The sequence below is a fragment of the Haemaphysalis longicornis genome, unplaced genomic scaffold (assembly GCF_048455015.1).
Source record: "Haemaphysalis longicornis isolate Haplotype H1 unplaced genomic scaffold, Haemaphysalis longicornis Haplotype H1 scaffold_6, whole genome shotgun sequence".
NCBI classification, from domain to species: domain Eukaryota; kingdom Metazoa; phylum Arthropoda; class Arachnida; order Ixodida; family Ixodidae; genus Haemaphysalis; species Haemaphysalis longicornis.
Window position 1 is genome coordinate 188,950,102 of NW_027526407.1, and position 64,095 is coordinate 189,014,196.

Genomic DNA, 64,095 nt, shown 5'->3' on the forward strand with positions numbered 1-64,095 from the left:
GGTCCATTCGTTTTCGCGCTGTGAAGATGAAGTCGTCCAGAGAATCACCCTTCTACGGGTGAATGTTGCATCGCGGCCACTTAACACCGTATAAATGACCCTATTGGGTAGCGCCAAGCTACGGTGCCATTACGTACCGAAAGGAGGGAAGGGGGGGCTCACGTGGCCGATCTCGCAATGCGATGACAAAGCACACCGGCTTTATCTCTATAAAGTTGGTCGGCGGACGTGACCATTACTTGAGATTGATAAGCAAGATATTTTACGCCCTGAGGCGACCACAGACAAGTGTCGGCATGTCCTTGACTGAGAGATATGCTACTCGAGTGCTGGGTAGTGCAAGCACCAAATTAACAGTCAGATAAGTTAGAGTACTTGTGCCCACAGAGAAGTAGAAACGTTTGTAGCATTCCCGTACATCGGCAAAGATAGAAGACAGGTCTCTTATATCCACAGGGATAAATATAAGTGCGTGAGTAACGCCCATAAAACCGTCCGGAGAAAGAATTGGGTTCTCTTGAAGGGTGCAGGCGGCAGGCCCAGTTTTGTAAAGGTTATCACTGACATCTCAGTGATAAAACTGACGTCTCAGATTTATGAACTTCTTCTTTTTCTCGTAACCTTAGTTTCAACGTATAAAGTAGTTTGTGGTCGGGCGAAGATAAACTGCTGAACCGTGGCATGGGTTATGTTTTCTATTTGAATGAAAAATGATTTCTGAAGACTTCCGCAGAAGCAAATTTCGACATTCGCAACACACCATTGAAGTTTCGTTTTATTTGGATCATTTAAAACACAATTCTCATCTCTGCTACTCAGAAGAATCGTCGAGCAAATGTTAGACAGCAACAAGCTGCGTCCTGGCATCGATTCATCCCGTGCCCAAATATTTCGGGTCCTTGCAAATTTACACCGACGGATGGCTGGAGTACTCAACATCGGTGCAGAACATTATTTTTTGTAAACCTCTTAACCCAGATCGCCTAACAACACTATGTGACCGAAGCATTCGTATTATTTCATCGATCCAGTTGTTATCTCAAACGACGTTATTCGCTTCAGCGTTTCAACATGTGGGCACAAGGAATAATTTAGGTATCGTGTCTCCTTGCTTTAAAACTGATAATTTTTAATAGTAATCATTTCTATTTAACATTTCAAACTTGGCCATTTCTAATCATTTCTAAGGCATCCTTCTGCTCAGCCTAAGACGAGGTACGGTCTTAGGCAGGCGCTTTCCTATGGGAGATAAAATCTAAAACCCTAGTGTGCCGTAATTTGGACGCAGAGTAAATATCCTGATCAGGGCCAAATAATTTTTATCCCTGCTCTACGCCGCCAGTTTCAATGCCCAATTATGGCTTTTTGTCGTAAATCACCGAAATCCGATTCTGTTTTAATTAACCTTTAGACACGATACTAGTACGCAAGCGGGCAAATATATTCTACTGTTATGTCCCCTTACGCGATCTCTTTATACGTTTGCGTGCTATTAAAAAATGCGTCCTACAAAAAACACACAATGTACATTTACTCACCCATTATTATAGCAGAGAGCTCGGACTCAGCCAAAGTAGTAGACCTTTTGTAGTCACTTCAAGAAAAGCAGCATGGCTTGTGAATAGGGGCCAAGTCGCCGGGAAACAGCGCCCGTATGGCCGTATGCGCACTGCCTTGGCAAACGTCGGCTTCGTGGTCTCACAAGTGTACGACGTGATAATGCCGAGATCGGATCATCTCCACGGAAGAAGGCTGTGATTGGGCAATCCACAACCGCTTGAAACATTCAGGAGCCAACCAGAAAACCGTCTTGATCAATGTCAAGAAAATTATGAAAATAGTGTCCCAAGAATGCAGCAAAAACGGTCAAGTGCTACGTTATGCGGACTACGGAGTGAAATCGCAGAAAAAGTGCTCTAATATGTCGATACAGCGACACCTATGCAGTGTCCGGATTGGCGTAAGAAGGATTTTGTACTTGAGGGGGCGGAAACCACACTTCTAGAAGATCCACTGCACTTCCCTGTTGGCAGTTGCGAGTGTGACGTAAGTACAGATACCTCCAAGAACTGCGACCCGCGGAGCTACTTACGACGTGACGCTCACGAGATTGTGCGCTATCGGCCCGCGTATGATCAGAGGCTTCTTATTTGACCGCAGCTCCTCGGGTGATTATCTCGGCCCGCATACGCGTCGAGGTTGTATGTGGTGCCCCACATAGTGCCTTAAGGGGGCGGTGGTCAACTATTTGGCAGAGAACACAGAATGCACCGTTTTAAGACAAAGGAAAATGAGCCACTAACGGTAACCACGGCAGCCGGTCAGCAGCCACCGCTGTGCCTTGAAAAAACGTTAGAGAATCCGGCGTGCATCGCAAGCGTCGATTACTATCGGGTCGTCACAGTTCTCTACAGATACCCTGGAGACGAACAGGTATGTACTCTTCTTTACGCAGTGCGGGGCCAAGCCCGGCAATTCTTAGCTTCGCTCGGGTTGACGGACAAAGTAGCGAATTGTTATGACATCTTTAAGTGGAAGTGGCAGGGCGATTTTCTTAGTGGGGGGAAATTTATGAAAGCGAGCGGTTTTTCACACTCAAGAAAAGTGCCGAAGAATTGGGGGATCACTTCTCAATTGCCGTTCGGCGCCGTGATACCCAGCTATCGCGGACCCGACAGGTGCGCTCCCGTTGATATCCGCTGAGGAGCTACGCTGAGGGAGATTCACCTGGAAGAAACTGTCCAACAGTAGCAGAACCACTTCGAAGGTAGGATGTTCACTCCAGTACCATCCGATAGTTCAGTAGGGCCTGAACCACCTCTAGAACCCGCAGCAATGCGTGGCACGGAGCCTCCAATGTGACGTGACCACCCAACCGAGGCTGGCCTGTGGAGCCAAAGATTCCAGGTGCTACAGCTGTAAATCGAGCATCACAAAAGTTGGATCGGCACAAAAAAAGGTACGCCTCTCGGCTACCTAACACGAAACCAGGGTACCTTTTATTTGCGCCATCGACGCCGACGAGAAAGACCATTATGAGGCGATGATAAGCTCCGAGCTCTTTTAAAGCAAAGGTTTACCACTTCCGTCCAGCGATTTTACGGAGGATGCGCAAGGTGACCTTTCGACCGGGGATGCACCCCCGGCGACACCTCCCCTCGAAGCACATCACGTGATTCGGCGGGTTCGCCGAAAGCGGTCGCCGCCGCCGCTGCGGACGAGGCAGCCGACCACTCCCGCAGCCTCCATGCATGCGGCTTTGGGTCGTTTCGGGCAACGCGACTCGTCTCGCGCCCGGCCATTGAGGAAAGAAAAGCGCCCGGCGAAGAGGAACGGTGCGTTCGCCACGAATGAACGCCGCGTTCGGCACTGCGAACACCACGTTCGCCCGGCCTCCTAATGTGAGCGTCGCACAGAACCGAACGGCTTTGAGGCGTGGTCGGCAATGCAGCTTCCATCAAAGGTTAACCAAGCGAAACCAAGACTCAACCAGACTAAGCCAAGCTTTTGCTTTGCATATCCAAGGCTGGCTGAGCTAAGCCGCAGCCATTTTTTTCGACAAGGTATTCGCTGTCGACGAAGTGTCTATTTTATATCTCTCCATCTTCGCCCACTCACCTTGATGAGGCAGGCGACGTACTAGATTGTAGAGAATTTCGGCAGCCACTATTCTCGGGTACCAGGGACGTACCCGGCGGCGGGGGTATGAGGGGGCGTTTCGGTGTCAGAAAACCACCCGAAATTTTTTCAGTTCTGCATCCCTCATCCTTTCAGCCTTTTTTTTTTCGTCCATGCTATTCATACACAGCATCGATATATTTAAGTGGTAAAACTTAAACAATGACACTTTCAGTTTGTTCACAACCACGGTTTCCGGTAGTTGTGTCTGCAGTGGTATTTTTATGTAGACATTACAGGGAACGAGGCGTCAACCTTATTGGCTTCATTAAAGCAATAAAACGACTAAGGCTTTGGATCTAAGAGCTCCATCTCCATATTCTCTTTACTGGCTGCACATAACACCCCCCCCCCCCTTCCTCCCGAAAAACGCCACTGTCCGGCACAACTTGAGAACGAACGGAAGTTGCCCTCGTGCTTCATTACCGCAGTCGGCTGTTCCTCCGCACAGCGCAAAGTAGACTAGTCAGATTACCTTGAACGTGACCCGAGTGTTTGTGTAATTTTTCGGGTTTTCTGGAATTTTTCGGACCTAATGTGTTTAAAATTTGTGCAATGACTACAATAAATACCACGCGAGAAAAAATAGACGATGCCACTGAAAGAGAGCGATCTCGTTTAAAACATTACACGTCACTTTTCTGCATGTATAAATTTCAAAGAATTTTTTGATACCGAAACAACCCCCTTTCCCCCTGGCTACGCCCCAGCTGGTGTCTGAACAAAGAAAACTTTGTTTAGTCAGGACGGAATAAGAATTTGGGCGAATATCTTGACTGACATTTATACCAGGTCCGACCACGAAAAACGCAGCGCTGCCCCGAATTTAAACGCAACGAATTCTGTACTCTATCCTGCGTGTACGCATTATGCGACTGTTTGGAATCGTTCGAAAGCTATGGTCTACACTTTACGCAGATGTTTAAGAAAGTGTGCCCATGCACAATGTGCAGATGGTTAAGCGTGGAAGCTTTAACCTGCGGCTAGCGTTTGCCATAGCGGCGTTTACGCCAGTCCGCTCGCACGGCTGCCACCCTTACCTACCGTTGCGCTTGATCGGTTCTTCCCGCAACAGCTCGTTGCCTAGTGTAGTGCCGGAGGAGTTTCCTGCGTACACGGGACCACCGGAATTCCGGTTCACGTAAAAATATAAGCTTCGCTGTTAAAAAAAGTTGGCTTCAATCCACGCTGTGAAGATGGTCGGAAAGCAAAGCTTTAAACGACGCCCACAAAATCGCCCATGCGGCGTCCCTTGTATTCACACAGGTAGCTCTACAAAGAGTGAAACCAGAGATTCTGCTAAATGTTACTTCGCATTCACGGGGGGGTAGGGAGTTTGGGGGGGGGGGGTCCAAACGGAAGGGGCCTTAAGCAGCTTCGGCCACGACCGGGCTAGAGCAGTGGACGCCGCCGCCGCAGCCCGGCCGTGAGTCGGCAGAAACAAAACTGAGAGGAGCGTCTTTCGAAGAGTGAGACAGCGGAACCTAGCCAGCCTGATGTGCTAGCTCGGGCCTACACGGCCTCTCGGCACAAGCTCGGACACTGGAACGATTCGGCATGTGAGCTTAGTGATTCCCATTTATACCGATTTAGACTAGTTCAGTAAATCTGAGAATTGCGAGAACGCTGAGGGAACATTTATAATCGCTATTTTTAGAACCAGTTGCTCTTTCCGCCTTGTACCTCTTAAAACACGACCGAATTGGTGTTCAATTCAGAAAACGGAGTCCCATTTGTGGCAAGCAGTGCGCAAAAGGTAGCGTTTCTCTAGCGGCCAGAATAATGTACGTGGTCTCTACATTTTGTTTGCCCGCCCTCCAACCCAATCCTTCACGTATCTCTGCCGTACGACCACTTAATTCCGTCCGGTCTGGGTTACCCAGGAAGTGCTGTCGAAGAAGTTAATCAAGCCGTGCGAAGGAAGTCCGCAATGAAGGCAAAGCTGGGCAAAAAAGGCCCTAAACAACCGTCGCTAAAGCAGACGACAAAGCTGTACCGCTGACGCACCCGCCGCGAGCAGGCACCTCCGTTCGGGGAACGCTGAGCTAATTCGCCGCGCCATCTACAGTGTGTTCCGTGAGTGAAACCTTCCCCCGCCTCCCGCCTCCGCCGCGTTGGGACTTTATTGTCCCGCACGCCGCGAAAGAACCGTTGGCTGGTAGAGGTTGAAAGCTTTGCTTCAAAAGATCCCAAACTACCAAGATTTCTCGCCTTGCCAATTAATTAGGTGAGTTCTTCCCACACAAGGCGTGTCAGTGTAGCCAATAGGGAGGAGGGTGTGGCCACAAAATATTGCTAACGCATAACATATTCCCTGATGTGAAATTTGAGTGAAGTTCGTACTGCAGTCTTGACGGCAACGGCACATAGCTGCTGCGTCTCAGGAAGTGATCGCGTCATCAGCGATGGCAAGACGGCGCCCCCTGGTGTTATCTCGCAGCGTGCCGCCGCTTACAGACGTCTCTCGTGAGGCCCCGGCCGCCCTGACTCTTTCACCCAAATCCCCTCTTTGGCTTTTAGGCTCAATCTGTCTGCCCTATCATCGGTGTCCTTTTCGTTCACTGGATTACAACAAGGCCAACGGCGACCCGAAACCACAGGAGCAGGCACTGAGCTGCGCTCTAAATGGAACACTCAACGAACCTAAAAGGCGTACAGTAGCGCTGTTCATTGTGTGCCGCAGACTTCCTTTGCACAATTTTCGGGGCACATTTAATGCTTCGTAAAGAGTTTGGCCATATCACAAATGCTGCTCTCTGAATGTTCATATTTATTGTTAATAGCAGACGTCAGTAAGCTTATTTTCGGATGTTAAAGGAAAGCGTAAATATTGCAATGCCGTCTTCTGAAGGAATACATACAGGAAAAATTCGGTATTCTACACACGCTAAGCTTTAAGTTATAAATTGCGTAGGCAATGTTTTCAAGCCTGTTCTGTGTCATTTTAGAGGTATCCTAAACAATTTACGCTGACACAAAAGATAAACTCGGAAAAAAAAACACATGATGCGCTCATTGGCAAAAGCATGCTATTTCCACACTTCAGCATTCTGAAGCTCTGAGAAGGTAGAAATATGACCTTAACTCTAGCTATACTGAAAACACCTCTCCTCATAAAGAGAAGCTCGTTTCAAAAAGGTTGAAACGCGTGCATGATTTATATACACCCGATCCGTATCCTTATGGTGCTCCGCAATTCTCCGCAAGAATAATATTTGTGATTCACCCTTACCAGAAAAATCAGCTCCCATAAGAGAAATGGTGTTTGTTATGCATAGCACCAGCAGTTCAGTCTTGCAACATAATACATTTGTTTATTTATTTATATATTTATTTATTTAGTTATTTGCTTATTTATTTATTTATTTATTTATTTATTTATTTATTTATTTATTTATTTATTTATTTATTTATTTATTTATTTATTTATTTATTTATTTATTTATTTATTTATAACTACTGCGATCTTTGTTCAATATCTTAGCAAGGCTGGAGAAACATAATTTACATGAGTCACTTTCGCGGCAAAACCCGGACACAAGCAAGGAAGGATAATACAGTGGATGAAAGGCAGGTAGGTTAACCAGGTTACAGTCCGGTTGGCTACCCTACGCATGGGAAGTGGTGAAGGCGGGATTTAAAGAGAAAGAAAGGGTATTGAAAAGGCAAGGAATAGGGCTTGAGGAACAAGAAAAGAAAAATTAAATATAACTACAAAAACAGAACAATAAGCGATAATAAACCCTAAACTGAAACGGTAAACTAACCAAATGACAAATGAACAATGGTACAAAGTGTCTGTACAATCGTTGAGACAGGCCTGTGTTTTTTAAGAAACGAAGCTTTTGTGGCCTTTTCGGACTGTGATGGGCTACGTCTGTGACACAGAGTTAATGGCTGGTTGTCGAGTTTCCGGAGAGCGGTTGACAGGTGCAGTCGCTGCGTTGCAAACCGGACACAGTGACACAAGAGGTGTTCTGTTGTCTCGTCCGTAGCGCACACGTCACATGCAGGGCTGTCAGTCATGGTGATAGTGAATGAGTAAGCTTTGGTGAAAGCAACTCCAATCCACAGTCGGCTCAGCAGGGTGGAATCCGAACGTAGCATGTTAGTGGGTAAGTGGAGCTGCAGGTCAGGGTCGAGCAAGTACAGGCGGGAGTTGGAAAACTCCTGGGTATTCCAAACAGTCAGCGTGATTTCGCGCACGATGGAGCGCAGTGACCTTGCCGCATCATGGCCCGATAACAGGATGTCGGCCAAATGGGCACTTTCATGGGCATGATGAGCCGCTTTGTCTGCATTCAACACAAACATACACAAAATATACCGAAAGCAGAAGATGCATCATGTTATCAGGAGCGACTCGAAAGCAGACAGTGGTTTTTTGGTTACCGCATTGTTATAAATGTTGTTCCAATCGACGATGGTTCTTGCGAAGTATGAGTTTTTGATGCAGTTGTTGCGTGGATTAAATGGTGTGACTGTTAGTGCGTGTCGGCGTCTTGTATCGTAACCAGTTGAAAAGTGAAAGACGTTGGAGGTGTCAATAGCATGCTGTCCAGTAGCTCTTTGATAGAAAAATTTAAGGCGTAGGATTCGATTCCTTTACGATATAAAGACGGACAGTGCCATTTTGATATCGCAAATGTTCTCAATCAGCTGGTGGTGGAATTGTTTGGAGCTAACGCCGCTAATTAACTTTCGTCTCATAAGAAATTTTCTGCACATTGATGTAGAACTGTTATTTCAGGAACCTAAAATGGCGGCTTCCTTGGAACCAGAGGCGCCATATAGGCTTGTCTCCGAGATACACACGTCTCTTCCCGACATCCCGGAGAGCTGCCGAAGATCGCTGGTACAGGCCTTCGCCCAGCTCGGTGTTAGGTCGCCAGAAGACGCCATGACGATGGCAGACCCTGAGGTCCTGGTCCAAATACTTGGCGCAGAGCAGGCGAAGAAGCTAGTTGCCCATTTCAACAGGCACTGTAAGTTGAGAAATCGAACAGCAGTTGTTTTTTCATGGTTGGGATATGTTACTGCGGCACTTGCAAAATATTTTGATGCTCATACTTAATCGAAGCGCGAAAGACGGGACAGTATGTGATTGAGTATGAACACCTACCAACTCGCCCAACTTGCAACTGTCCTATATTTTGATGCCTCTGTATTCGTCTTCGAGGGCCTTGTCCTCACCCTGTACATTTAGGTTCCAACACGACTGGTCATCACAGCGGGAGGACCGAAACCTCCTGTTATAAACAACACCATTGGGCCCTTGCCAAAATTTTGTGTGAGGCTTCAAAACGTATAAACACATGGCCTCGATAAGTACTGAAATATTTATGTGATGTGGGCCTAACACTAGACATCAACTACTTCGTTGAATAAAGAGATGAATTTTCACACATATCATATAGGTGCACTATTACAAATGGAGTGCAAAAGTAAGTATGATCACAGGAAGGAATGCGAGAAATAACACACCACTGCAAGATTGCCCCTGCACTTTAAGCTAGAGATCTTCTTTACAACGACGTGGTCGTCTTTTTATATTTCAAACCTTTTGATGGCCGGACTATAGACATCAATGTCAGCTAAAACACAATCTGGTGGCATTCGCGTCAATCACGAACAGGTGGATTTGGCATCATCCCTTTTTGTTGCAGAGTGGTATGCTAGGAAGAGAAGATGAATTATGGTTGATTTACTGGACTACAATTTTTTCAGAGATCAGGGCGCACCATCAAGAGAAAAACAACATTGAAGAATTGAAAATATTGCCCCGCTAGAATAACGCCGATGCCGCCTTTGCACAAACTTCACCCAAAAAGGGTATATAATCATAACAACAGACTAGGCATGCGACTCATCATCTAATTTCCAGAGTTGCAGTTGTGACACATTTCGCCCCTTGTCTGTGATTTGCTGAAACCGGTGGAATCAAACGTGAAATAAACAGGTGATGTATACTTGCAGAACGGGCTAATTGCGCTTGAAATATTGTGCATATTCATTTCAAAGCAGTACGAATAATTGGGTAAGCAATGTAACTTTCGAAAGAATACACAAACATGCGACCTTTGCATGCGGCGTATAGTACAAAATTGTAGGGTGGTGTTTTCCACAGCCGTCAGCCACAATGCGCTCGTCTAGACACTGACCGAAAGGCAAAAGCGACAATGCAACTTACGTAGGCTTTTTGTTGAGTCATACCCAATGTTTGACGAAACGTTTACCATTAACCACAAAAAATGCTACATGTGCAGTCTTTCTCAAAATGTTGTAGGCCACGGCGACCGTAGCCGGGTCAGGCGCGCGGCCCAGCAGCGGCGCTGGGCCGCGAGGGGTAATAGAGCGAGGAGAACTTTCGCCCTAGCTTTAGTAGCTTGGCTGGTGTGCAGGAAATCCAGCGCGATAGCACAGGGAGTTTGCAAGCACATTTTGTGCTAGTCCTGATAGGAAAACGAGAGCGAAAGCTCCCTTTGTTTTCTTTAACCGCGCAACCAGCCCACAGCGGCTACCGCAGTGCCCCTGCTGGGCCGCGCGCCTGTTCTGGCCGCGGTTGCCGTGGCCTATTAAATTTTGACAGACATTGTACATACATGTCCGATCAGCTGGCAACCCGAGCCTGAGGAGTGTTCCATGACCGGTATTCCTACGCCATCATTATCAAGGTAACCGACAGGTGTGTTTTGGAGCCGGTGGAGGCCCCAATCAGCATATTAATTTTCTTTGAAGCATCTACCTTTAGTACATCATTCCTGATATCACAAAACAAGCTCTTCAGCAGTTCAGATTTTCCTTAATTTATTAAATTACACAATGAATAAAGCGCATTTTTCTCCTTGTCAATCGCTGGGGTGCTATATAAAGCCAAAACAGTTGAGTAAAACGAAGTTGTATTTCGTCTTCATGGCTAATTTAATGAAAAGACTGCGTTGCTTCCACATAATAAAAAGTGAAGTCAGGAGACAGACAACCAAATCAATGGTAGCTTGCATGATAACTCTTTGGACTTCGATTTAACACAGGGTCTGCCACGAGCGTACGGACTTGCACTTTTCCACAGAGCCTTTCTGGCTTTCAGTACAGTGTACCATGCACCTAAAACAAAATGCTACTCAAATTACTACGGAAAGAACTTCTTGAATTGAAAAAACTTCTACGGCAAAATTTCTTGAATAATTCACCACATACAGTTGACACAGGGTTAACAAACAGTCCTTGTCCTTTTATCTGTATGAGGCCATCATTTGGTTTATTATACTAGATGCACCTCTTAACACTGTTAAAACTCTTAGAACAGATATTCATTGCCATCTAAAATCACAAAACGCATTATATATTAAATAATTTTTGGAGTAGTACCGTGGTTAGGGGCTCGCCCCCTTTTTGAAATTTTCTAGCCCGGACGACGCCACTAAAGCTGGCTTTAATCAGATCACCGCTGCTGCTTAATATTTAGATGTGGAGGCTGCGACCAATACGGGGTCGATGTTCACTCTCACCCAGAAAATTAGCCATTTTCCTCTTTTTCTGGTAGCGATACATTTGACTACTACCAGAAAAAGAGGAAAATGGCTAATTTTCTGGGCAATTCTCACAGATTCAAATGCGGCTCTTCAAGCCCTAAATCCAATTGCGGCTTACAGTCATCACAATCTCTTGGCAAGACACATCTGTGATGTGATGGCAACTGAAATAGGAAAGAACTCAGAGAATAACCTTTCAGGGGATTCCCGGGCACATTGGAATTAGTGGAAATTCACGAGCTGACCAACTAGCACCAACCACTCATTCAAAGTCCACGTGTAACGCCGTGCCTTTTACCAGAGGTGATGTGAAAAATTATTTCAACAAACTAAGGACACACATTACTTTAGAAACCAGGTTTACCGATAAATATCGTTCATCGCTGTTATACCAAGTGGACCCGCACCTTGCATACCCGTGTGCGTCTCATCTCGGTCGTTTGGTCGACACGTTATTACATCGCCTTCGTTTTGACGTGGCCTACACCAAGAAATTATTTACCGTATTCGATTTGCTGATGACACCTGCTGTGCTTGTGGACACCAAACTGAAGATGTGCATCATGTTCTATTTGAGTGCCCTCTATATGCGACCGAGCGGAAAAAAATGACAAGCTTAGCCTGCTATCTCGGACACCCCTATCATTGCCGAAACTGTTGGGTCCGTGGGACAATGTACGCAACCAAACGAAAGCCTTCGTTGCCTTCAGGAAGTTTTTTCAAGTGACGAAGATGTGCGAACACTATTAAATGCGTGTACATTCCTCTGAATGGGTGTGGAAACACACAAGGGTGTATGTATATTGATGAAAGTATATGTGTCGCATCGTGGATATTTTGTATTGTTTGTATATAGATGTATATAGCTTGTTTTATTTTTTAGACTATATTCCACTGCTCTAAGGAATCCTGTGTATGTATATGTGTGTGCTTGTGTACTGTACAGAGCAAGTAGTTACTGAGTGCGCATGCGATCTTTCAGCCGCTGCTGTCCCGATTGATTGATTGATTGATTGATTGTGGGGGTTTAACGCGCCGACGCAACGCAGGCGATGAGGCGCGCCGTAGTGGAGGACTCCGGATAAATTTTGACCACCTGGGGATCTTTAACGTGCGCCGAAATCTCGTACACACGGGCGTTTTTGCTTTTCGCCTCCATCAGAAAAGCGGCCGCCGCTGCCGGGAATCGAACCCGCGACCTCGTGCTCAGCAGCGCAACGCCTTAGCCACTGAGCCACCGCGGCGGGTGCTGCTGTCCCAGTGTACTTAATCTAACCTTGTGGTTCCTTAGGGCAAGTATTGTACTTTTTGTATACACCAATGCCTGGAGTAGCCACCTACGGTTTGGGTTGGAGCTACACTCTCCAATAAATAAATATTTCCCCTCTCTCTCTCTCTCTCTCTCTCTCTCTCTCTCTCTCTCTCTCTCTCTCTCTCTCTCTCTCTCTCCTCTTTTCCTAAAAATTAACTAACAACAATCATCGACGGTAGCTCGTCGACAAGTTTGTGTTTTGTCTTCGTCGATCCTGTTTATAGCAGCAAACAAAGAAATGTGATAGAGAAGGGATATTTGATTGGTATGAGCAGATAAAACGTACGACCAATTCAATAGAAACGTTATTCAGATATTCAAATACAAATAAATGTCTTACTGCTTGTCGAGCAGTTCTGTGGTAGGGAAGCGTGCTCAGCCTTAAATCAAAGCAAATATAAAACCAGGTTTAACAATGCAACATGACTGGCCATCAAGCATCTTTGACGGCATTCGTGGACATTCCGGCCGAAGCGGTTGTCTCATTGAAATGAAAAACATACACGCGAAATAGGTTTCCTAAGTGAGCAATAGATATCATGTAACGTGTAGCGTTTTATTGTTTTTTTTTCGGTATGTTTTTCATTTCCGTCATATATAACCGCCCCCCTTCACAAGATAATAAACAGTTGATAGTTTCCGCCTCACCTTGTCTGTTTTTGGGTTATTCACCCTGTTCTACGTTTCGTGTCAGGCAGCGCACCTCTGCACTTCAAGATGTGTAGAGAAATGACGTGTGAAAAGCAAAAACGCCCATGTGTACGAGATTTCGGCGCACGATAAAGATCCCCAGGTGGTCAAAATTAATCCGGAGCCCTCCACTACGGCGCGCCTCATCGCCTGCGTTGCGTCGGCGCGTTAAACCCCACAATCAATTAATCAGAAATGCCGTGAAAAATTACTGTCGAGGCTGGACCCAATATCTGCTTGCCAGATAAGCTAAGAACCGAAAACTTCCAATAGACGCATTCATGCTTTCCTCCGCATCTGGAAGCATTGTCAAAGCTATCGCTATCATCTTAGCCGCAACGACGAGTTGTCAAGTTGGTAGGGAGATATAGAGACTAAAAGCGCAGAAAAAAACTAAGGACAAAGAGCGGAACTACACCGGACGGGCGCTTATCACCATCATAGTATAGTTATCAGCATCATGAAGGCGCACTGCGTGCGTGATATGCTAGCCGCGGCAGAATTGTCCGCCTACTGTTTCTCCTTTGCTTTGTAGTTTTTTTTTTCTAAAGTAGCCATAGATTGCGTTTATTGCTGCAGTAGAGAAAAAACAGCCAAAAGGCGCTATATTGCTGTAATGACGTAATTCGCACGCCAAAAGAACACCAACACTCGGGAAAGTGGGAAAAATCTTTTGAGCATGTTTGCAAGTTATTCAATGCGCACTGAGCAGTAATTTTTGACTCAAGGACTTTGTGACCCCCACTTCCAAGTACTGGAACTGTTTGTCGACTACGTTCTGAAGGCGTTTAGATTTCGAAAAAAAGTTACAATTGTTGCGGGGTCCCTGTAAGCATGCGAGCAGAATTTATTCATACGTTTTTCGCACGCTCTTTCCAGCAACTTCAACGAGCTTGGTCGTAACTGAAGGAGCATGGTGAGTTGGCGTTCATATTGCATCTCGGTGCGTACTGGACGGGTTGACTTTGAGGCTACCCGATTGTGTGTTCTCCTGACCAAGGGTGTGGGCTTACATCTTAGGTCACAGGTCTCGGAAGTGTTTCGAAAACTGGAGTAAAACTATCACCGATTATGATGATGATGACGATGGTGATGATGATGATGATGACGTGGTTTCAGAAACATAAGTGTGTTTTTTTTTTCGGCCCGGGAAATGTTTTTTTCACAGAGGTCAGCCCCCGTTTTCCCTTAATGTTTTATCCAACACGACATATTTTCGCTGAAAGGTTTTTATGCTTCTCAATATCCTGCATATTGGAAGGACTGAAGTTATTTCTTTTATTATGCAGGTGCAATCGTACCTTCGGCGTGGTACTCGTAATGCACTTGCAAGCGCCTTCAGGCGTGATACAGTCAACATAGTGAAATAAATTATTCGAAGAAAATAGTTAACTACCTTTTACAGGAAGAGCTAGTCCATTATAATGGTTATTTTAAGCAGCAAGTTATAAGGAAGAAATGAAACAAGCGAATGGGGGAAAATGCAAACGGTAACTTTGGCAGGCGGGACGTGTGTTCTGCTAAATTGATTCTGTCGTACTGTGCCTCCAACGTAGGGCCTCTCCACCTAGTATTAATTTTTTCGGGCACATAGCATGTATCATCGTGCCTCAAACAGTGGGGTGAGCCCCTTTTTTGGTAACTCTGGGGCTCTAGCCCCCTGACCCTCCCCCATTCCTGAGTTCCTGGCGTATGTTGTAAATGACAAGAAAGAATATTTTATGCCACGAATTCATGCCGACGTAAGTGAAATGGAAGTTTACGAGGACATCAGCATCGCGCAGTTGGTGTCGTAAAGGCGATAGGTCCTTCGTAAATACATTCTGTAAGCGTACGCCTCACCCGATTAGAATCCATGTTCCTGTTTATAAATTCTTGCCAATGTATCTCGCGTCGGTGGGAAGGAGGTCGCGCCTTCGGTGTCCAACCTTGTGGGCATCCTTTTCTATAACTAAAACATCACATTGTACAAAAACAAACCATAGAGTTTGAAAAACTTTAAACAACGACCTAGCGGTTCGGCAAACTTTGGCTGCGGTGAAATTAAAACCTGAAAAATAAAACTTGATGTAGCGGACACATAAATCACGGCTATTTCCCGTTTGTCTGAAATTAGAAAAATAGAGCTTCATCTTGTAAATTTCGACTATCCACCCGGTGACCTACGACAGCCAGTCTAGTGCATTAAGGTTACCCCAGCGAATAATTTATATGAAGTAATATTGATACATCAACCTACATTGCACGTCTGCTAGACTTCTCTGCTACATACTGCAGAAATCACCGCATTGATGAAAACGATCGCGTGAAGGTGGCACTAGGTGTGCGAGCGTCAATGAAAGAGAAACGTTGTTTTGAAAGTAACCATGAGAGGTGTCTAGTCTTTTCTCGGTCTTCTCATCTAGGGTTGAAACACCTGTGACACAAACCTGGCCTTGGATGTCGCGCGGTCCAACATGACCCACGCTAGTTCAGCTACCTCCAACATGCTAGCCTCTTCACCCCGTGGCCGCCACGTCATCGCTTTCGACACAAGCCAAGGTGGAAATTACAGCAGATGCATAACTGAAAACTTATCGAAGAAGCTCTCGGTATTCTCCGCACTCAGACATTCGATACTGTAAGCGCAGAGTCCTCACATAAATGCGGAGCTAAATGCCATTACGAGATGCAACCTCTCATTCCTCAAAAACCGAACGACGAATTTACTACTGTTGCATATATGAATGCGAAAAAGCCTTCCATGCAACATTTCTAGTCTGGAAGTAGACATCGAGGCGTAATCCCGGCGAACGTTGCTGCAGCACTTGTCTCTCAGGAAAATCCTTCAAGTCCAACCAACACGCATTCGCACGGCTACACGGCCACAAGGTTCCAACTATGAAGATCATCAAATTTATAGAAGGTACCAGCAAATATTGCAAATTTTCGGAGCACTTTTAATCTACTACCCGCGCTCATCCAACTTTGGCAGAGGCAGACACTTCTTATTAAATCCCCAGACGCTTGCAGGAGACGCTTCATCAACCATTGCTAATTCTCTAGCAAGTGAGTCCTGCTGCAAACACGCAATAGAAAGACTCAAACGGCGCTGTTCACCTACGTTAAGCTACGACTTCTGGTTAGTAAAATGTAAAAAACAAAATGTCGGTGGGGCGATATAAGAAACGCCCGACCTTGGTCTCTTTCTCGCTTTGTTTCTGCTCGTTTTGCTAAGAACACCAATTTAAATCGCACCGCTACAACCTTGCGTAGGCGGAGACGCTAAACCGGAACAACGCTTGCCGAAATGACGAAGTTGAAATAAAACAACTGCCGTACCCAAATGAGGCTAGTCGACAAGGAATTCGGCCATTTAGCGAGTCTTCAGTCAATATTATATCGACTTACGCTTTTCCAAACCGATATCATTGTGATGGAACATACCCGCGAAGGGGACTGACGCCGTATTCTACGCGAGAAAGACGAAGTGCAAGGCCAAGCGCCTGCTGAGTAGTTGGGAGAAGAAGAGGTGAAGGAGGCACGGGCGCAGAGAGCGAGACCCCAGGCAGAGAGCGAGACCCCAGCCAGGGAACGAGGCGGACTGAACGGGGCACGGCTCTGTGCGACCTCAGGGCGAGACGTCTGGTCTATGCGCCACAGTGAGGCAAGGCCGTCGCGAGTCTCTGCTACGGTTCCGGGCGTCGCCGCCAAGGCCCGGGACATCGTCGCCAGCACGGGCCACCATCGACCGGGCTCCGGCCTTCCGAACAGCGCGTGACCGGGCTCGAGGCGGGAGCAAGGCCGTCAGCGGACCCGGCGGAAAGTCTTCTGGCTACGGAACCTGGGCATCCAACCTCAACGACGCGGACACCGCTACAAGGGCGACGTCGGCACCCGCGTCCCATACAACCGATGTGAGCGTTTCCTGCCCCGGGACGTTTACGCGGGGACGGTGCGCGGACTTTGTAGTTGCGGGCGCTGGAGCGGACCGCGTGGGCTGTTTTATCATCTGAGTTTCCCCTAACGTTTTGTGAATTCCCTTTGCCATTAATTCAACCCTCTGTGCTGTCCAGTCTGTAAATACAATGTCATCTCCTCATCCGCACTAAGAGCGTTCCCTCCGTTTCGAGTGATCCGGCCCATTTCATTACAAAAAGTGGCGAGCCTGCCAGGATCCTATCATTAACATCTGCGGAAATCGGTTGAACGCTGTGTGCGGACGAGTGATCTGACAGTTTGAAGATGGATTTGGAAAAGTTAATGGCAATAGGGTCACAGTTAGGCTTGACGGGACCCGAACTTCGGGAGTGGATTGAAAGCAAGCGTGCGGAGGAGAGGGCTCAGAGGGCAGCTGAGAGAGAAGCCCTTAGAGAAGCAGCGGAAAGGAAAAAGGAAGCTGACGAAAGAGAGTTGGCACTCCTCCAACTTAGGCTGCGCATCCAGGAAGGGGCGCAAAACACTCCAGCAGTTACTGGAGAGAGTAGCGCTGGCCCCAACACGCTTGTTATCAACCCACAGAAGTTGCTACCCTTGTTCGACGAGAGGCGAGACGATTTGCACGCCTATTTGCAAAGGTTCGAACGCGTAGCAACGGGTCAGGGTTGGCCCCAAGACAAATGGGCTGTTGCCATTAGTATGTGTTTGTCAGGGGAGGCACTTTCAGTTATCGGCCGGATGACTGCAACAGAGTCGTTGGACTATGCGAAAGTCAAGAACGCTCTGCTGCAACGGTTTAAGTTTACTGCCCAAGGCTATCAGGACAAGTTTCGCAAAGCACGAGCTGAGGATGGCGAAACAGGGAGGCAGCTAGCAGCAAGGATATCCGGTTATTTCGATCATTGGATTGAAATGACCGGGATACCAAAAACATTTGAGGGTCTCCGCGATCACGTCATTGCCGAGCAGTTCCTCCGCTGTTGCCATCCGAAGCTCGTAGTCTTTTTAAAAGAGCGCCAGTGCAAAACTCTGGATAACTTGGCAGATTACACCGACCGGTTTCTGGAGGCGCAAAACCTCCCAAATCTTGGGAAAGGCCCAGATGACGCAGATCAACCGCAGAAGGATGCGCAAGACGCGCAGAAGAAGCAAGCTCCCAAGTGCTTCTTGTGCAACCGGCCGGGCCACCGCGCTTCGGACTGCCGCAGCACCGCAAGGGATCCACCGAAGTGCAGCGCCTGTGTACGTGTCGGACACAAAACAGAGGACTGCCAACCTGGGTCAGACGGTGAAGAGCAGTTTGCTGCTTGCGCACTGACCATGGCCTCTCCAAATCATCCGGTGTGTAGCCAGCGGAGTGCTTCCGGAGCAAAAGGTTATCCTTTCGGCCACGACCGCGGTCAAGGCACTGGAAAGGGCGCGTTTTGCGTGAATGGCATGCCTGTCGTGGAAGGCCGTGTTCAAGGGAAGCCTGCTACAGTGCTTCGGGATACTGGAAGCAATACCGCCATCGTTCGGAGAGATTTGGTTGAAGATGGTTGCTTAACCGGAAGAACGACCCGTGTATCACTTATAGACGGCTCCATGAAGCAATTAGCCCAGGCGAGGATCCATGTCGACACTCCGTACTTCGTAGGTGAACTCACCGTATCGTGTATGGAGCGGCCGATCTACGATCTCGTCCTCGGGAACCTTCCAGGTGTCAGAGCGGTGGGCAACCCGGATCCTCACTGGAAAGGTCCAGGCGGGCGTTCACTCAATCTAGTGAAGGGTATCACCAAGGAGCTTGTCTATCCGAGCAAGAACGTTTTGGTGTCGGCCGTCGCACAGGTGACCTCATCAAACATCAAGGCCTGGAAAGCGCTTGTGATTCCGACCACGGACACAGAAAGAGAACAGCTCGCCCGGGAGCAGCAAAGCGATCCTTCGCTCAGAAGCTGCTTCCGCAAGGTTGGACAAACGGTCTCATCAGGGAAAGGCGGGAGCTACCGTTTCGTCAAGACCAGCGACGTCTTACATCGTCACTTCCACCTTTCAACGGGTAGAAGATGCACACAGGTCGTTGTGCCCAAGTCCAAAAGGGAACCTATCCTTCGATTTGCACACGAAGGCTTCGGCGCAATTCATCAGGGCTTACGAAAAACCGTCTACCGCATCTTGAACGAGTTTTACTGGCCGGGTCTGCGCGGAGACGTCAAACGCTTCGTCAGGTCATGCGACGGTTGCAAGAAAACATGTACGGACAGGGTGAATGTGTCCAAGCAAGGAAAGTGTGACTTCATAGAAACGAATGGGTCTTCCCTAAACCACGGTATAAAGGGCTCGAACCTACCTCGTCCACAGACCTTAAGGAAGATCGTGAACTTTGAAAGACCTACAACGAAACGGGGCCTCCAGTATTTTCTCAACTTGACTTGGCGCTACCGGAAGTACATCCCGAATTACGCTGCAATCGCCAAACCCCTCACTGACCTGATGGACACAACAGAGAGAAACAGGGTTGCTTGGGACCAGTCTCAGGAGGCGGCGTTCAGCATATTGAAGCAAAAGCTTTCGTCGCACTTTTGCTCTGACGACAATCCTTTGCAACCTGTCTCTCCGACTCTTACCAAAACAAAAGAGCGGGAATAACCTATTTTTGACAATTCCTACAATCGGCTAAGCATGTCCACAGTTTTGCACTGTCGCTTTCCATTGTACGAGAATGATTTGTGTTAATCCTGCCAAGAACTCTTTTACTGTATGAGCTTACCGTTCTATTTGACGTGCCTTAGCAACTTGCATGCTTCCGTAGGACACAATTTTTGTGAGGACAATGTTTTTGTGTACCTGTTGGACTTTTTGGGACTTTGCTTTGGACTGTAGAATAGTTGTTCCCCGAACAACTTTCTTAAGCGGGGGGTAATGTGATGGAACATACCCGCGAAGGGGACTGACGCCGTATTCTACGCGAGAAAGACGAAGTGCAAGGCCAAGCGCCTGCTGAGTAGTTGGGAGAAGAAGAGGTGAAGGAGGCACGGGCGCAGAGAGCGAGACCCCAGGCAGAGAGCGAGACCCCAGCCAGGGAACGAGGCGGACTGAACGGGGCACGGCTCTGTGCGACCTCAGGGCGAGACGTCTGGTCTATGCGCCACAGTGAGGCAAGGCCGTCGCGAGTCTCTGCTACGGTTCCGGGCGTCGCCGCCAAGGCCCGGGACATCGTCGCCAGCACGGGCCACCATCGACCGGGCTCCGGCCTTCCGAACAGCGCGTGACCGGGCTCGAGGCGGGAGCAAGGCCGTCAGCGGACCCGGCGGAAAGTCTTCTGGCTACGGAACCTGGGCATCCAACCTCAACGACGCGGACACCGCTACAAGGGCGACGTCGGCACCCGCGTCCCATACAACCGATGTGAGCGTTTCCTGCCCCGGGACGTTTACGCGGGGACAGTGCGCGGACTTTGTAGTTGCGGGCGCTGGAGCGGACCGCGTGGGCTGTTTTATCATCTGAGTTTCCCCTAACGCTTTGTGAATTCCCTTTGCCATTAATTCAACCCTCTGTGCTGTCCAGTCTGTAAATACAATGTCATCTCCTCATCCGCACTAAGAGCGTTCCCTCCGTTTCGAGTGATCCGGCCCATTTCATTACAATCATCACCCGTAACACCTGACTGGAGACCCACCTTCCACTAGAATATCGATAGGCAAAAATGCAGCACTGCCTAGATACAGGAGGGACACTATGGATACTATTTAGGTTATCAAAACTACGACTGAGCGAAAAATGCAGTTGCCGTACATGCAGCTTTCGGAAATACCGATATATCACTTCCAGGATAGGATACGAGGCACAATGTGCATAATCTTCCACCACTTCAGATCAGAACATTTCGCGATGACTTGCCTATCTTACCAACAATTTAAAGCCACCATCGACCGCAAGCAAACCTTGACACAAGTCGATAAGCTGTACTATTTTGAAAGCTGCTTAAGATAAAACGCGTTTGTAGCGAATTTGCGCATGTTGGAGGATCGCTACCAAGCCACCAAGGATAACTTCAAGCAAAAACGTGCTGACACCGAAAGGATTCAGCAGTATCATTCTTGCAAACTTAGAAGCCTGGAGCGTGTTTTCCTTGTCGAGCATTGACGATATAAAAAACGTTTATATAGTGATAAGCCCCATCGGAGGTCCCACAGCGCTGATAGTACCTAGAACATCGCACGCCTCAATGTTAACTGATATTATTATGAGTATCTTCTCACCGGCTATCACAGTGGAGTACCACAGAAGACCTGCTCGCCAAAGAACCCCCTAGACATGTTGACAAGTCCCCCAGGTCATAATTTCTTGCAGCACCTACATAGTTTTCTGCCCGTCGAGACTGAAAGCCGTAAGGAATACGTCGTTATTCATTCCAGTTCGACTTTGAGAGACGTTCCTCATTGAGAGATGACTTGATTTACAACGACCTTATTTCTCTCTGCAATAAAGGCCAACTGTCAACTGCATCCATAGTACACAATTCAGACAACATAAATGTCTTCTTTTTCTTCCGCAACGACATCCATCACTGATCTGAAGACTGTACGTTTTCTGTGTCAGGCGAGGACCGAATGACTATTGTTTGTCGTCAAAGTCGATGCGTTTCTTGCTCGACCCGAGGACGTAAGGCTGCACGCTGGTACCAGAGAATGGTTTGCCGTCGACAGAAGCGACAAGCTGTATCATTAGCTTTCAACTGTGTCCTGAAAAGTCTGCCTTCAAGAAACCTGACTTACGCACTGCCCGAGCATACACTCGTGCAGACGTATCAAGAGAGTCCACCGGCACTGCGATCCTCGTGCTGTACACATTTCGAGTGTGGACCCTCTCCAAATAAAAAATTGCCCTGCTACGAAGACTAAATGACGGCTGAAGTAAACAAATAGCTAACATGACGCGTTTATGAACTTCATACTACCACTTTGAAGAAAAAAATAGCTTTATCTATAAAATCGTTTGGAAGAGCTAATCAAGCTAGAAAACGCAACTCCCGAATCGCCAGAGCTACGCTGCAGAACTAAAACAACAATTCAATATGCACCTTCTACTATCCACATCAATTCAAATCCACCTTCGATGTCGCAGAGGCAACACAGACCTGCCACAATAATCACAAAGACATTACCAATGTACTTTACATGCAGACGCTAATGAACTCAGCAAGAGAAGCCGCTCACTTGAATAGGTTTTGGACGATCATAGAGAGACGCGGCATCAAAATATCAAAGCCTAAGATGACACCAGGAGTCTCTCGAAGCACCAGGCGGAGCCTAGCACAAGTCAACACTATATTTAGAAATATGGTCCTAGGAGCCGCAACGAAAGCACCGACAACGCAATTTATAATGCCATGGTTCGAGTTTTTACTCCTCAATAGCCCTGAAAAAAAATATACCCGTGGCGCTAAACGGGTATGGTGCAAAAACATAATTTGGGAAAAACATAATACACAAAAATCCAAGAGGACAACAAAACTGATTGTAGTGTTTTTCAGGTCTTCGAGCACGACGAGCTGAGACAACATAAGCAATAGCGTGGCAGCGTTTCATGAAAGTGTACGCGCGCTTGTCCACTGAAAACTAGTGCGCTTCAATCTTCACAGCAGCAGGCAAGATCCCAAATTATTTTAGTGAACGAAGACAACACTCCTCAACGTAAAGCCCTTCTGAGAGGCGTTTGATCAGGCTGTCGAGAGATTTCGCTCTCGCGCACTTCAGTGAAGGAGCTGCCCTTTCCAGTTTACATAGAACTACCTGAAAGTAGCATTCGGACAATTTACAAGCGAGTGGTAAGTTAGGACCACGGGAAAAAAGATTGGCTGCGCTTGCGTCAACATAAACAACCATCGACAAAAAAAGGTTGTGGGGGTATGTGCATTAAGTTTTCTTGAAGTATTTGCCATTGAAAAAAAAAAAGCTAAGTGAGCGAAAAACTAAATCGCACGCTTTGCCTAATAATTCTTCATTCGGAACATATGAGGCTCCCACAAAGACTGTTGAGAAGGAGGATGAATATCGTTATTGTAAGAGGGGTCATGAATTCCCTGGTGGGGAAGGAGAGGGACACGGAGGGAGGGAGGGAATAATCGAAACAGCGGCTGCCCCCAGTGAGCACTTCGGAAACAACGGAGGAGTAGGTTTGGCGACATCTCAGGATGCGCAGCCTCCATGTCTGTCTTCATTTCACATCCACTTTGGACATTCATTCGTAGGGCATTGAGCACGGCCACTTATCTGATTTATTTATTTATTTATTTATTTACTTGTTTGTTTGTTTTTTATTTTTTTATTTTTTATTTATTTGTTTTTTTTATTTATTTATTTATTTATTTATTTATTTATTTATTTATTTATTTATTTATTTATTTATTTATTTATTTATTTATTTATTTATTTATTGTTATTTTTAAAGCGCCGACTTTACACAGGCGACGAGGCGCGCCGTAGTGGAGTTTTCCAGGTTAATTTTTACCACCTGGGGATTTTAACGTGCGCCGAAATCGCGAAGACAGGGGCACGGGCATTCATCTTAATACAGGTCTACAATCACTTCACCTATGTTTACCAACTGCCTTGTGTAGGCGCCTGTTCATACGAGTCTTTCCATGTCAGATATGTGAAGGCCGTTCAGGTTGACTCAATAACGCATAAATCTATATTTTTAATAACGATTTATTAGCTTCCATTTTGACATTATTGTGGAGTGCTATCGAGGAAGAGAGAGGGGAGAGAGTAATCTGTATTGTTTTCAAACGACTTGCGCTGGGGCTATGACCGCTAAGTCGGAGTGGTCCCTTATTCACAGTTTCCCATGTGCTTGTGGAGCATTTTAGCCCCTGTGGATCTGCCGGAGTTGGTCTTCCAGGGCGGGCGGGTCAGCAAGATCTCCCATGGCTCATCCTCTATGATGACGGGGTCAGCAGAGATTTGGGGGAATAGTGCATTCTCCGATTACGTGTTTTAGTGTGCCTGGTTTTGAGCATATGGTCATTTTTTGCGTATCTAATTAGGAACACGCCGTTGAAGAGTAGCGGGTGTGGGAACGAGCCTGCCTGTATCTGTCGATGAATTGGTTGATCTTCTCTGGATAGTTTGCGATGATGGTGCGGAAGGCTCCTTCTGTTCTTTCTGTAACGCTTGATGATTTCTGCATATATCGTTATTGGGCGCAATCCTTTGTGCGTTTGCTCTGTGGACCGGAGGTTTAAGTTCGAGCTTATCGATAAATTCGTTGCCCTCGATCGAGGTAAACGCGGGGACACTAATTAGCTCGATTCACGTTTCCGGGGATTTCCCGTTTATGAGATTTTCGCGACCCTTTCTGAGATTCATTCTGTTCTGTGTCCGTCCGCCTTCTTTGAGTCCCTGAGAATTGTGTCTGTACCTAGTTGCGTTAGCGCCATTGCTATGGCAGCCACTTCCGCTTGCTTCCTCATGGTCCGCGGTACCCAAGAATGCACAGTTTACTATTTACTATCCGTGGCTGAGGCCAACTCGTTGGTTCGAAAAATAGGCTTCTGCTAGCTCATCCAGCGTGTTGTGGACTGCCACGTGCAGCAGCCGCGCTGTTGACGAGTTTTTCGGTATCCCCAGTGTTTGTTTGGTCGCTTGTGTGATTACAGTGGCTAGGTATACCGTGTCTGCCTTTCTGAGATGCAGATACGGTGGTGCGTGTGTTGTCCTTGCTAAGACGAAGGCCTTCCCTAGACGTAGTGTGTCGCCTTCTTGCATACGTCTTCTTATGTTTTGGAACCTGTACTTATAATGTTGAGTATCTGGTCGGTTGTGGTCATAAATTGAATTGAAGTTTATTTGGCTGTAAGGTGTACAATACTATCATGGTACAAAGGCTAACGGAGACGTAAATCTTGTCTGATTTGACCTGTGGAACCCGTTAACACTGGCAGCAGCACAGGCCGCGTTTTAAGCATGATAACGTTTCTCAAATAAAAATAAAAAAGCGCTAATAGCCACACAGAATTATACAATATCCAACACTTGACAAGAAACATTATTCTATTACACTAATACGTACATTTATCCAGCACACAAAAGGCGGTACAAAGTTTTACAATTCAAATAAACAGTAAGTAAACCGATGCAAATAGAGCGTGACGGTAGCACACCAGATCAACGCAAATCATGGTAAATACATAAATTAGAGCTTAATTCACCTTTTAAATTATTATAAACACCTAAAACAATCAATAGGGCTAATTATGTCGGTATGTTAGTTTAAAAGACTCGGCACCTCCCATCCTAACAACTGGGCATCGTAAGTTCAACTGATCTTTTTTTTAAAACAATATGCCGTGTTTTCACTATGTCCGTGTGCGGTTGGTACTCTTGCGCAATGTCTAAAGCCAGTTCAAAGCAGGGAACGAGTCAGCGAAGTAATTATAGGCAATAAGGAATCAAAAGCACCGAAGCTTTTATTGTGAAGGGTTAAACGAAGGTACGAGAAGCACTTTTTTTGCAGGATGAGCAAGCGCATTGGCCTCCAGTACGACCACACATTTACGGTCGCTTTCCGACCAGAAGGAACGCAGTCCTTGGTCGTCAGATATTTGACAGGGGGAAGGGGAAGGTTACTGCACAAGCTTTATTCAAGAAATGCTGAAATTGGCAGTTCGGAATGCAGAAACGCCCCAAGCAGCAATGTAAAAGGTAACGGGGTGGGCCTCAACGTACTATGCACATTTATTTTCAGCGGCTCTGCGTTTTGGCGTGGCTAAGTGGTGTCAAGAACTACGCAAGTGGCGTCTTAGTGCGGAGGTTCGAATTCCGGACGTGTTTCCTTTTCTTGAATTATCGTTCTTGTGTCTACGCTCCTTTTTTGGCCTGGCGTGCGCTACATAGCGCAGACAGGCGTACACAAAGGGCGCTAAAGAAACGCCTCCTAGTTGAGCATCTCCAATGGCACAGAGGTCGTTCAGCCACTGCGTATGCCTCGGCTCGCTCAATTGGCACTTCATGAAACATAGTGTTTCTTGCCAGAAGCGGGGCAATAATTTTTATCAGGCCTATTTGTGCAACCATGAACATGGGAATAGCGGGTCAAGGCCACCCCTAACGTATCGTTGTGCGCGATCACGGATAACGTCAGAAGCCCTGAACGTATTCCACAACTGGCTTGAACAACTCTCCAACCGTAAACCACGAGAATTACATTTTGAACCTATGCACGTTGCCAAAGGCGATAAGATTAAAAAATAGCATTGGCACTTACGCAAGTGCCTATACATGATCTTCAAAGTCCTGCACATCGTTCAATCGTATCGCAGGACGAATGTAAGTCAGTCGTGTCACTGCTGTAGTTGCTGCGGCTGCTGCAAACTACTGATTGTTTTTTTTTTCTTTTTCAGGCTCTGTGAATTAAATAGTGGTTTAGCCACTTGATAAGTGGTGAAAGATTACTTGAGCCCGTCTATGCTATGCAAACACAAAAAGAAGTTTGACAACTCAAGTTCAGTGTTCTTTTAGGCAAATTTAAAAGCGAAACGAGCCTAGAGAACTCATATTGCAGCATTTTTTGCAGTTGAAACACAAGTACCCGTACGTCACCTTTTACACAGATGACTCGAAGTTCGCATCCATCGTGGCGTGTGCTGCACACGGCTGGGTTTTTACTGCAAGAAGACAAACGAAAATAGCAGCATTTTACATTAGCAGGATATGGCACTTTAATTATTAAAACACATACACGGAAAAAAATAGACCGATTCGTTATCTTCACATGCTCTTGAGTTATGGTCGCGGTTCTGCATTCGAGCAACACAAATAAAAACAACTGTTCAGAATTGTCTTGCTGAAGCTATAATCCCTCTTATAGTTCAAAACAAACATAAATGTTTTTTGGGTCACTGGTCAGAGCGGCGTTTTCGGAATCGATATTGCCTACCCGAACGCCGCTGTGGCAGTGTGCTCGAAAGCGGCATAAATATTGTTACGTCGCGGCAGCACAGAGATGAGACGAACGATGAGATGGGGTGAAGCGATGTATTTGCATTATTGACATGCAGTGATGGCACAGTCCGCTCAATCTGCACGCCCTCCTTTTCATCGTCGTCTTCGACGCCGGGCTACCGAGCCGTGGAACATTGTTAAGCTGTCCTGTGACAATATACCGCGTATCTTTGCCCAAGGCCGAAAACCACATACACCAAAGTAACTCTGCAAGTGCTAGAAGCAAACTTGGGGCGCAGAAACTCAGAACAAACCACGCATTAGAATCTCCAGATAGGCAGATATGCAAACCAAACAAAATGCACGCATCTCCACGAAGTGAATCATCACGAGTGGGCGAATCACTGAGGATCGTTCTTACCGTAACCTTTTGTGAATTTTTTGTTCACAGATGTTTCAATTTACACGATGCTGTGCGTGTTTCCCTCTCTCTCTCTCTCTCTCTCTCTCTCTCTCTCTCTCTCTCTCTCTCTCTCTCTCTCTCTCTCTCTCTAACCTTTTGTGAACTGTTTATTTTGTTCTTGTTAACCTTTTGTGAACCTTTTGTTCACAGATGTTTTCGATTTACATGGTACTGCGCCGTGAGCACGGACGCCGGATGCCAGACAAGCCTCGGCCTTAAGGTGCTTCGCCACTAAAACACAGTACATCCATTGAGGCGTCCAGATGCAGACTTCGAATAAGCCACACACATGCCACGCTCTCACGCATTACCAACGTTGTAAAAGCAAAAATATGCCACAAGTATGGCGACTGACTGTCTGGGGTGCACATTTTAATTGAATGTAGGACGTTAGACCGAGTACCAAGGCGGAATTATATTCATAAAGGTTTTTAGTTTATTAACCTAAGTTCTCATGGAAACGTCTTTTAGGGTTCCTCAACGACGCTGAATTCTAAAGCCGCATCTCTTACCACGTGTAACCTCACACCCTCGGGAATTGAGGCAGGTACTGTGGCTTTTTTTATACGCCGCGAGCTTTCATACTTTTTCCAGCGCAGGGGTTCATGTTTCCGAGCTGCTGGTTCTTTTAATGCAATGTAATTTTTATCACCCTTCATGGCCATCTTTATGTATTAAATCGATGGCCCTATACACCCACAGCATAACCAATTTTAACTATATGCCAAGCATGTCATAAACATTTTAATAATCCTTTTCACTTATGTGTAACTAAAGAATGGATTTTGGCGCTCTTTGGCCATTGGCTCTTCGGCGCCAATAAAATAGAGATACTGTAGGTTGTATTCGCTGGATTGGATTGATTGGATTGAATAAACTTTATTTAAGCCGGCATAACGACGTTTTTACGCCCCGCGACGCGGGCCTCGGCGTCGTCCTGGTGGCTACTCATCCGAGACGTGAGCTCGCCATTGTGGACTCGCGAGTCTCATGCCTTGCGAGCGCCCGCAGGACCTGCAGACCAGAAGCACATCTTATGGAATTGTGTCACAAGCCCAATGGAAGTGACGTCAAGAACCATCCCGCCACGACTTGCAGAAGCCGCAAGGAGCTTGTATTCGCTGAAGTGGCGCTCGGGCCGGTAACCATGTGTGTGCGCCGCCATGCCGGAGCCTGCACGTCCCCGTTTCTAAGGCAACGTGGAATGCACGGGCCGAGCACAGCGTTTGTACCGGCAGCGGCCGTATTGTGTCCCACCTACCTATACAGCATTACCTTGACGTCAACTACTCTTTTTCGCAGCGTCCTACAACCGACCTGTCCAGACAAGTGAAGTCGTGGACACAGATTGCTCTGCTCTCGGCAAGCGCCTTCCCCATCGGCAGCTCGGCCACTTCCTGATAGAGGTCGCTAGTCTCCCAGCTCACAATGCACTCAATGCTACTCTACCGTCGCATTAGACAGCACTTACCTGAGATGATCGTAATGGAGACTCTGCCGTTGCAATGGTACGGGCGCATCTGTGTCGAATATCCGTGTTCGCAGGCAACTGTGCTGCAGCGTAGGCATTTCGTGCGTCGTGCCGCCTTCTTTCGCAACTGCAGCTCCATTCTCCGTTGGTGATCGAATTTCTCTAGGGAAAGTACAGCATGACCACACAATGTCATTGCGATGATATATATGTGTGTTGACGCCACGGTCGAGGCCCGTGTTTTAAAGATGGAGACGACGGACGCTTTGTTCAGCGAGATGTGCACGCATGCGCAGACACGCCGGGCGCTCTCATGGCGATTTTCAGAGTTGCCAAGAGAACGACTCTACCACTAAATGTTTATGTAAATACCATCTACAAAACCCAGTGCAAGCCTAATTGGGAAACAACACTAAGATTCATAAAAACAGCGCAAGGAACACGGGGACAAAAAGAAGAGTGGACGACGTACAGCGCTGATGCCATCTTACTTCAACAACACTAAAATTGGGATCAAAACGCAATAGATATGGGAGTACTCTTTTACTAGGAATGCTTATTCACCTACTCGAACTAAGTGTTGTTCCCCTTTATATTGTGGTTTAGCTAAACTTTCCTACTATTCTATCAAGATTCTGGCTGTATTTGTATTCTTGTTGTATTTGCAAATTGTGTTTGCGCAGGCATGATACAATCATTGTTTCTCAATTTCAGGGCCATAGATCACGGAATTTCAAGAGTAAGCGACCAGTTTCGGGGAACGTGAGTCTTTTCTAGTATCTTCATTACCAGTGACCCGCCGCGGTGGCTCAGTGGCTAAGGCGTTGCGCTGCTGATCACGAGGTCGTGGGTTCGATTCCTGGCCGCGGCGGCCGATTTTCTGCGAAAAGCAAAGTCGCCCGTGTGTACGAGATTTCGGCGCGCGTTAAGGCTCCCCAGGTGGTCAAAAATTAACCCTGAGCCCCCACTTCGGCGCGCCTCATCGCCTGCGTTGCGTCGGCGCGTTAAACCCTATAATCAATCAGTCGATCTATTACCAGTGACTGTAGCTATGAAATTAAAATAAACTCTGCACTTACCTTCACTTCTTATCTGCTTAAAATACACCACAGCTTTATGAATTTGACTGTGTGTGTGAACGATTGCGGAGGTTTTACTTAACCATCATAAAAGTGTTTCTCTTAAAGGGACACTGAAGTGATTTGTAAACATTGCGGGATTACTAGCGCAAATTGTAGTTCGGTGTCCGTAGGCATTGTTTCGACCACTCTGGCCGTGTTTACGCGAATTTATTTAGTAGAAAAATCAATTCGAAAATGCTGTCCTCCTCTCTTTACGCTCGCCCATTTTCTGTGGCGTTTTCGTGTGACGTCAGCAGGAGATGAGCTGGAAAATGGCTGCGCTACTGCACGGTTCGCCGACCAGCCGACGTACCGAGCGAGTCAGTCGGCCCAGCGTTCCGTCCGCCGGCCGCCGACGGGTCGTCGCTATTCGCTCGCTCAATTTAAACTAAGCCACAACACCTTTGTGAATGAAAGAATGTGCCTTTCCTTACTTTGTTAGTTTGTACACTGTGTCAAACTCAGAGTCCGGGTCGCTCCACACAAGCGCTGCACAAGTGCACATGCGACGCTTCGCTGACTTTACGCTAGTAGGAAAATCTAAGGCCAATTGAAGGCGGGAGAAGAGTCAGCGAAGTCAATATAGGTACTAAGAAAATAAAATCAACTGAAACTTTTACCGTACAGCGCAAAACTAGGGAGCAGGAAGCACTTTTTGCGCTGGGTAAACAAGCACAGCGGTCAGCAGCACGACCGCACATCTGCGAACGCTTTTCCGTCAAAGAAATGCAATTGCTAGACGTGAGATATTGTGGAAGTTTGGGGGACACATACTGGAGGAGTGATATACAACAAATAGTCACATAAAGTACTTAAAATGCTTAAAATAAATAAAAGTGTAAACTGGTCATACGTTATAAACCTTATATATCCAATCCCGCCAGCGCCGGGTCGTGGCCTAGTGTTCCACTTCCGGTCACCGTAGAGGACGGACGTGAAATGTCTAGCTCCCCCAGTGGAGCGGTGTTGGCGGGCCTTTCGGCCCGCGGTAACAGGTCTTTTGCCAGTGTAGAATCTGTCAACGAGGAATACCAAGTCATTCTACCCCACCTTCCCAGCGGACCGACCACCCGGAACACTCTGTTTCTGCATGCTGACGTGAAAGCTAGACCTTATCGGGTCGAAGAATTCCGCGACATGTTGGTTGGTCTGGCATTGCTCCCCGAAGTTATCGCTTTAGGGGCGTACCAGATGAACCACTTGTGGGCGGTCACCTTCAAAGATGCGGAAGGACCGAAGAAGCTGCTCGCTTTGAAGGAAGTGACTGTGAAGAACCGCCGGTGCATCGTGATTGATCCGCAGAATCAAGAAGTGCGTCTGAAACTTCACTGGGTTCTTCACAATGTTCCCGACGACGAAGTGCGGAACGCCTTGGAGCCCTACGGAAAAGTGATGGAGGTCACCAAAGACCGGTGGCGTGTGCAGGGCTGCACAGCGCAGGCCTCCACGACGCGCCTCGTGGCTCTCAGGCTCAAAGCCGGAATAACCATGGACGACCTCCCGCACCAGGTGCGAGTTGCCGGCGACCAGATGTTGGTGGTGGTGCCTGGAAGGGCGCCGCAATGCTTGCGGTGTCAGCAAAAGGGCCACGTGCGACGCCAGTGCAGGGTGCCGAGGTGTGCGCTGTGTCGTCAGTTCGGCCACGAAGAAGGTAACTGTGTTCGCACCTACGCGAAGGTGGCCGCACCGGCAAGTGGCGAAGATATTGCGGAACTCATGATGGACGAGACCGAAGCCGAGGAAACCGCCGGGGGAACGCGCGTCAAGGACAACAACCCGGGCGAGACAAAGGCAGCGTCACCAGGCGCGGCGGCAGCCGCGTTGCCCGAAGAACCTCGTCCTCGGGACGCGACGCAGTCTCTTTCACCGGTTCTTTCCACCGACAGTGACAGTATGGAGGAAGACCAGGGAGCAGCTGACGAACCAACTGAGGTGACGCTCACCAACACCGACGGCGAAGGCGCCGACGACGGGAACTCGAGCCCTGTGGTTGTGAAGCGTGCGCTCGACGACGTAATGAGCGACGGAAGCACCGCAGCAGGCGACAGCGTGGCCGCTGAGCCGCCCACAAAGGCGCCTGCTTTACGGCGGTCTTTGTTGCGTCCTGCTCCAAGCGTTCCTCCCGAAAGAAGTGTGAACGGAAATCGACGGACTTGACTCCCTGTACCGTCGCACGAACGACGCGCTGCAATGCAATGGTAAGCGCCACGCTGTCGCCTTCTCTTCACTAATCGACCACGTAGCTAATTAGAACATTGCGAATTGCCACTTTAAACGTGCGAGGGCTAAGCACAAAAAAGAAGCAAAACCAGCTATACCGCCTCGCTAATGAACTTGACCTTGACGTATTGGCGGTTCAAGAAACTAAGGTCAATGGTGATGAGCAGACGGACAGTATGGTGCGCCGCTTTACGACGCAATACAATGCTGTTGTAAGCGGCGCAGTCGGAGTGTCAGCGGGCTGTGTGTTGTTTGTGCGCCAAAGTGTGGGTGTTCAGGTCAATGAGGTGGAGACTTGCCATTCAGGGAGGCTTGTGGTTTGCGATTTCTCGCTGTCGGGTTTGGAATGGAGGATTATATGCGTGTACGCTCCGAACACGTTAAACGAAAGAAAAACATTCTTTGAGGGCATGCGCCAGTACTGTGACAGCGACAAGGTACTCATCGTGCTAGGGGATTTTAATTGCGTGCTAGCCACCGGTGATAAAACAAGCACCACAGCCTACAGAGACGGAAGCACTTCAGCACTTGGGGATATAGTAAATGACTTTGCGTTAGAAGACGTTGCCGAGTGTCTCGAGGGTGGGCGAGCGGTCACATTTACGCATTTTCAGGCAGCCAGTCATGCCAGACTAGACAGAGCGTACGTCACGCTCGATTTGGTGCCATTGTGTCAGGATTATTGTGTGCGGCCGGTCACGTTTAGTGACCATTGTCTGGTCGTATTTTCGATAAAAGGTTCGAACAAGCAAGACAAAAAATTTAATTGGGATCTGTGGAAGATGAATTCTAAATTATTAGAGGATGAAGTGTTCAGTAGCAACTTAATGATGCGTATAGAAAAACATAACGCTGACAACAAAATAAGGCCCGGTGTGAAATGGGAAATGTTCAAAGAGCAAACTAAAATCGACGCGGTAGAACGATCGGTAGCAATAAAAAGAGAGGAGAGAAAGAAAGAAACTATTTTGCGCGAGAATCTAGAAAAATTAACGCGGGAAGAGTGCCGAATGCCAGGCGAGTTCACGGCCGAGATACGAACAGTGAAACAGAAGCTAGATGCACTCGAGACTGAGCGCTATCGCGGAGCGATGGTACGGGCAAGGGCCGAAAGAATTATCGCCGATGAAGCGCCGACAAAGAGAGCGCTTGGCACCGAAAAGTGGCATGCGCGTCGAAATCACATTGCTGAAGTTGAATGGCAAGGTGTTGTTACAAGTGATAAATACGAAATAGAAAACTGCTTTCTCCAACACTACAAAAAATTGTTCGCATATAGCCCAGTTGATGTTGAGCGCTTCAAAAATGATTACCTTCATCTTTTGCCCAGACTTAGGGATGAAACAAAAGAACTGTTAGAACTCCCAATTTCAATAGAGGAGGTTACGAATGCAATTAAAGATCTGAACCCTGGAAAGTCACCTGGGCCTGACGGCCTCAGTGCAGCCTTTTACAAGGCCTTAAGAAATGAATTAGCGCCAATTTTGACAGATGTGTATAATGAGGCTTACGATATTAATGTTGTGCCAACGTCTTTTACCGTTTCACACACAGTTCTTATTCCTAAAACCGAGGACCCCGCAATGCTGCGTCAGTCCACATCATATAGGCCAATCAGTTTAACCAATGTCGACTATAAAATATTCATGAAGATACTAGCTAAAAGGCTCCAAACAGTAATGACAGAACTTGTGCGACCACACCAAACGTGTGGTATTAGGGGACGCACAATCTCCACGAATATCCACACAGCCCGTTGTGTGTTAGAATGCTGCGATGCAACAAGAACCAACGTAGCGATGCTTCAACTAGACTTAGAAAAAGCATTCGACAGAGTTCCCCATGAAATATTGCTGTGCATTTTAGACTATGCGAATGTTGGCTCTGTTATTCGGGAAGGTGTGGCCATGACGTACAGGTGTTGCAAGACGCGGTTAATAGTAAATAAGGTTGTGGGAGAAAGCATAGAAGTACAGCGCTCTGTACGCCAGGGATGCCCACTTAGCCCGTTACTTTTTTGTTTATACATAGAATCACTTTGTTTAAGTATTATACGCAGCGACAGCGTACACGGATTTCGGCTACATATGGCAGAAGTTAAACTCTTAGCCTATGCGGACGATATTGCTGTTTTTTGTTCAGATGTCGAAAGCATCAATGCGGTAGTGGAAATTGTCAAACGATCATGTGAGGCGAATGGGAGTGCCGTAAACTGAAAAAAATGCCTGGGCTTTTGGCATGGAAATTGGCCATCAACCCCAAGCATCTTCGCTAACATGAATTGGGTCAGCACACCGGCAAAGTACTTAGGTGTGCCTTTGGAGTTTTATAAAGACAGCGATCCGTATTCGAGGAAGGATGCCGAAGTAATGAAAGAAAGGGCAGAAAAGTGGAAAGGGTGGAGCTTATCAATATTTTCAAGAACGACTGTGTGCAACTTATTTTTTGTAAGCAGGCTGTGGTATGTCCTTCAGGTTCTTCACTGTTCCCGAGCAAATGTTCAAAGAATGCATTGTGTATTCGCTGTGTTTATATGGGGGTCAAACTGGGAACGGACAAGTCTGACAAACCTGTTTCGTAGGGTCAGGGACGGAGGTTTGGGACTAGCACACTTGTTTGTACGTCAAATTGTAAACCGTTTCTTGTTTCTCCGCGATGTTAAGGACCCAACGTTAAGAACTATCTGTCAATTGCGCTTGTGTAGAGCGTTACCGGATATTATAGCCACGTCCAATGTTATACCTGGCGGCCTGCATGGTTTTATGAGAGAAGTTGCACTGTCATGCCGTTTCTTGGCTGTTCGATTTTCTTGGGAATACTTGTGTCAAGTAAATAGGAAAAAGTTGTATAAAGACGTGTGTGATGTAGTCCTCCCTGAACCAATGTACCGGTTGATTTATAGAGTAGGTAGGGGTAAAGATGTGCTTAAAAGAGTTAAGCGTATGCAGGTTCCCCTGAGCGTAAAGACTTTTTTCTTCAAACTGCATACTGGAACCCTTTCTGTTAAGACGTGGATGGCAGAAAAAGACTTGTTCGTTCCATGGGGAATTGACTGTATCATATGCAAAAAAGCTGAAACTATTGAGCATGTATTCATCAATTGTTGGGATGCTGTGTTCCTGTGGGATGTGCTCCAACGAACTCTGAAAAAGGATCTGCCTGTGGATGCCCAAGGCATACGGTACTTGCCTGTTGAAAACGAGGATGGTATGCCTTACGACCTGATCATGCTTGTTGGATTGAGCTCTATTTGGAAAGCAAGAATGGCTGCAAGGTACTCTGACATCGATGCGCGAAGCGCGAGACAGTATTTTAGAGAGGCAATGAGTGAATACGTGGAAAATCAAAAATATGTGTCGAATCCGCCCGAATGTCTTGCAGACATGGAATCGTTGGTACACCTAAGGGACTTTTAAACACATGACGTCAACCAAAGTCAGGTTGACGGCTGTCTGTGAATGAATGTCTGTGTTCTGTATGTGCCAAAGCAGGCAATAAAGAAAAAAAAAGGGTCGTGGCCTAGTGGTCTGAGGCGCTGGAATTCTGCTTTGAAAGTCGCAAGTTCGAATCCCCTATAGGTACATGTATTTTTTTTGTAAGTTGATTTTTTCGTATGCGGCCGATGTTTTCTGAACTGAGTTCACCATTTTTGGGCCGTAACGTTCACTGCTCCACGAGCGAGATCGCAGAACGCGCGCATACTGACAATGACGCGCTAGCGAGTTCTCTTTGGCGTGCTGTTGCACAAGCACCGACTGCTTGCGGGCAGTGGGCCCAGGCCTGAATCAGCACACCCTTGGCCTGGTGCGAACTAGCTTTTTACGAACAGTCATGAGTGAGGCAAGCTCCGAATATGCGGGAAAAGCGCATGGCATTTGAGAGTCTGCGGTGACGCGGAGGGAATTCATCCACTGCGTAGGCCTCGTCTAGTGATTTCTACGATTCCAAGCCGCCCTGGGAGGTTTATCTTAGACATTTGACAGCCGACAACATGGCAGAAGCGTGGTACGGCGATAACTGAGATGTCGAGAATGCCCATCCAACAACGCCATCAGATGTCAAGCATGTTGTTTTACAGAACCGAAACCGAAACCGAAACTTGTTTGATTGCTAACCTTGGGCGTCGTCCAATCACAGTGCCCCCCCTCCTGACGTCACAGCCTTTAGTTGGTGCGGCCGCCGCAAACCGCGCATAGTAGTTTTTCTTCTTTCGCGCTTTGTAAAATAATTACAGATTTGTCAACCCGATAAACGATGAATAGTGTGTTATTTTGAGCCAGTCTACACAGTGCAAGCAAAAACGGGAGCTTGACAAATTCACTTCAGTGTCCCTTTAATCTCCCTCAGCGGCGTTGTTAAAATCGACGCAAAGCTCTGAGCTTGCGTTCTAATATTTGCAGCAGGCAAATTCGAAATTTCTTTTAATTACTGCAAGCCCAAAGACTAAAGGCAACTTTCTGCTCTCGAACAATTAATCTTTGTTCTCAATATTCACACCTATTTTCAAAGAGCAACACACAAACCAAGCCGGCAAAAATTTTCGCTGTTGATCCGCCGGCGCAGTAAAAAAAATGGACAAAGACAAAGAGCCCAAGTGCGGTGGCGCTGTTTCGCACCACTGCTTACATTGCTACGGAGACGTCAAGTCAAAGCGCGGCTGGCTTGTACTTGTAAAATCGAGTGTGCATCCAGTGCAACCTTGCTAAAAGGAAGGAATAGGAATGGAAGGAGTGAAATTCTGATACTTGTAGGCAACTAAACGAGCGTTGGGTAGTCAACACTGCTTATAAAGCGAGCAAATGTGCCCATTGAGGTGGTTGAAGAAAAACCGCGGTTGGCATGGTGCGGGAGAGGCGTGCAAGAAACGTCGCTTTGCGTACTTCAGAAGAGCATGCTTTCGGGCTAGTTGGTATTCCATTATGTTCATCTTGAGCGCACAGAAATACCACGGACAAAGAAGGCAAGGACAGGCGTTATGTCCTTGTCTTCTTTGTCGGTGTTATTTTTGTGCGCTGAAGATGAACGGGATTGGAGAAGCGGTTTCAAAACATGTACATAGAACCGAGCCCTCTAGTTTGAGGGCAATGGGAACACAAAGCCCACGCAGTGATGCCTGCGTGGGCATTGAAGCCTGCATTGAATTTTAACTCGTCACACATTTCTCCACTTTTGTTGTTACACCGAAGAAACACAACAGCACTTCGAATTTGAACCTAATCGCACTAATTTTTTGCCGTGTGCAACGTCGCAGGATTCTGGAGTGGGGGATGGTACTGCTGCAGGTGTTCGTGGATGCAGTGCCACAAATTTCTGCTGCTTGCAGTGAAGTGTAAGTACAAACAAGGTAGACAGGACCTGCATATCTCTCCCGCAATTACTATGATTCACGCTCACAATTGCATGCTGCCTTTAAACCCTCGCGAACATTGTCCCTAAAAGTGAATATTTTCTTGTGATGCGGATTACGATAGCAGTGTCTTGTTACTTGAATTGAGATTGAAATTTCTTTGGAAGATGTTGTTTCGGTGCTGTGATCCTGCTTTCACGAATTAGCCCTCAACGGTATTTGATTCTTAAACTTTTTTTACCACCTGTTGGCAGTGCTTTTCTGATTTCTACGGAGGCTGAGTACTAACCTTCCAAGGTTTGTGAGTAAAGGGCCGGAAGTTTCCTTGGAAACGTTTAAAAATATTAGAATATACTTGTTCATTCGACCCGTGTGCAGAGACGAATTAGGAGAGCTAGTGGGTGAAGCCATGGAAAAATTATTGCATTGGCCTATGTATGTCGTCACTACTGGCTGAAGTACCCTTTTGTACACGTAAACACATTGGCGTTTTTGTTTATATTATATTTTTATTTTCAAACGACCCAGTTAAGGACAAGTAAACACGTTTTATAAAAGCACTGAATTTCTTAGTGTAGGCAGTGTATAAACACTCTCATGGTTATGTGCCGGTCACATGGCCCGGGCACCTGGTGTAACCACCGAATGAGGGGAGACGTCATCAGTGTGGTTCTTCGGCGAATACATTTCCCTATAGTCCCACCTCCCCCTTGCGTGCCGCGAAGTGGGGCCACAAGTGGCTAACTGACCACACCAGTTTCGACTTCACCTCAAATAAAAATCACTTTTTGAACATTACCTAAAGCTCCACCTCAAAGGTGAGGCTGAGCTTCGGGTAGGCACGCTCACCACAGCATGCGACATTCCGTTTTCGGATAGGCACAAGCCGGGCACTTCCTATGTGCACCCAGCGCCATTGATTTATTTATTTTATTCAAGCAGGAGGTTCGTAGCTCAATGAGGTTTAGAAACGATAGGAAGTGATGGCTGGGTAGCACGCCTTTGTGCATCCAGTCATGGATGCCATTTTGGAGGGAGGATTGCCAGGGTCTTTTTCGATCGCGTAGCTGCCTGTTTTTCCGGGTAAGGATGGTCAGCTGTGTAGTAATCCAAGATATGCATTTAGGTCTGTAGCGGATTACTTTTTCTCGATTAAGGCATCCTTACGTCTTCTGAAGCTTGTGCAGTGACAGATAATAATGCGGCACTATTCCTGTCCCGCACAAGGTGCAAGTGGGTGTCGATGCAGAGGACGTGACTACATTAAACCCTTTGCTTATGATGTCTGGTGTGCCGGCTGCGCTTGCACAAGTCTTTGCGATTTGTTCTTGCCTGTTCAGGGTTTGTCAGCAGGAATCTCACCTGCGCAGTCTCGTCAAGGGGTTTGCGGCTTTCCTGCGGTAATTTGTCTCGATGTAGGTACGCCGTGTGCCCCGGTGTCCAGGATAGTCCGGTAGCCGCCAATCCTGGTAGTATTTGGGTTATCCTAACTTCTTCGAAGCCTCCAACACTGGGTTTCCATATTCTACAATATTTTAAAACTGCCAAATATCTAACCCATTTAGAAGCCCTCAGACGTGCTTCTGATCAGAAAGGTGAATTCCACTTCACTTCAGGAGCGGGTTACTCGAGTAACCCACTCCTGAAGTAAATGAAAATGATAATGATGATCATAATCATAATCACCAATACCAGCCTAATAGATCCACTGCAGCATGGAGGCCTCTCCCATCAACCTCCATCCGCTCTTGTTCTACGCTGCTCGAGTCAATTTTTACCCCTGCAGCTCTTATTTCGTCTTTCCATCGAGTTATTGGCTCTCCCCTTCTTCCAAACCCGTCTCCCCGTATCCACTCTGTTAGCCTGGTGGTCCACCGCCTATCAGTTCATCTAAGTCGATTTCTTTACCTTTATTTGAACCACGATATCTTCTACTCTACTTGTTTCCCTTATCCAGGAAGCTCGTTTCACCTCCCTTAATGTTACTCCTACAATTTTTCATTTCGTGGCGGGTGGAGCTACGCATAAAATATGCTTTCAAGTCATTTATTACGTCGCCAAGCTTCCGCTCCATACGACATCTCCGGAAAGACGCACTCTTAACCAGCATCACTTGGCGGGGAGTGAAACACGACTGGCCGAGAGCGAGCTGTTGAGGACAATACTTTACTGGTGTCATTTTTTACAAGTAGGGAGAACACGGCGCTGAACCGTGACAAAAAAAAAGGCGCTTAGATATGACGTTTCCGTGTTTAAATAAGTTGATTATAAGGGATTGACATGTGAAGAATGGCAGTGAACACCAATAAAAGTACAGCCGGCGCATTATTTCAATATACTGCGGGAGCGTCGACCGGCAAGTCGGTCAGCGCCTTATGGCGGTTAAAATGCGCGAACTGACAAAATTATTCCCATCAGCAGATGAGCAGGAGCATCGCGCCCAAACGATTCTCGTAGGCGACGCTGTTGCCACAAGCAAGGTACAACTTTCTTCCTTGAAAAAAGGTCTCAACATAGCGCGGAGGTCCACACACAAGAGTGTAGAAAGTTACAAGTCAGCCAACAAAAGAGCACGTGAACTGACATACTTTGCAATTTGCGACCACGACTACCACACTCCCTTCCTGAAAGTTATGAAGAACTTGGCGTGCGCCTAAGCACACGCTATTTTTCCGTTTCACACGGGAATCTCTCCCCCCCCCCCCAAAAAAAAAAAATTGCAAAGTGTGCGCAGAAAACAAAACAACACGAAAATCTATAAATCCTAATGGAACAACTAAACACCAGGCCATAACTTTAAACTGCGTAAATAAAGCGAAAACATCGCCCGCTTCCTCGCAACCTGTTAGTGGCAGAGTATGTGATCATGCCGAAACACTCAAATATCACGTATTCACCAGCTGTCGAAGCAAGAAACGTAACCCTGAATAGTTCGTAACCCCAATATCTGCTTCAGCTGCTTCAGAGCTATTTATCTGGGCCCCTTAGCTTCGGGCACCACTATTGAGCTTGTTACCACCTGTCTACCCACTTTCGCCAAACTGAGGCAATTTTTTATTCACTAAAGGAATTCACTCTTTCTCCATCGCTTAGCAAAAGCCAAACACCGTAAGTCAGCTCCGACGCTAGAGTACACGTCATCTCTCTTTTTAAACACTGGCACTGTTGCCCTGTTTCAAACTACAGGAAACACAATACCGCAACCTCTTACGCTCCCATGTCAAGCCACCTAAGCATAGATGGCGTCAGAGTTACCTGCCTTGCTACTAATAGCCGCTGTGGCTGATTTTGCTCTCTTCGCAGACCTTCAATGTTTTAAAAGCATGAATGGTAGGCGCCGCAACTGCGTTCCAATTGGTCGCGCGCCGCAAAAATATCGCTGTCCTGTCATACACCTTAAGCCTAATATAGGTGTCGTTCGTAACTTGTATAATGTACGGTTGCACAATGGTAGTTTTTCAAAACGTACACCCTTTTCCGTAATATTCTAAAATTATATTCAAGCTTCATTAAATCCAAATAACTATTTTTAATAATGCTAACTTTCATTGCCCTTGTAAGTTTATTTACATATTTGACCGTTATGCTAAACGGCAACGGCTCCAATGCTAAATTGTAATGAAGTCCATTTTCACACTAATAAAATTTTCTGCTGGACAACACGTTATTATTTGGTTGAATAACGTTCCTCTCAACACATGTCGTAATATTCACGCTCTGCATGTGTGTCCGCTATACAGGGTGATCAAAGTTAAGTCGACAGGTTTTTTTAGAAGATAGGCGCTTAGATTTACGCAAAGACCACTTCTACAGTGAGGTTATGCTCTCAGGGGGACACATAATTAGGAGATAATTGTTGATGTAGGTGGTTTAATTAACTAAAATTGGTTAATTAACTTTTTAGTGGCTGCAGTAACCAGGCATGTTTGTATTGGAAAGTTAGACGCAATCGTGTTTCTGCGCAGTTTCATTTGGTAGAATTCTTCTAGCTCATCCGTACAGAGATATTAAACTGCAAAGTTTAATTGCCGCTCCCATGATTATGCACGCTAGAAGTCAAGACCGCCGCATAGGTCCTCCCTTTTGTTGTGTTTCAAAAGCGGTTCCGAGTACTGCAGATTGCGATAACGCCAGGCAAGAAGGAATGGGTGCCAGTTATCATTTTTGCCTATGCCTCCACCCCTTTGTCGAAATAAACACCGTACACAGCAGCACGTCACAGAAGGGAGAAGCTTTGCGCCGGTGCAGACTATCTTGCATGAGTAATTATGCAAACTGCAATTAAACTTCGCCATTTGATATCTCGGACTACGGATGCGCTAGAAGAATTCTGCTAATTGAAACTGCGTAGAAACATAATTTTGTCTAACTTTCCAATACAAACATGCCTGATTACTGTAGCCACTAAAAAGGGAATCAATCAATTTTAGTTAATTAAGCCTCCGAAATCTATATTTACCTCCTATTTATGTGTCCCCCCGGACGCATAACCTCACTGTAGAGGTGCGCTTCGCGTAAATCTAAGCGCCTATTTAAAAAAAAAAACTGTCGACTTAACTTTGATCACCCTGTATAATTGGGGCAGTATCTGTGGTTGTATATGTTGCTACTTCACACAAATAAATGCGCAATATTTGATGGGCATTGTTTAATAGAGGTTGGTGCACGCAATAGTACTAACATTTATGAATTCACAAATAAACACAAAGGAACACAGGTCAAGGTCATTGAGAACTCTCTTTGTAGGAATCTAACGTGCACACAAGGGCTGTAGGTCTTAGGACACATGATTTTGGTACCTTTCTCGAATCTCGCTTGGTTGTTTGGTTTTGTCCGGATACTTTTGTTTGTCTGTGGGCTATCACACTTTGTTACATTAAATTTCGATCCTCCAAACATATTTTCAAGAAGCCCTGCCAAAAAAACCTCGAAAATGAGAAAACTTTGGTAAAGGCCCTTTTTTAAGCAACGTTATTTATGGCCGTATACCAACTATTTGTAAAGGGAATATGGAGTGAACTATATTCTTCTCCTTTTTTATCATAGGTCAGCGAGCTGTTACAGGGAACAAGAAAAGAGGAAGGAAATAATGAAAGACACCTTGTGCAACTTGGATGAGAGTCTGACGGAGGCGCACAGGATCCACGCCGACATTGTGAACGAACTGAAGAGAAGCCTGTGCGGGGCTAAGGAAGCCCACGAGAAAATGCTTGAGGATCTTCGAGAGGAAGAAGCACGTTTCTCCAAAGCAATGGAGAAGAAGCGAGAAAGAAGAATATTGATCGAAGAACTTGAAAGAAGAGAACTGCGAGAGGAGCAGGGAAGGAGAAAACCGAAGGGAGAGTACGGAAGATGGAGGAAATTGGAAGAGCAGGAGCCGAAAAGCCGGAGACAGCAGCAAGACGAGCACGAAACACGTCGAAGGATAAATCGAGACAAGAAAGGAACGAGTAAAATGGGTGGGAGACTGCTAAGATGGAAACAACTTGAAGAAGAGCACGAATTAATAGAAAAACTGGAAGATGAACAAGAAAGGAGTAAACAACAGGAACGGGAAAGATGGACAGTACTTGGAGAAGAGTACGAAATCATCAGAAAGCTAGAAGTGCAAGAGATGGAAATAGAACCTGAAGCCGAGCAGAGATCTTATATTTCTACTCACTTTGGTATTTGTATTACTTCGAATGACTCAGGGAAGAGTTCCTGTGCAGTTATGTGATGTGCAAAAATGCCGACGAACACTGAATACCACGACGACTTTTCTGACGCCTCTTAGAGTCAGAGGGGCAATCATAGGCTCTCTTTGTGTTGATAACAAACCTGTAGTTACTTCTCTGTCAATTCATCACTCTTTATATCACAGTGTTATTTATTCTCTTGAGAAATTGTTTATGCTGGAGCTGAGTAGGCGGAGTTTCAAACAAAAAAAAGGAAAAATCACAAATGAATATTTTACACAAGAGTGAGGAAGTAAGTCAAAACATTTTATGCTACAGAAAACACGAGCTTCGGACGCACTCCTGTTGGAAGTGTTCCCTCCAGCCTAAAACCAAAGTTACAAATCAAATAATTATTTTGTTTTCTCCTCAAAAAGAGAGGGACAAAATGGAAAAACCTGCACCTTTACAGACTGATGGAGTCTATACAACCCAGATTTTATTTTGTTCGCCGCGAGTTTGTAACATGCAATAGTTCTCTTGCATTATCGGGAGTACACAAAGTTTTTTATAAACAATTATTTTCCACCTTGGAAAAAGGAAAAAAGTCAATTCACCATAGTAAATAAAATAAACAGCAGAATAAAAGCAGTTTCTCAAAAAACTATGAGCAATGCAGTACATACACACACCTATACACAGAGACAATGATAAAACAAGAGTAAGTTTAGACATGTGAAAGCAAGAGTCTGACATAGTTTTGTGAGTAAATAATGGGCATTTAACACACATCTTGTAGCGGCATTCAGTATAATTCATTGATAAAAAATTATGGAAGATGAAAAACAAAAGGGAAAAAAATAAGAAGGCACAATACAGTGCAACTAAACTCCACCAAGAAAACAATGCCTCGCCTAATTCAGAATAAAAAAAAATGCCTAACCACCGTACAAGTCGACTTTGTGGAAATGTGTACATTCGGTGAAGAACGATTATTTAGAAGCGTTGCAATGTTACGAGATATAAACTGAGAGCCCAAGACAAAAGAAGTCAAACCATGGCTTTTGTTCTTTGGTTTTGAATTTAGAACGCTGTTCGAAAAGATTCGACAAGTATGTAAACTAGTTATTTTGCATACGAGTAGATGTCTTATATGTACATGCAAGACGAGAGCCGTAGAGATATTGCACTGGCGGCACTGTATGAGCGGAGAAAATATTGTGTTCATGAAAATTGTGAGGGATGTGAGCAATAGTTTGTATTAGTTATTCTTTGCGTACTATTATTTTAATAATGTTTTCGAAGTACCTTCCCAGCATAAATCACAATAAATGAGCACGAGTAAAAATAGTACATTAAACAAAATTCGTCTTACGGCCACAAAAACATGACGATTTATTTTTAGCTCTCCATTAACACTTTTTAATTTGCTGCATACCTGTTCAACATGCAAATGCGAGGTTAAATTTTCAAAAAAATATATTGCTACGTTTTTTATGATGATCAATGATTTCAATATTTTCCGTTTCCGCATGTCCTTTATTTTACATTAAAGGTTGTATTTTCGGTTCGGTACAGCATTGCCTACGTTTTCTTAGTATTGTCATGAAATTATATTTACACCACTTGGAAATCTGGAGTGGTATTTTAATCACCTAGTATATCAAGCTATTTTGTCTACTCCGCGCAACTGAATTGATGTATCATCCGCGTAGCCTATCCATAAAGTGTCATCAGAAGTTTGAAAAGTATGAGTTATATATATCATAAATAAAACAGGGCCAAAATTTCTAAGCTGAGGTACACCGGTAGTTACATGTTTCTTGTCACAATGTACACCTTGGTGGGTTACATAGTTGTTTCTTGTCACAATGTACACCTTGGTGGGTTACATAGTAATACGTATATTTTAAATAGGAACCCTGATGTTCGTTTGCATTTCTACGTACACTGTGTTGTACTCATTCAGGTAATATTATTTATGGTTTCCGGAACCAAAGGCTTTGAAGAAATCCATACATAACCCTAGTACGACGCTCTTTCGTTCCAGTGCATCTAAAAAGTACTCTTCTATTGATAGCAAGGCAAGTTCCGTAGATTTGACTTCTTGAAAGCCGTATTGCTCAGTGAAAAGAAGCGAATGCTTAATAAAGAGCGCACTCTGACGAGAATGTGTTATTTTTCAAGACCTTTGAACAGTTTAAGTAAAATAGATATCAATGTAATGTTACTTGCGTTATTTTTATCACTGCCTTTATTTATGGCGCTATAACTTTTGCTATTTGCATTTTGCAAACAAAAAAGCCAGTTTCTAGGGCTAAATTGTACAAACGTTTAGTGATTGCAGCCAAAACTATCACGGATTACTTAACTGGGTCTGTCTGCATATAGTTGGGACCTTTGGACTTCGAGTTTTTAGATTCCTTGAAGCCATTTATAATCCAAGTCTAATTTCAGGGGAAACTATTATGCTGCTAGTAAATTGTGGGGTTTTGTGTGGAGGAAAATAATGCTTATGTGACAGCTGTAATGCATCAGAGCGCAATCCCCAAGGTGATTAGATGACGAGCCATACAGGAAGAAAGGGCCGAAGATGAAGAGTAAGAGAATGGTAGGCTCAAATTTCCGGCCAAGAAAGGAACCAACCACGGAACGCCGCAATAAACAAACGTGAGGCAGCGGCGAATAGCCCAGATCAAGCGCGGCTTACGCAAACAGCTAATGGAAAAATGGAAGGAAGCGAGACAGCAGTAGCAAGCAGCACGAGAACAGGACCGACTGGGAGGAGCGAGCCAGGGAGATGTGGCCAGGCCTTAACAGCAACACGAATGCTTGGGTTGGAGCGGGCTTACAACGCATATATCTGTCCCAACTTCCGAATCCCACCGACAATAATATGCATTGGCAACCCCAGAGATGACTTCCGGGCGCCTGCGTCGAACATCTTTGACGGTCCCCTAATGCGACGCTTCCGGATCCTCCAGTGCACCTCGTGCTGCGGGGGTTACCACAAAAGTAGCCATAGAGAAAGCAGGACGTCGAGACGCGCAGCTCCAGCGACGCCGGCATAACCACCAGACGACCATGCATATTACCGCATCGCGGCCATGTGAGGTTACGCCCCCCGTTAATGACTTCGACAATGGCAGGGCGTCCAGTAGGGGCACGAAGCCGTAGGTCTTAAATGAGAGGGCCCTTCAATGATACATTGTGAAGACTGCAATTAATGCGTTGAGGATTTATTTCTGAAGCTTGTTTAGAGGGTACATTGTTGTGTGCTTGCGTGCTGGCATGTTGTGCGGTTTGGGGTGGGGTTATTTGGGTTACAGAATAAATGTATTTCTGCGTAATCAACCAACAGCTTTCCCTCATCCATCTTTCTCGGCCGATTGAGACGCACCGCGCTGAGAACACCCCCTGGGTCGCCTGCTGAGAAAAAAATATATTATTAAATGCGAAATCCCTTTGCATCTACCGATGTAAGTGTGCACGATTATACTTTGAACGGACGTTTTATTTCTTGGTCGAATATATTAGTTACCACGCTTCCGTAACTTGTCAATGTTAACTGCTACGCTATCAAAATAAGCAGAAACAGTATCTTTTGCTTCCCCCGGTTTAGCATTCAGTTTCAATCGGTAGTGTTTAAAACACGCAGTTTTCCTGAGTCCTATGTTCGCATACATTTTGGGATAAATAAAAGTGGTTTCTCTCTCTCTTTCTCCACAGTCTAGGGCACCTTGATACTTTTGGGGGGATGCGCCGTCTGCACCGAAATAAGCTGACGTTTGAGGCCCAGTTTCTCAACAGTTTGAACATTTTTGAATATTTTAACTTCTGTTTAATTGATCGGGACTGCGGGAACGGCCAGTCAAGCTGCATTAAAGTAGCTTGAATGGGCGATCGGCCCCATTGATCAGTGGCAGCAACAGGAAATTTATACAACTGGTAGAGACAGTCGGAAAAAAACGAAGGCGAATTATACAAAGGGTATTCTCCGTATCAGCAAGTGCAGCATTCACAAGAGTGGAGAAGCAAAAAACAAAGTACGAACATAAAGCTTACTACAAGACGACAAAGACAAGACGACATTTATAATACGGGGGAAGCGCAGGACGAATTTATCGATAAAAAATTCCCGCCATCTCCATGAAGTGAATGATGAGGAGAAGGGCGAAGCTAAAATGCTTATCGGTAAAACCGTGAAACATTCGCCCAAACATCATATAAAGAGTCGACACGTTGTTATAGGTCTTCTTGACGACGCGCACCATCTGAATGAGTGAAGGACATAAGGCGCGTTCGTAGCCATGCTCGCGTCACAATTTGTAGCGCAGTGGGAAGAGCGCCACGTACCTCCCGTCGCGGCCAGAGTCGTGCGATCGAAACCGGGCGCCGCCGCGTCAAGACCACCACTCCTCGCTCGCAAAGCTAGAGACGTCCCACCGCTCCATTGACAAGCCCGTCGACGAAGTCGATGTTTGTGGTGGTCATGTAGGGCTTGTTTGGGACGATGAGAATCTCCATGGGTAAAGTTGGCAAATTCGGTGTGTGACATTTTAAATGCAGAGCATTTCAGTAACTCACGATGTCACCCGCGTTGACGTCCGTAGTCCGCACCGTCGTTGTCCCTACTATATAAAAAAAATACTATCCGGCGCCCGGTTTCGATCCCTCGACCCTGCGGGCGGAACGCAATGTACATGATGCTCTACCCACTGCGACACAAAGCCAACACAGGAATGGGACGCTACGAACGCGCCTTATATCGTTGACTCATTCAAATTACTGCTGGCGAGCGCTCTCTCGTCAGCAGTTGCCACAAGTGCAACAACATTAACGTAACGCAAACTACTTACTTAACGTCATGCGCCCCCGGAAATGCTCTGCATTTGATCGTGCCCCTCGCGAGGGGGATGTTCCTGGCTTCGCTCGAAAGCCGGCCTGGAACGCAGTGCGGACGTCTTTTTAAATGCAGAGCATTTCAGTAACTCACGATGTCACCCGCGTTGACGTCCGTAGTCCGCACCGCACCCCTCCCTACTATATATAAAAAAAAATACTATCCGGCGCCCGGTTTCGATCCCTCGACCCTGCGGGCGGAACGCAATGTAGATGGTGCTCTACCCACTGCGCCACAAAGCCGACACATAATGGGACGTTACGAACGCGCCTTATATCGTTGACTCATTCAAATTACTGCTGACGAGCGCTCTGTCGTCAGCAGTTGCCACAAGTTAAACAACATTAACGTAACGCAAACTACTTAACGTCGTGCGCCCCCGGAAATGCTCTGCATTTGATCGTGCCCCTCGCCAGGGGGTGTTTCACTGCGTCTTCTCTCGGTCGCGGGACCCGTGGCGCCATCTGGCGGAGGCGCGGCACAACTCGTAGCACTTTCTTTGAAAAAGCGCCTCGAAAGCGCGGCAAATATGAAATAGGGATGACGCGCTTTCGAGAGAGAGAGAGAGAGACTTTATTATAAGTAACCCGGCTTCAGGGGGAGCACCTCACAGGGTTCCGCCCTGACCTTAGTGTCCAGGGACACGGGACTGGACGATCGTCTTCAAGGTCCCGCGAGCGGAGCGCGAGGAGTGCCGGGGGCGCCGGTGAGGCGACCGGCCTCCTGCTCGGTCCGCCGCTGCGTACCCAGAGCCGTCGCCAGCAGCTGAGTTACCGCGGATTGCGATGCGAAGTCCTTAGCCATCAGTCCTAGAGTCACCCACTCGAGGATGGTCCGTGGATGTCCCCTGCGTTCATGTTCATCACATCCCCATAGCACGTGGGGTAAGTCCGCGATCACCACACCACACACACTGCACATGTTCGACGGATAGAGTCCAGGGCACACATGATGCGCCAAGGCTGGGGTGAGCACCGATCCCGTCTGGAGTTGGCGGAGATGTACTTCTTCTCTAGTGAGACTACGATGTGGTCGGGCCATCTTTCGCATTCGCGCCCTGTACCACTCGAGCACGTCACTGTACCCGGTGATAGGGCTGAAGTCGTTCTCGTGGTCGTCGCGGCTGGCAACCGCGTCCCCGTCCGTTGTCGAAGGTCCGTATGCCGTCGCGCGGTGTGCGAGCTCGCGCGCGATGGTGTCGGCATCTTCGTTTCGGTTGGGAGTGCCTCTCTGTAGTCGACCGACGTGAGCCGGGAACCAGCGGAGGTAAACCCGACCGCCTCTGTGCGGAGGTAGTATTTCGTGAGCGACACGGCCCACCGTCATCCTGCTGTAGTTGTTGATTGCTGTCAACGAGTCGCTAAGAACTGTGCTGACTTGTAGGGGTCGGCACGTGAGCGCCAGTGCGATGGCCGCCTCCTCGGCTTGTGTTGCCGTATCCACTCGTACGCTGCCAGCAGCAACACACTCCCCAGTGCTTGCTCGTACTACCGAGAGCGCATATGTCCCTACTCTGTGAGGGTATGCTGCTGCGTCAACATAGTACGCGTCAGCGTCGTTTTCGTACGTGTGCGCCAGAGCGTTTGCTCGCGCCTTCCGGCGTCCGTCGTCGGTCCCCGGCTGGACGTTGCGGGGAGGCGGAGGGACGACTAGTTGCAACGAATGGAGAAGCTTTCGTCTTTCATCATGCTTCGGGTAATCATCTTCTTTCTCTTCCGCTGCTGAACTGGTTCCCTCCGGAGAGGTTAGGCCCAGTCTGCGCAAGATAGTTCTGCCAGTTTTGGTGACTCCGAGTCGCACGAGCTGCGAGGTGCGCTGGGCTTCGCCGATCTTCTCCAAAGTATTATGCATTCCCAGATCCGCTAGAGCAGCGTTGCTGGTCCCGGGGAGCAGACCCATGATCGCTTTATACGCCTTGCGTATGGCGGCGTTGATTTTATCCCTTTCATGTCTGAGCCATTTATGGAACGACCCTACGTATGCGACGTGGCTGACGACGAATGCCTGAGCCAACCTGAGCAAACTGGCTTCCTTCATTCCCTGCTTCCTGGTGGCGACTTGCTTTATGAGGCGGGTCGCTATGCCTATCTTTGTGATCAATCGGTCCACTGCTAAAGAGTTTCCGCTGCCGGTGTTAATATGCATTCCGAGGACACGCAGGGCGTTCACGTGCGGGATGACGCCGCCGTCTCTCGTGCGTAGCGTGATCTCCGAGGCCTCTTTCGCCGCAGACTGGCGCCAGTGGCCCGCAGGGGGAAGACTGAGAAGTTCAGACTTCTGGGGAGAGCAGTACAACCCCGTGCCCTGAAGTAGTTCTTCGATGCAGTCGATGGCCTGTTGTAGGGTGGTCTTTAGGTGTCCAATCGTGCCCCCGTTCATCCAGATCGTCACGTCGTCCGCATAGATGGTGTGATTCACGGACGGTATGCGAGTCAGGCCCTCGGCGATTGGCAGCATGGCAAGGTTAAAGAGGAATGGAGATATGACCGCTCCTTGTGGGGTTCCCTGTCCTCCTAGTTCGCGCTCCTCGAGCTGCAGCTCCCCGGCCTGTAGCTGCACCGTCCTGCAAGACAGGAAAGATCGTATGTAGTCGAATGATCGCTTCCCCAGGCCAATTCGACAGACTTGCTGAAGGATGGCTGAGTGGCGCACGTTATCAAACGCGCTCTTGATGTCGAGCCCCAAGATGGCTCTGCAGTCGACAGTGCTGGGATGTTCGAGCAAGTCGTTCTGCAATAGGAGCATGGCGTCTTGGGTGCTGAGCTTGCTGCGGAAGCCCAGCATTGTGCAAGGGTATAGACCCCTGCTTTCCACGTAGTCCTGCCATCTATTATTTAAAACGTGCTCCAGGGCCTTTCCCACACAGGAGGTGAGAGATATTGGCCTGAGGTTCTCAATGTTGGGTGGCTTGCCCGGTTTAGGAATCAGAACTGTGCGGGCAGTCTTCCATTGTTTGGGCACGCATCCCGTTCGCCAGCACTCATTGAAGAATTTGGTTAACGTTGTGACATCGCCATCCGCTAGGTTCCGCAGCGTCTTGTTCTGTATTCTGTCTGGCCCCGCCGCCGACTTGCAGTTTAGCTCATTGAGGGCTCGGCGGACCTCGAACTCGCTAATGTCAGCGTCTAGTATGGCGTTGTCCTCTCCAGTGTATTCCGGATGGGTGACTGCCGGTGCTGAGGGTATGTATTTGTTGCTTAGGTAGTCCTTGACTCCGGCTTCGCCCTGCTGCTTGATGGCTGCGTGCAGGATCTGTTCAAGTCTGTGTTTTTGATACGACTTGCTCTGCTGCTCGTCCCGAAGGTGACGGAGGAGTCGCCAGGTGCGGCTCACGTGCAGCTGCCCGTCTGCCTCTTTGCATATGGCAGACCAATGCTGTCTAGATAGATGTCGGCTATACGCCTCGATTTCTTTCCCAAGGCGTGCGACTCGTTTGCGTAGTGTCTTGTTCGTTCTGTTCCTCTTCCATCTGCGCTGCAGCGACCTTCGCGCCTCCAGCATGTGGGCCAAGCGGGAGTCCAACGCGGGGATGTCACTCTCTGTTACCGTTTCGGTGGTCGCTCGCCGGACCGTCTCGTTTACTTGTGCGGCCCACTCGACGACGCTTCCGCAGCTCGTGTGGGTGCTGAGCTCACGGAAAGCGTTCCAGTCCGTCATTCTATGCGTTCGTCCCCTATGAGCCGCGCTCGGGACGGGGAGTTCAAGCCCGACCTCTATAATATAGTGGTCACTCCCGAGGTTCATGCCCGTGTTTTTCCATCGAGCCGGCGTCCCGGTCGGCGCATGGATGAAGGCGAGATCTGGGGTAGTGTCCCGTACCGTTGAGGTGCCGATACGCGAGGGCTGCGAAGCATCTGTACAGAGGTTGAAGTCGGCATTCTCCGCTTCCTCCAGAAGATTCCTGCCTTTGGCCGTCGTACGCGGGTACCCTAGTTCCTTGTGAGCCGAGTTGAAATCCCCCCCCACTACGCATAGAGCGCCTGGGGTGAGTTATCGGGCCCTTTGAAACATCGTCTTGAATCTCTGGTGGCCGTGTTGCGGGTTGCTGTACACGTTCACGGCGGTCAGGGAAGTCCGGTGACTCTTTTTACCCACGACCACTTCTATAGCACACATTTCGAGTGCTGTCTGGCTTCCCTGAGGTGGGTCGAGGGGGATGAAAGTGATCCCTTTGCGGATGAATATGCACACACCTTGTGCCGCTCCTTTGCCGTGAACGCGCGCGCTAGGCGGCGCAGCGTGCACGCGGTATCCGGGTAATTTGGGGGGATCTTCCGAATGTGTTTCCTGAATCATAATAATTTCCGGGGGTTCCGCAATGGTGCCCAAGATTTGTTGTAGTAATGCCTTGCGGCGCTGGAAGCCATTGGCGTTCCAGTGCCAGATTCGGAAGAAAGTCCTATTGGGAGCCATCATCACGGGTTGTTATAGGCGTTCCATGTTGTTTACCCGCAAGGGAGTCGATTATGAGTTTTTTTAGTTCTGCAATTTCTTTCTTGATGTTGGCTTCCACGGAGGCGACTTTCTCGCCGAGTGCTTTGATTTGCCCGGCCTGTTTATCGACTCGTTTGCCTAATTTATGGATACGGACGCCGTAGTTGATGCCGGCGTCCTCTACCGATGGGATCCTGATCTCTTCGCTGACGAAAGGTTCCTTGGCATTGCCGTTGTTAGTCTCCTCTGCAGATGGCTCTTCGGTCATATCGTCCTCGTCGGTGTTGTTCGTTGTCACCGCTCGCTTTCTGATTTTACTGGGCGGTTGGTGATGGGGCGATGTAGTGATTGGCTCGCGGGCTGGCGTGAGGGTCGGCGGTCTCTGCACACTGCCGAGTTGCCAGCCTGTTTCTTCAGCCCTCTCCGTCGGTGCCGCCGTGCACCCCAATTGCGCCGCCAGCAGCCTATTAATCATTTCTTTCTGCTCCTTGACAGTCTCTTGCAGCTGTACTATGATTTCCCGGAGCGCGGCCACTTCGCTGCCGCCGGCGTTGTCCTCTCTGTTTCCGCGGGGAGGAGGTCCGCTTCCCTTTCTTTGCGCTGGTTTCTTCTCGCCTCGCGCTGGGGGAGGGTAACCAGAGGTGACCGTCGCCCATGTTGCTCGATTATTGGAGAGACTGCGACCTCGTTCATTATTATTTTCCGCGCTCTTGCCTCTGTGTCGGCTCTGTGGCCTTTGCCGTGCCTGAGCACGGACGCTCCGGTCGGGTAATTTTGGGAAGTCGAAGCCGACCGTATTATCATTCGAGCCGTTATGTGGCCGTTCCTTGCTCGCCGCTTGCCGTTGGCGTACGACAAAAGGGGTTTTGTATTTGTTACGGCACTTTCCCGTACCGGATGGATGGGGGCCTCCACATAGTTTGCACCGCGGTTTGGAGCTAGCTTGGTGGTTTTCCGGCGGGTTGTGTAACCCGCAATCGAAGCAGACCTTTTTTTCCGGGCGGGGGCAGACGTCCTTGCGATGCCCAATCTCCCCGCATGACCGGCATACTTCCTTGTGTTGCTTGTATAATCGACACCTCTTCATGAGGCTAGCGAATTTGACGTACTGAGGAACGTTGTGTCCTTCGAAGATGATGATTGCGCTCGTTTCCCCCATTCGATGAGCGGCGAGTACAGTAGGATTGCGATCTCCCAGCAGGCATGCATTGATGTCTGCCTGCGTGTATGCCGGCGGGACACCGTATATGATGCCTTTGACTGTGTCGTTAGGCGCGGCACGATATGCGAAAATTTCATATCTGTTGCCTCGAAGTGCGATCGTCCTGACCTTGTCGTATCGATTAGCTCTCTTTTGGCTTGGAGTACTGATGACGATGATATTCTGCCCTACGTTAGGACAGACAGTGTCTTTCAGCGTCTCTTCCAATGGTATTTGGGCGGAGGCTGCCATGGCCGCCACGAATTCAAGAAGATCCTGCCTCCTGAGAGCGAAGCCGCATCGCGGGCGGACGATGATTTTGTGGTCGTTTTCAGGCAAGTTCGGCATGCGCGCCGTTCTTGCGAGCTTGATGTTAGCTCTCTGCGTGATTTGCGCCCGCGTTGCATGCGATCGCTTACCGGGAGAGCGAGGACGATGCTGCTGCGATTGCCGGTCCTTGCCCGGCGGCCCGTCCTTGTAGGTGCTCTCTTCGCTCTTCTTTCGTCTACGTCGGGTAGCGACGACCCATCCCGCGTGTTCTTCCTCCTCCTGGCTAGCCGAGAGTGCCTCGTCGATCGTTGTTCCCCGCACTCGAACGGTCATACGGCCGGCGGTGCGGCCCACGTGGTCACCGGAGTCTTCCATCTCGTTCACCTCCATTGCCGCCAGAAGATGTTCGGATGCTTCCGTTGCTCCGTTCTTCACATCGGCGGCGTTCCCGGGCCCGAGGAGATCCGCGCCGGAAGTGGTGTTCGTTGCGACGGCCGAGGCCGTCGCTGGGCCTAACCGCTCGTCCGTTAGGCCTAGCTGCCGAGCGGCCACGTTGAGACTTGAAGTGGGCGTAAAACGCCGAAAAATGCTCCGATCTTCCAAGGCAATCCGCCGACGCGGCTGCTTTGTGTATAGACTCGGCGGCGAGCGTCCCGGGATTCTGGTGCCGACCGAACCCCATTTTTTTACCTAACCGGCCAAACCGCTTCCGCTCACTGACTAGCCAGAGTCACTGTTAATTATTAATCACTGGTAATAATTAGAGGAGATCGGGCGTAACTGGCGATGGCTACGTCGGCCTTGGCTCCAGTGAGCGGGAGCGGTTCGGCCGCTCAAGTAAAAAACCAAGACCGACTGCTCTCAACGCGTGAATTGTAAAGCGGGCGTGAAGTTTTGTTTTTTTACGTGTCTTGAGCTCGCAGACGACGAACGACAACTTCTTCTTCCTCTCCTCCTTGTTGGATAGCAACGAACGCGTTGAACGTTTTGACCTCTTCGTCCAATCTTTGGTTGGCCAATCCCTAGGGGCATCCTGCCACAATCATCACCAGCGGTATGTACACGGCGCAACGAGGGACGGGACGCGTATTTCCAAACGCTTCGCTGCACAGAGCACCCACGTGACAAGTCTGTTCGCGCGATGGAGAACGGTAATTCAACGTGGTCATTGGCTGCGCCCCAAACCTAAAGCGACCTAAACCATACTAAATAACCATTATTTACAAAAACCACGCGTAGATTTGAGTTTAGAAAACAAGCAAAAGGCGACATGAAGGACTTGAAAAACTACAGGCCGATCAGCTTACTGTCAGTCGTCTACAAGGTATTTACCAAGGTAATCGCTAACCGAATCTCTGCAACCTTAGATTTCAGTCAACCTAAGGAACAAGCAGGGTTCCGTAAAGGTTATTCAACAATGGACCATATTCACACGATCAATCAGGTGATAGAGAAGTGCGCTGAGTATACTCAACCCCTATATATAGCCTTCATAGATTATGAGAAAGCATTTGACTCGGTCGAAACCCTAGCAGTCATTCAGGCATTACGGAACCAGGGGGTAGATGAGCATTATGTAAGAATACTAGAGGATATCTATAATGGGTCTACAGCTACTATCATCCTCCACAAGGAGAGCAGTAAAATACCTATAAGGAAGGGTGTCAGACAAGGAGACACAATCTCTCCAATGTTATTCAAAGCATGCTTACAAGAAGTATTCAGAACGTTGGATTGGGAAGAGGTGGGAGTAAGGGTTAATGGAGAATACCTCAGTAACCTCAGATTTGCTGATGGCGTTGCCTTGCTAAGTAACTCGGGGGACGAATTGCAAAGCATGCTTTCCGCAATGGGCGAACAGAGTAGAACCGTGGGCCTGAAAATTAATATGCAGAAAACTAAAGTAATGATCAATAACCTCGGGACAGCACAGCAGTTTGAGATAGATGGCGAGGCAGTGGAAGTGGTAAGCGAATATATATACTTAGGCCAAGTTGTGACCCCAGATCCCAACCATGAGGCAGAGGTAATTAGAAGGATCAGAATGGGGTGGGGTGCATATGGCAGACATTATCAGATAATGAATAGCAGCCTACCATTGTCGTTGAAGAAGAAAGTGTATGACAGCTGCATCTTACCGGTACTCACCTACGGGGCAGAAACTTGGAGGCTCACTAAGAGGGTTCAACTTAAATTGAGAACGACTCAGCGGGCAATGGAGCGGAAAATGATAGGTGTAACATTACGGGACAAGAAGAGAGCGGAGTGGGTCAGGGAGCAAACTGGTGTTAAAGACATATTAGTAGAAATTAAGAAGAAGAAATGGACTTGGGCAGGGCATGTAATGCGAAGGCAAGATAACCGCTGGTCATTAAGGGTAACAGAGTGGATCCCTAGAGAAGGCAAGCGCTGCAGGGGGCGGCAGAAAGTTAGATGGGCAGATGAGATCAAGAAGTTTGCGGGGATAAATTGGTCACAGTTGGCACAGGACCGAGGTAATTGGAGAATAATGGGAGAGGCCTTTGCCCTACAGTGGGCGTAGACAGGCTGGTGATGATGAAATTTACAAAAAAATAGGCGATGAAAAAAAAACTAATAGACCCGCTGGGGCTCGAACCCAAGCCGTCAGCACAAGTACTCAGTGCTCTACGTCAAAGAGACTGCAGAGCCAGAACGTTGGGTTCGTTTTAGCAGGCGCTCAAAACAATAGCGCGCGCAGTGACATCACACATGTCACGTGGGTGCTCCGTGCAGCCAGCGAAATGTTTGGAAACACGCAGACGAGACAGGGACCGGGCAAGAGGAGCTTCAGCCCTAAAATATGTTGGGCAACTTATTATACAGTTCGTGCAGGCAGTAGCGAAAAAAAGAAGTTATACAAAACCTAGCCTCCGTATTTATCGTAGAGCACACACTGTAGCCCTCACAACTTCCAGCTCGTTATTAATCACGTAAGCCGGAGCGCAGAAAAGAAACAGGCTAGGAGTACAAAGCTTGCTGGAAGATAAAAGCATGACAACAAGAAAAGTGGATCGGCGGCACATTCGAACGTTAAAAAGTATTTTCGTACAGTAAAAGGGGAAGACACATCAAGAGCAGTGTACCCTACTGGCAAGCATTTTAACAACCACAATTGATCACAATGCGCAACAATTACAATGCGCAAAATCAAACAGAAAATCACAATGAGCCAACCAAGAACGCCGTTACACGAATGGGAATGCACATAAGCAAACAAGAAATCACACTGAGACAACCAACAACCGCAGTTTTTCAGCCGGATTCAAGGCATATTCACATTCTGCGCATTTAGTGCATGTTGTTACTTGCGTCCTCTGAGCCGATGTGTTTATTTTCATAGAAGAGTTGACGGCCCATTCTTTTTGGCAGCTTCCGTCGAAACGGCGACAAAGTGAAAAGAAACATTTCTCAGAAAGTATAGATTCCGGCTTGAAAAGGTTCCACAGTATACGATGCAAAGCAAAAAACACGAAAGGTGAACACAAAGTAGCAAGATAGCACATGCCTTGCCTACTTTGTGTTCGTGGTTCGTCCTTTTTGTTCCGCATTATACCATGAGGATCAGGTGAGCAGCAGTACACCAGAAACACTCACAGGACTGAAAGCAAATACAACCCGCGTGATTGGTCCACCTATTGTGAGCAACACTAAGTTAAAAAAGCTAGAAACAGTCCCGCTGAAGGAAGAACCGCAGGGATCAGTGCTGATTAAACGAGTCTGCGTAATAAGTACAACACAACAAGACAAACCAATTTTCCAGAGACGAGCGCACACTTCAGAGATATTTACAGGGCGACTGTGCTCTACCAACATCAAATGGTCCTACAAAAGACCTTGGCTTCTTAGAGGCACAGAAACATGCGTTAGAAATATACAGATCCACAGAAAGCAGAACCGGCATTGTACCTGCAAAGATGCCTACCCTCGTGGGCGGGGTTGAGGGCCACCTAATAGAAAAATGTACTGCCACTGCCTCTAGAAATGCTATAGCACTCTACCTGTTTCGTCGTGTAAGAACCCATAACACTACAGCGTCGGGTCTTTTTTCCGTATGCAATTCCGAAGACGCGAAGCGCACTAGCGGTATATTGTCCGATCTTTGCGATGTGCCACCAAGCTGGCCTGGGGGTAGAAGCCCCCTGAACCTTATTCCTGCCACATTATTCTTACCAGGCGACATTAAAAAATAATAAAACCCCCGGTAACATAATAAGCCTGGGGGTAAAAGGTTTCAATTAGCTTTGTGTGGCAGTCAAAACCATCTGCAAGCGATCAATCGATGCATCAATTACACACTGAATTCTTAGCAATGCACCTCGATCGGAAAAGTTTTCTAAAAATACATCTTCCGCTCCCCACGCAAATAGCAACCAGGAAAAGAAAAACACCGGGCCATCTCTACTAACGTAAAACCTGGGAAGGGGCCAAGCATGCTGTGTATAAGCGTATTCTTGGCGCCTTAGCGTTTATGTCCACGGAGATGAAATCGTTGGGGGGTAGTGGTATACAGCTTTGCTGTAAAAGTCTCGTGTTTTCGAAAGACGAAGCATTCAAGCGCGATGAGTTGGAAAACGAGTGTCACGGTGTGTTCTTTTATACGCGTTTTTGCCCACGGAAATGAAGCGTTCTACCACGAGGTGGTGGACGAGTGTCCCGGTGTGTCCTTTTAGTACGCGTTACGTTATAGCGGGAGGCGTTGGAAAACGAGTGTCCCGGTGTATAAGTACCACAACCACATAAACGACGACGACGACAGGAGACGCCGATAGCCCGAACCCTAATGGGCTTTGCACCTAAAAAGCGGCCACACACCTGTGTGGGGTGTGGAAAAAGGAACGAGACGCCAGGACCCGATCCGATGGGGGCTTTTCTTTTCATCCTGAAAATCCGCTTCCTCTGTTGCCACTTGCGGCTTGAACGAGCCACGTTGCAATGCAAACCAGTCGCGCGCTTCTTTTTCTTCGGTATGGTTGTTTTCAAAGGACATTGGTACGTTGAATAAGCTGTTTTGATGTCCGATCTCTGACCATCAAGTTGTCAGCGTTGATTTCTCGTCGCGCATGTCTCACTGCTATCAGTGTCATTTCACTTTCTTCTGAGCAGTTATAGTACGCAGGATGGCATGTGGTGGATTAAGCACAAAAAACAAGATAGTTGTTTTCTGTTGGGCGTATATCTTGCCACCTCACTTCTGATCTACCCTAGTCTTTGCGCTCTTCGGTTACCGGACTAATCTTTCCATTTAAAATTTCCATACCAGTATTTATATCATCATCTCTCCCATGCTATCCGTACAGTGACCGAATTCGGGCTTTGATGGACGAAATGCGAGCTGTTAGGGCTGGACTCAGTTATTTTAATTTCGAGTCTCACTTTTGCAGATATTACTGTGGCTTCAAAATCAAACGCTTCAAATATCTATGATTCAAGGTTGTCAATGTCAACAGTGTTTTCAACTTCTCGGTTGATCTGGGCCAAGCAATCATTTTGTTCCGTCAAAGTCCTTAAAAGATCGGTCAACTCACGCATTGGCGGTTGCTCGGAGCGGAGAAAGTCGTTTACCTTGTCGGTCACATCTGTAAGTCGCTCCCGGACGATGCGCCGTCTTCTGATTACGCACTTCCGGCCTCAGAGACAAACTGGCATGACATGTGCGACACCGTGATGAATGCCACCTAAAGGGCTTGACTGCGTCTCTACATGGGAGAGAACCCACTCATTCCTTACGCTGCTGCAGCAGAGGAACTATCATAGCAAGCAGAGTTTGCATCTACCCCATCTTGGCAATACTTTCCATGGAAAAAATATGCACGCATGGTGCGGCGCTGCTTTTAAAACAATTTGTGCATAGTGCAGGATGCTCGACTGGACTAATCAAGTATACAATCTGCCGTCTGGTATGCACTGAAAACGACTTCACAAATTTGCACATGTGAGAACTGCTACTGGATGACTAGACCGCTGCCGCTATTAAATACATGTACAGACGAGTTTAGTCTATAAATGGAGGCCAGTCTATGGGCAATACTTTTATGTCAGGAGCTCTCAAGTTGTTACATTCAAACTGTAAATACAGTTTTACTTGTTATTCTTTGAAATTAGTGCTTTGTGCAATACTATCTTCCGAGTGCAGAAGAGCGAAGGGTTTCTTTGCTAATGAACCTTGTACTACATACAGACACAATAAAATGGCTATTGCGGTGCGTGCACACTTCAATTAGCAGTCACGTGCATGGAATTCAAGAGCAAGACATAAAATAGGAAATGCTTTGTTTCTTTTATTTGCCTTTGTATCTTATTTGTCTGACCGGAACAGTTCTGAGCAGTTCGTGGGCACTCCAAGACTGCCCTCGGAGTATATATCCTATGGCTAAAAAATGCACAGCTGCTCTGGAGTAGTTTTAGGGGCATGTCCAGAGGGGCACATAAAAGACACCTGCTGTTTCAAATGATAGTACACGAGTCCTTGCGTACTTCTACCACCTTCGGACGTTCCCTCAAAGCAGCTTTCAACTCTTTCAAGGAATCCTCCTTTGCCTCAAAGGCGGCGTTGACTTTCCGCGTGAGCTCCATCTGCACCTTGTGGTTCATTTCCTGCGTGCTTGCCATCCACTCCTGCGTCTGACGTGCCGTTTCCTGGTGCCTCTCTTCGATGGAGACGATCTGCCCGCTCAGCTTGTCCAAGAGCTGCTGCTGCAGACCCATCTGCTGGGTCAGTTGGTCGTTCATCTCCTTCATGGAGCTCATTATGCTTCCCGTGACCTTTTCAATCGTCTCCTGCATGCCTTTCTGGAGATCTCTCATCATCTCCATGTTCTTGTCTCGCTCCATCGTCTGCAGCTGCATGAACATGTGAACCTGAAAGGAGAGCAGAAGGCAAAAGAATAAGATGGCCGTTTTGCTTCGTTCTTTGCCATTTCTCGGAACTGTCACAAAAGTAGCATTTGCATTGTTTCGGTACAATCCTGATGTATCATGTCTGTCCGGTTAGGGTCAATTAGCAATTTAGCTTGACTCAAGGCACAACTGCAATCTGGTGATGTTACAATAAGACAATCATTCTAGAACTAAAATAAAAGTAAAATGTATGAATTCAACCACGCGTGCCGCTTTAGCACAGTGGCTAAGGCATTGTGCTGGACAGCCAAAGTATTAGGGTTTGATTCCTGCTGCAGCTGCACTTTCCGTGACAAAACGGAAAGAAAAGAAAACGCTTGTTTGTTGAGCCTTTGAGGTATGTTCATAAAACTCGGTGATCTCAGTTAATCTGTAGCCTTCCATTACGGTGCAACTCACATAGCCCACCCGCCCCATAAGGTGGCCCTAACTTAAATTTCAATTATTTCATCAGCAATTACACTTTACCTCGCAAACTAAACAGCCTTCGATTTAGATGCAGATGCGTTTTTGCCTACACCCCTGGTTGAACTTTAGGGAAAGGAATTTCAAATTCCTCTTCCCATGTTGCGATTACAGTGAGAACATTCATAGTGTTGTGTTTGGCCTAAAAGGGAAAAATAAGAGACATCTCGTACAAGAGACACAAACTGCTTCCCGGTATGTGTCTCTTATTTATAAAAGGGTTCAACTGCAGTAAATGATGCTGATAGCTTCACACAGGTCGTGTTTTATAAGCCAAATTTTATACTGACATGAAACGGTCGAGATGTGTCGGAAGGTGCAACAGGGCTGCAAAGGATGTACGCTATGTGCAGCACAAGAAGAATGGTATCGTCTGGGTGCGTCTCCGGGTACATCTTGTGCATTAGGGACGGGCTCATGATCGTTCTTGTCTGAGCTGCCTGTACATGACTGCTTGCTCTCTGGTCAGCCCTTTGCAGGGCGGTGGGAGCGTTCGTCTCGCGAGTCGATATGCCTGGGTTATTTCCTTGTAGCCCGTCATTCTGTCTCTCGTGCTGTGCCACGGGCGTTCCCCGCTTGGCCCGGCGCGGCCTGTTAGTTCGCGCCCGGGCATGTGCGGTTCCGTTGTGGTTCGCACTGAAGTCCGACACCTCTCCTGCGTGTGCCGGGAACCACTTGATTTTCTTCTTTTCCACCATTGTTCGCGCCCCTCTCAGGATTTTATCCGCAGCTCGGGAGACCCTTCCTCGTGCGAAGTTCCTGACCGCTTGCCTTGAGTCGCTGAGCACGGTGGTGCACCCTAGGTCTTTAAGGGCCAGTGCTACGGCCACTTCCTCAGCTTCTTCTGGTTTGTCGCTTTTCGTACTGGCCGCCGCCCTGACGTTGCCTTCGGCGTCGACCACGGTTACGGCGAAACCGCTTCCGTTCTCGTACTCGGCTGCGTCTACGTAGCGGGCTCCCGCGTCTCTGGCGTGTAGTTGCGCCAGTGCCTTGGCCCTCGCTTTTCATCTGCCCTCGTTGTAGTCGGGGTGCATGTTGCGCGGGATCGCGTCCACCCGGATCATGCCCCTGACCTCGTCCTAAATCAGCATCTTGACTCCCTGTTGCTGGTGGTATCGAAGCCCCAGCCTTTCCAGGATTCTCCTTCCAGTCTTAGTCGTTGCCAGTCTCTCCAGCTGCGCCGTTCTCTGAGCTTCAGTGACTTCTTCTAGGGTGTTGTGGATGCCTAGGCTGAGCAATCTCCCGGTGCTTGTAGATGGCCGGTGCTTGTAGATGGCTTGTAGATGGTACCCCGATGGCCGCTTTGTATGCCTTTCGAATGGTCGCCTCCAACTTATTCTCGCCATTCTTCCACCTGTGGAAGGCGGCCACGTACATGATGTGGCTCATTACGAAGGAGTGCACGAGTCTTGTGAGGTTCTCCTCGCGTAGCCCCCTCTTTTTGTTTGACACTCTCTTGATTAGTCTGATGGCATTGGCCGCCTTGCTGACGAGCCGTGTCCCCATACTTCCGTTGTTTCCGCGTTCGTTGAGGAGCATGCCCAGGACGCGGATGTCTGATACCTTGGGGATCGCTGAGCCGTCTTTGGTGTAGACTGCGATTTCTTCTCGTTCCCTCCTCTCGGCGCGCGTGCCTTCCTTAGGTCTGTACAACAACAGCTCGGACTTCGTCGGGGAGCATTTCAGGCCTGTGCCCTCCAGGCTGTCCTCGACCACTCTCACCGCTTGCTGCAGGGCCTCTTCCACTCGGGCATCACTGCCGCCCTCGACCCACAGCGTGATATCGTCAGCATATGTACTGTGACCGACGTTCTCCACCTCTGCGAGTATGTTGGCGACTTCGATCATAACTAGGTTGAATAAGAGCGGCGAGATCACCGACCCTTGCGGGGTGCCTCCGCTCCCGACCTCTTTGACTTTCGTTGCAATGTCAACCGCGGTGATCTCCGCCATCCGACCCGTCAGGAAGCTTCTGATGTGCGCATGGGTTCTCTCTCCCATGTTCAGCTTCGATACTTGACTTAGAACCGCCAAGTGGTTGACGTTGTCGAATGCTGCCTGCAGATCGAGACGCATGATGGCCCTCGAGTCCCGGGAGTCCCTGTCAACGATTAGGTGCTTCAGCTGGATCATAGCATCCTGCGTGCACAGGTGTCTTCGAAAACCAATCATGGTCTCGGGATATAGGTCGTTGTTCTCCAGGTAGTCTTGCCATCGCGCCATCAATACATGCTCCAATGCTTTCCCCACGCACGACGTGAGCGAAATGGACCGGAGGTTGTCTGTGCTCGGCGGCTTTCCCGACTTGGGGATCAGCATCATCGAGTGCTTTCACTCCCTCGGCACGACTCCCGTTTTCCAGCAGTTGTTGAAAAATTTAGTCAGTGCCTCGATAGATGCGTCGTCAAGGTTCATGAGCGCCCTGTTCGGTACGCGGTACGGGCCCTACGCCGACCTGCTGTTGATTTCTTGCAGGGCAGTCCGCACTTCTTCTACGTTAATGTCTCTATCTAGCTTCTCGTTGGGTCTTCCGAGATAGCCTCCGTGAAAGACCTTCTGCGTGGTG

The 64,095-nt window shown here is 47.7% G+C and overlaps 1 protein-coding gene across 1 annotated transcript; it reads left to right on the forward strand.

Annotated features, from left to right (window-relative positions):
- The first annotated feature begins 8,431 nt into the window (after positions 1–8,431).
- On the forward strand, positions 8,432–43,597 carry LOC144142125 (uncharacterized). The gene is made up of 5 exons (XM_077673529.1): positions 8,432–8,663; positions 14,092–14,128; positions 29,708–29,755; positions 37,586–37,663; positions 42,728–43,597. The coding sequence occupies exons 1-5, from the start codon at positions 8,438–8,440 to the stop codon at positions 43,398–43,400; spliced, it is 1,062 nt and encodes a 353-aa protein (XP_077529655.1). The 5' UTR covers positions 8,432–8,437; the 3' UTR covers positions 43,401–43,597.
- Positions 43,598–64,095: the final 20,498 nt, after the last annotated feature.

Bases quoted from the DNA above. Each gene is read 5' to 3' on its own strand.
- LOC144142125 (XM_077673529.1), top strand. From the start codon at position 8,438: ATGGCGGCTTCCTTGGAACCAGAGGCGCCATATAGGCTTGTCTCCGAG. The intron at 14,129-29,707 runs GTGAGTTGGCGT...TCTCAATTTCAG, and splicing joins GTCGTAACTGAAGGAGCATG to GGCCATAGATCACGGAATTT. The intron at 37,664-42,727 runs GTAAGTACAAAC...TTTTTATCATAG, and splicing joins TCTGCTGCTTGCAGTGAAGT to GTCAGCGAGCTGTTACAGGG.